The sequence below is a fragment of the Ochotona curzoniae genome, unplaced genomic scaffold, assembly GCF_017591425.1.
Source record: "Ochotona curzoniae isolate NIBS_2020 unplaced genomic scaffold, NIBS_Ocur_1.0 contig_3498, whole genome shotgun sequence".
Classification (NCBI taxonomy): Eukaryota; Metazoa; Chordata; class Mammalia; order Lagomorpha; family Ochotonidae; genus Ochotona; species Ochotona curzoniae.
Window position 1 is genome coordinate 45,076,409 of NW_024465885.1, and position 71,331 is coordinate 45,147,739.

At 48.5% G+C, this 71,331-nt stretch overlaps 1 protein-coding gene across 1 annotated transcript; it reads left to right on the forward strand.

Annotated features, from left to right (window-relative positions):
• The first annotated feature begins 5,650 nt into the window (after positions 1 to 5,650).
• Positions 5,651 to 43,120, forward strand: CLIC6 (chloride intracellular channel 6). Its single transcript, XM_040980437.1, has 6 exons — positions 5,651 to 6,763; positions 37,736 to 37,845; positions 38,380 to 38,505; positions 39,095 to 39,201; positions 39,694 to 39,875; positions 42,958 to 43,120. Exons 1-6 carry the CDS (start codon positions 5,651 to 5,653, stop codon positions 43,117 to 43,119), a joined length of 1,800 nt encoding a protein of 599 aa, XP_040836371.1. The 3' UTR covers position 43,120.
• Positions 43,121 to 71,331: the final 28,211 nt, after the last annotated feature.

Here is a 71,331-nt window from a genome sequence, read left to right on the forward strand (position 1 = left end):
TGAAGATCCCGCATATGGAAGGAGAATGCTATAGTGACTAAAGGTTACTTAAGGATCAAGGCTTTTGCCTCTGGTTGCCCACCCTGAAGCTGTCACTTCTGTTTAAACCCTTTGGTATTTAAACAGCTAATCTCCTGGTAACAATGTGTAAATCTCGGTGTGACTTCACAGCAACCTTCATAGCCCTGCTTGACAATTCCCTTTGTGTCCTTTTATTGGCACTGACTTGACCCTTGCTAAAGTACTCACCAAAGTCAGTGGGTAAGAACACCTATGAAGTATGCCTTGTGACATTAGCTTGATTCCAATGTATACAAACCAAGTAAGAAAAGCATCCTTAGCATCGATTCAGATGGATACACATGCACACGGGGGCACGTTGTGTGTGCACACTCACTCATTCATGATTTACTGAGCTATCAGTGTGTGTCTGGCCCTGTTCTACGCAGTGGCAAAGACATGTGCCTTCATGACACCAACCTGGAGGAGGAGGTGGCATGGGTCAGACAGATAGTAAGTAGAACTTATTATATGTCCCATGGAGAAAATTGCTAAGTGACAAACAAGGTCAAAGGTTGGCAATGAGTGGATGCTATGTTTAGAACACGGTGCTTGGGAGAAAATAGGCCAATCAGAGACCTCAGTGAGGCAAGGAAGCAAGTCAGTAGGATGCAATGGACATTTCAGGCATAGGATGCCCAGGGAGGGACAGGACCAGCACGGATGCTGATGTGTGAGGAGTCAGGGACGTGTGTAGCTGTTCCCCATCATTTGAAGGAGACCAATACCTCCAGTAGATTCCTGAACCTGCCGATGGTACCAAGCTCTACATAGATTTTATCTTCTGTGTATACACTTCTGTAACAAAGTCTACATTCATAATTTATAAATTAGGCACAATGAGAATTGCAACCATTATTGAGATCATAGAAGAATTACTGCTGGGACCGGCACAGTACCCTAGTGGCTAAAGTTCTTGCCTTGCACACCCGGGATCCCATATGGGTGCCGGTTCTAATCCCGGCAGCCCTGCTTCCCTATCCAGCTCCCTGCCTGTGGTTTGGGAAAGCAGTCAAAGACGGCCCAAAGCCTTGGGATCCTGCACCCACTTAGGAGACCCAGAAGAAGTTCAAGGCTCCTGGCTTCAGATTGGTGCATCTCCAGCTATTGTGGCCGTTTGGGGAGTGAATCAACAGATGGAAGATCTTCCTCTCTGCCTCTCCTTCTTTCTGTATATCTGACTTTCCAATAAAAACAAAATAAATCAGGCCCAGCACAATGGCATAGAGGTTAAGGTCCTCGCCTTGCACACCTGGGATCCCATATGGGTGCCAGTTCTTTTTTTTATTATTATTTTTTCATTGGAAAGGCGGATATACAGAGAGGAGAGACAGAGAGGAAGATCATCCGTCCAATGATTCACTCCCCAAGTGAGCGCAACGGGCCGATACTATGCCGATCCAAAGCCAGGAGCCTCTTCCGGGTCTCCCACGCGGGTGCAGGGTCCCAAAGCCTTGGGCTGTCCTCGACTGCTTTCCTGGGCCACAGGCAGGGAGCTGGAAGGGAAGCGGGGCTGCCGGGATTAGAACCGGCGCCCATATGGGATCCCGGGCGTGCAAGGCGAGGACCTTTAACCACTTGCGCCACCGCGCTGGGCCCGGGTGCCAGTTCTAATCCCAGCAGCCCCGCTTCCCATCCAGCTCCCTGCTTGTGGCCTGGGAAAGCAGTCGAGGACGGCCCAAAGCTTTGGGACCCTACACCCGTGTGGGAGACCTGGAAGAGGCTCTTGGCTTTGGATTGGCTCAGCTCTAGCCTTCACAGCTGCTTGGGGAGTGAATCATCGGACGGAAGATCTTCCTCTCTGTCTCTCCTCTCTGTATATCCACCTTTCCAATAAAAATAAAATAAATCTTAAATAAATAAATAAATCTTTAAAAACAAAAGAATGGTTACTGCTAACAGTAATTAACAGTCCAGATGCTGCTGGACCATCATAGGTGGCCTCACTCTTGCCTCTTGGGGCCGGTACTTAGTGAAAGCAGGGCTGTCTGAATACAAGTACTGTGATGGCCAGGGCAGTCAATGTGTAAGAGACAGCCCCGAGTGGACAGTGTGGATGTGCCAGACAAAGGGATGATTCACATTCTGGACAGGCTGGAGTGAGATGGCACAAGATTTGCTCGTGTGATTCTGAAAGGCGGGCATTGAAAGAGACTGCTTATCTTAGGAATTAGTCCTTGAATATCTTCAGCTGTAGTTGATTGTGATAGCTGAAACTGAGAGATTTAAAACCTCAGATTATGTGAACTATGGTAGTAGAAGACAGGACCAGAAAGACACTGCTTAATTTTTAGGACCCCGTCTATCTTAGAGAAGGACTTGGTGACATTTTCATGGTGTAAGACAGGAATTCTGAAAGAAGTCGAGCATAAAACTGGCATAGTCAGACTTGGGAGGCCAGTGGAGGCTCCATGGCTGTGGGGTGGAGTGGAGACTGCAGAGAGAAGCAGGAACCAGATTAAGAGGTGACAGCAATAATCCCTCAACAGGACGTCATAGTGGCTGGGATCAGCGTGGTGGCAAGGGACAAGAAGGGCATAGGTTGGCTTCTAGGGTGTTTGGGAAAGTGGAGATAATGGGGTTTACTGGCAGGTTGGACATGGTAAGGAGACTCAGGGTGGTAAGTACGCGTGTCTGGGCACACGGACTGGCAGTGGGTGTCTGTAGAAAGCTTAGTACTCCCCACAGTGACCTGGCTTCCGTGGTGATTAACATTCACTCTACTCACTCAGTGTAGAGAGGGTAGAGACCTCGTCAGTACTCTGTTGCCATAGATACAGTGCCCAGGACAATTTATCTCCAAAGGAAGAAAATGTTTAATATGAGTTATGGGGCTATGGAAAACATATTAAGAGCTGTGTTAGTATCCTCTTTCGTATTTTCAGCATTGGGTCTGCATTTACTTTTGAAAAAAGTTTATCACAAAAGCTAAATGAATTTTGCAAAATTAAATGATTCTAAATTTTTTAAATGCACAGGAAGATAAAGCACCTTTGGGTGATGTATGGGATCAGGTGACAGGACAGAACACACCTGGTTCCCATTGTTCTATGAGGACACTACCCAGGACCGCCCGTCAACCAGTCTTATCCAACACCAAGTCCGCAAGCCCTTCTTGGCTCAATGAAAAAGTTGATTCTAGAAGGGCTAGCCCTTCCACAAAGCCAAGGCATTTCTGCCCAATGTTCTTGAGTTAAAGTATATGGCATATTACTCCTCACATACTATATGTGCTCTTTATTTGGCTCCTTATGAGAGCAGAGCAATGGGGACTATGGGCTTGGTGCTGAGAACAAAGTGATGCCAGTAACTTATGTTTTCCCAAATGTGAATAAAGCCCCACAGCCTTACAGTGTTTAATGCTTCCTGGGTTTACAATCCTTTACATGCACTTGTGCTGGTCGCTGTGAGCTGCTTTGGAAGTTCACACAGAAGCAACAGCAGTCTGCCCCAAACTCAGCTGCTGGTGACTCAGTTGGAAGGAAGGGAAGGGCTCTAGAACTCTCCATGGTTTTCTCGGTGTCACTTCCCATCTGTGGTGCTGCTGAAGCCTTCCCACCTCTGATGGCACGGTGGTGTGACATGTTACCAAACACACAGAACAGGCATGCAGCCAACTTCCTGAGACCACACGTGATTTCGTGAGCCTCGCTTAAGCACTGGGAGCTTGGACTGTGGTGGCTGCTAGGGCTACGTGTGCTGGCTTCAGCCTTCCTTGAGAGTGAAGGTGGTACTGCCTGCCTGCCCCAGGCGATGTCACTGGACTTCCTCTCTGGGTGCCTGGAGCCACTGCTGAGCTGGCTGTTTGGACATGTCCCACTAGTTCACCTGTGCATTGTGTAGGTGTTGCTTTGAGGCAACGGCTCCTGAGTCTTCCTTCCCAGGTAGGGCACATCTGGGAGGCAGATGGGCCACTGTTGCCCTGTCGTCTTCCTTGGTTTCACGCTCCTATAGCAGAATGCCCAGACTGGGTGATTTATAGGCGGGAGAAGTCGATTTCTCCCTGGAGGCTAGAACGCACAGGACCAAGGTGCTGGATCTAACAGAAGCCTTCTTGCCACATCATAAGAATGTAGAGGATCCCATGGGAAGGCAGCATCATAGCACAGGATACATGCCCCATGGGAAGACAGCAGGTGCACCCACCTGGCTTCTCAAAAAGCCACCATTGGAGTCCCCAAGTACCCAAAAAATGTCTTCCTCCGAGTACCACCAACACACAATTTGGGTCTAGGTCTCCAACACGCGTGTTCAAATCATGGCACCTATCATCCCATCAGTGACAGGCAATGGGGGGTTCAAAGGAGACCCCCAGCAATGGTTCAACATGTGAGGTCAAGCCGAGACACCCTCTGCTCTGTCAACAGCAGCAGAAGCCTCTGTGCACACCTGTGGACACCGGAACAGTATGGAGCCAACAGGAGCCTGACACAAATCAATCCCAAATCGACTGTGTCTTGGTGGGTAACGAGTCCATCCTTACAGCTTCCAGAAAGCCTTCTCATCCTTTCCACCATCGCTTCATCTTCTGCAAGGGAAATGGCTCAGCTCTGCCATCCGGATTGATTGCTAATTCACTCAATTCCATAGCCTCCTTCTTTTTCACAGCTGGGACTTTCTTCTCAGCTGGGGAGCCCTCCAAGCCCTTAGCACCACAGCACTAGAGGCTCGGGGAGGATGCACAAGAGAAACACAGGGGCAGGCTTCAACCGCTTGGGAGCTGATCTTCACCACCACCCGCTCCAGGGCAGGACAGCTGCTACTTGGTCATGCCTGGAGAGGCAGGCCCATTTGGGCTCAACACAGGCTGTCTGCCTGCAGAGCCGCTCAACTGGTTCTTTTGGCGTCTGTGTTCAGGCTCTCTGAGGACGACATTGTCAGAAACTCCCCGAGGTGACTCTCCGAGTTCCTTTCCCCCCAGGATTCTGTCCTTGCTTGTGGAGGTCCAGATGCAACTGGGGCATCTACTGTTAGGTCCTGGGGAAGGCTGAAGCTTCGCCTCCGGGGTAAGCTGGGACGTGGGTGTTTGCACACTGGGTGTGTGTTTGGGGGGCGGCGGTGGTGGTTCTGGTGGTTTAAATGGTTCTGGAACTTGAAGGAAAGCCAAGATCTTTCCCTTAAAATCCCCAAGGGCACAAGCTGGGCAGTCATTGGCTACACTCCCGACGACTAAACATAGATAGGAGGAGGAAAGGCAAACCCCGCCTACATCGCCTCAGGATGGAATTGGCACCAGGGACTTCTCAAGCCCAGAGCGACACGGTCTGGAGCACTACGAAGGGTGAGGAGCCAAGCAAGCTTCTCGAGCCGTGCGCGCCACCTCTGCGGCTGGCGCGTCGAGACTGGCTCCAGCGATAAGCAGTGTGGGTGAACTAAGCGCGCAGAAAACTGAAGCTGGTGAAGGTGCGCGGCGTCCAGGGGTTCCGCGGACTTGGCCCCGCGCATACGGTGCATCTACTGGGCTAAACTTTAGCGTCCGAGGCCCGGAGCGGAACCACTGGACCTTGGCTCCGGGTCCTTCGCCAAGCTCCACCAGCCCCCTCGACAGCGTCTAGGAGGGGTCTCCGGTAAAGGGCAGGGATCCGCGACCATGGCCGAGGCCGCGGTGGCGGAGGGAGGCGCTCCGGGTCCTCAGGGGCAGCCCGAGGACTCAGCACTTACGGAAGAGAGACCGGGAGAAGTGGCGCCCGCCGGCCGGGAGGCAAACGAGGGCGAAGCGGAGACGCCGAGGGGCGAGGGGGCGGGTGCAGCCGCGACAGCCGCGGCGACGGAGGAAGAAGGCGGGGGGCCAGACGCAGTGGGCGCGCAAGAGCAGGTAGTGGGCACGGACGAGCAGGTGCCGGGAGCGGGCACGGAATCGGAGGTTGAGACGCCAGACACGAAGGGGGCGCAAGGCGAGGGGGAGGTCGAGGAGCGGGCGCAGGAGGGTACCGAGGGGCCCCAGCTAGGGGAGGAGGCGAACGACACCGAGCAGGTGGAGGAGGCGAGTCCGGGGAGCGCAGTGCAGAGCGAGGCTGCCGAGGGGGCTGAGCAGCAGGTGGTGGACCCTGCGACCCCAGAGGCGCAGGAGGAGGCCGAGCCGGAGGAGGAGGCCGAGCCGGAGCCGGAGGCGGGAGACAGCGTCCCCGGGGCGCCGGGGGACAGTGTAGACCCGGGAGACAGCATGGACGCAGAGGGGTCGGCGGCAGGCGCGCAAGGGCCCGAGGGTGAGCCACAGGACCTGGGGGGTTGCAGGCCCCAATCCCAGGCCGAGGCGACTGAAGTCGCAGGGGTGGAGAGTGAGGGCCACAGCCCAGGGGAATGTGTGGCGGGCGCAGAGGCGGAGGCGGTGGAGAAGGACGCGGTGGAGAAGGCAGAGGCGGGTCCCGGGCAGCCAGAGGGGGCAGAAGCTCGCGAGGATGGTGACCAGGACAGACCCGAGGGAGGGACGGAGCAGCAGGTGGAGGGACAGGAGCCGGGCCCGGAGGGGCAGAACGCCGACGCCGCCGTCGGGGACCAGGAAGGGACCCTGAACGGCAGCCCCGATGGAGAGGCGGCGCCGTCCACGCAGGTCGTGCAGCAGACGGAGTTGAGCAATCACTTGGCGGAGGGCGGCGGCGAGCGCGACGAGGGCCCAGCGCCAGTGAACGGCCGTGGGGAGGACGGCGAGGCCTTGGAGCAGGGGCACCCGGGCCAGGAGCACGACATCACCCTCTTCGTGAAGGTAAATCCCGCTTCGCAGCTTTGAGGACGCTGCCTCCTATCCTAAACCCGGACATTTCACAGCTTGGGTCGGGCGGTGGGCAGGAGGCTGGACAGAGTGTAGGGGGAGGCGCCGAGCAGCTCGCACTTGGTTATTTGGGGTCCGGACACTGGGGCTAACGTCCTGGACCGGTGGACCGAACGGGGGTAGACTATGAAAGGATTAATCTAGGAAATAGTTTCAGGAAGTGACCACCTGCTAGTGTTGAAAAGGCTAGACGTGGCAAAAGGGCCCAGGTGGGTTCTTTGTGGAAAATGTCCCTAGGATGGAAATCGCAAAGGCCCAGACCTGAGCAGCATTTTCAGCTCCCAAAGCATCCGCCGTCCTGGTGGAACAGAACAGGCACGCTAGGGGGAAGGCGGAAGCTGCTGTGTGCTTATTGAACGTACCAGAATCAATGCTGGAAGAATTCAAGGTGCTGGCGGCCCGAACATCACCCACTTGCAGCTCATCGGTTTGTTCTGTAGGAGACACGGTTGAGGAAGTTTGAATTTAAAGAAATAATATATATATATATATATATATATTTTGACAAGGCATCAGAAGCACAGGGAGAAAGTCCAGCAGTAGTGCATACCAAGAGCTTTGTCCAAAATGAAAGAAAAGAAAGCCCCTTCTTGAAGGCCTTTGGCCACAGCCGGGAAAGCTGCAGCTAATCAGGCTAAGAATGTGCATTGCCAGGGAACTGTAATCCTGCAGAAATACTTCCAGGCTTATACATGCCAGGTGTGGCCTAACCCTCCTGGGCGGGAATATAAGCTGAGTCTACGAAGTGAAGGGAAGTGCTCCCCAGGCGATTAACTTGGGAATTTTGAGAAGCAGGTGGGAGGCAAGGGACGTGGGGACAAAGGGAAGATGCCATTCCGGGCTTCTGAAAGACCCAGTGAGTGCGTAGCCCTCAACGGGCCAGAAGGGCTGGTACACCTGCCGCGGGTGGTCCCAGGTCTGCTGAGCAATTTCTACGGTTCTTATTTTACTTTTGACTTCCTAATTAGTCCCCTGCTTCCATTTTCTTCTGTTTTAGAGTTATTTTGTATAGGGTTCATTCCCCAAGTGGCCACAATGGCCAAGTCTGAGCCTCTCTGAAGCTAGGAGCTTCTTCCGGATCTCCCACGTGGGTGCAGGGTGTCAAGGCTTGGGCCGTCCTCCCCATCCTTGACTGCTTTTCCTGGTCACGAGCAGGAAGCTGGATGGGAAGTGGAGCAGCTGGGACATGAACCAGTGCCCCTATGGGAACCAGTGCCCATATGGGATCCCTAAGCCACCATGCCAGGCCCTCCTACTTCCATTTTTTTTTTTTAAAAAAAAAGATTTATTTATTTTTGTTGGAAAGACGGATATACAGAGAGGAGGAGAGACAGAGAGGAAGATCTTCTGTCCAATGTTTCACTCCCCAAGTGACCACAATAGCTGGAGCTGAGCCAATCCAAAGCCAGGAGCCAGGAGCATCTTCTGGGTACAGCATCTTCCCACACGGGTACAGGGTCCCAAGACTTTGGTCTGTCCTTGACTGCTTTCCCAAACCACAAGCAGGGAGCTGGATGGGAAGCAGGGCTGCCAGGATTAGAACAGGCACCCATATGGGATCCCAGGCATGCAAGGCGAGGACTTTAACCGCTAGGCTATCGCGCTGGGTCCTGCTTCAATTTTTAACCCACTCCAGTCTAGCTACTTCTTAATGACCAGGGAGCTGGGATAGAGGTCTGAGCATTTTTCTCCTTAGTGTAACGTTCTCCAGTTGTTCAATGCAGACTTTCAGATAAGCCCACACTCCAGATAAATCCAGGGTTCCTCAGGTCACAAGGCCCTGGGCAATGTTATCCAGCCACTTTTCTGCCATCTTCCCTTGGTATCGCTGCGAGCGCCCTCTCTTGGTGACTCAGGGGACCGCTACCTTAGCTGTATCCTGGGAGAACTACATTGTTTCTTGACTTGAACTTTTGGGCCAATGCAGTTTTACCGCCCCTCTCCCGCACTCCTATGCCTGCTCCCTGTTTGGCTTTCCGATACATTTCCAGATTCGTCACATACATTGCTTTTCCTCCAGAATGACCGCTATAACCCTGGACTAAGCGGAGGGTCCTTACGTTGACGCCACGCTCTCACACACAGGGATGGCTCTTGATGCTCTGCCTCTTCCTTCCTCTGTGGGGTTCCCAGCCCTGTCTCCAGTGCAGACCCCACGTGTGGGATGTGATGGGGGTTTGAGCGGGTGGCTGGCTTTCTGCCCGGGCCCTGTGGTTGGTATAGTGAGGGGGAATCTGGGATCAAATGCTCCCCTGCTGCTTTCCTGCTGTGTGACCTTGGGCAAGTTCCTTAACCTTGCTATGGCTTTGTTGTCTCATTCATAAATGGGGACACTAAGTATCTAGGATAGTACTTAGAGTAAGCATAGCAGAAACATGAACTCGGGTTGTCACAGTTGCTCAGCTCCCGCAACATTTCATTGCTTTCATCCCCATTTCATCTTTCTCCCTTCCTTCCTTTCTCCCTTTTTCTCTCTTTCTTTCTTTCTCTCTCTTCCTTTCTTTCTCTCTTTCTTTCTGTTTCTTTCTTTCTTTCTTTCTTTCTTTCTTTCTTTCTTTCTTTCTTTCTCTCTCTCTCTCTCTCTCTCTCTCTCTCTCTCTCTCTCTCTCTCTCTTTCTTTCGAAGGGCTAGTTCCTCAGGGTCCCTCCTAAACCTCTATTTGGATATCATGGGATGAGAAGTGACACCACGGGTGTTCCCAGATGGTGCTGGGGAGCAGTTAAAGGACAGGTCACAGACAACTGACGCACTGTGTTTCGTTCTGATAATCGCCACGATGCTCAGTGGTCTCCCAGCTCCGCAGTGAGGCTGGCTCCCGGGGAAGGGCACTTAGGATGTGCCTGGTAGGACTGCTACGGCCTCTGGATGTCCCTATGTTGCTGCTGGTTCCTTTGGAAGAGAACAGAAGCGCTCAGGGCAAAAAACAAGCGAAGCTCCTTTAGGCTGCACTCACTGGTGCACGTTGAGATGGGATTTTGGTTGCCAGAGTTAGCCTTGTCCAGGTTCCTTCTCTGGGCTCTGTTCATTTGGCTCCTGTATTCCGTAGTGAACATCTGGTCCTCCGGGCATGGTCGTCATGTCACAGCAAATATTTATGGGGCTTGCTAGGGCGTTGCTGGGGGACAGACATATTTGCAGAGTTGTTCTCAGTGGAGAGAACTATGATGGTTTCCCACGGACCCCCCTCCCCATAAAAACACATCTTTGATCGGTTGTCCCATCTTCCATCAGTGAATGTGCAGCTAATGTTTTTTCCCCTATTTTAAAAAATAAGCAGATTGCTTACAAGTGTGCCAGGAAGTCATGACATGTCCCCAGTAATCCGTAACAATGACTGCATCAAATCCACTTCCAGTTTTCACCACCTGATATGTGTCCCATCACAGTGAGGATTGTCTTGCTATTGGTCTGTCATTTTCTGTATTGGATAAGTGTGCCAGGGAGCCAAAAGCACAGGAACAGACCGCAGACCGTTGTCCCCAGCTGGTGTGTGCCAACACAGACTGTCGTCCCCAGCTGGTGTGCGCCAACACAGACTGTCGTCCCCAGCTGGTGTGCAGCACATCGGTCGCTGAGCACACCCATCTGTAGTTTCCCTTTCTTCTACAAGTGTTGGTTACTTATCATTGAATTTTAAGGCAAACCCTGCAATGTAATTTTTGAGAAAAGTTTTTGTTTTCTTTATTCCTAATAACACAACAACAGCAAAATATTCACACTGTATTGGGGGGAAATGAGGGCTTCAGCAGTTGTGGAAATTTGGTTGCCAAAGAGGGGGCTTGCAGCTTTGGGAGCCCTCATCCAGTGTGGATGCTTGTGGTGAGGGCCCACGGGTTGGCAGTCCGAGATGCAGTTCACTGCTAAATTTCACAGGACATGCAAGTAACCTCAGTGTGACCAGTGGCTCACGCGGGGCCACGATTTCAGTTTGCCATCCCAGTGTGGTTCCTTCAAGGGAAAAAACTGAGCAGAACATCTGCATCTAGGGCTTGCCCCCGGAGAAACTTGGGGGCAGGTGTGTGTGTGTGTGTGTGTGTGTGTGATTTTTAAATTACATCTGTGTTGTGCATTCTGAAGGAAAATGGGAAAATATGTATTTCGGTGTCTTTGTTTTTAAAGGTTTATTTGAAAGTCGCAGAAAGAGCAAGAGACAGAGAGGTTCTACCTGCTGCCTCACTCCTGGGATGACTATGAAGGCTGGTGCTGAGCCAGGCAAAGCTAGGAGCCGGGAGCTTCCTCCTCGTCTCCCACATGGGCTTCAGGGGTCCAGATGCTTGGGCCATCTTGTGATGCTTTTCTCAGGCCAGTAAGCAGGGGACTGGGTCAGAAACGGAGCAGCCAGGATTTGAACTTGTGCCCATAGGGATGCCTACACCACAGGCAGAAGCTTTACTCACTATACCATACCACTGGCTCTAAAGCTCACATTCAAAAAGATCTCTTTTCTGGATTGCCTTAAGAAACCAGCTCATAAGTTTCATATGTGAAATCAGTGTGGTGTTACTCAGGGTGAAAATAGATAGATAGGACGTGATGTTGAGCTAGTACCTGTGTGCACACATGCCCCGGGGAGTGCTCACCCTGAACCCCAGAGTGAGGCCACATGACACTCACCTCTGTCCTCACCACCTGTTCCTGAGAAGCAGAATTCACAGAAGCCTCATCCTGCAGTGTCCTCTTCCGGGGTCCTTGTACAACAGAGGCAGAGCCCCCTCCCTGCTCAGGACGTATTGGCAGCAGGGCCACTGATGCAGGAGGCTTTGAACGCCTGTGGCACAGTCCTGCTGTGTGTGCACACAGGCCACAGCTCCCGTCCCTGTCTCGGGGCTGGGAAGGCTGTGTGCTCTGGTCTCCTGGGAGCTACTATGGACTGTCAGTTTATCTGCCACGATGCCTTGTTGTCAGAGAGCCAGGACTATGCAAACAAGTCCTCAGACACCTCCCTGAGGTCGTGTGTGGGTGAATCAACTGCTGATCACACTGATGTACAGTCTTTCTTTCTGCAATAAGTGCTAATGACTAGCCATCCAGTTTTAGTGTAATCCTGTATTATATTTTGTGAGTTTTGGTTTTCCTTATTCCAAATAGCACAAGGCAGCTCCATGGAAACACAGCAAAATGCACTGAGTGGAGGGGGCGGGAGAGTGGAGGGGGCGGGGGAGTGGAGTGAGGACCTCACCACTTGGAGGGATTGGGGTTATTTCCTTGTTTCTCACAGGCAGCCTGTCTCTCCGAGGGCCACTCAGGTCTCCTGTGTCCCTGAGTACCTGAGGATCTACACGGCACTTTCAGAAATATGACCCTGGTTTTGTAAGTCTGGAAATTCATCATTTGAATGCAGAGAGCAGAGCAAATGTGGGATTGGAAGGAATGTTTGAAATCTGGAGCTCTGATCCGTGCTTTGAGAGGCGCATGGGTCCTTGTGCCCTGGGCTAATGCATTGAGTGTTTAAGGATCTGTCACTCCCTGGGTATTGGGCACTAGAGTTAGAGGAAACAGTGGCAGGTGTCTTAGTCCCTTTTCTGTTACTGAGGCCATGTGCTTCGTGAAGAATGGAACTCCACAGGCCTCATGGCTCTGGAGGCCGGGGCATCCACAGCATGGTGCTGGCGTCTGCTCGGCCTCTGCTGAGTGGCCCTGCTGCATCATGGTGTGGAGGAGGCATGCCATGGCAAGGCAGAGCAGGCTGATGTAGCTGGACTCATTCCTCCCCTTCTTATAAAGCCCTTCATGCTGCCCTGGGGCCCTCCTCATGACCCCATCTCGCCTTAATGACCTCCCAAAGGATCTACCGTAATGAAGTTCCCAACACAAGAGCTTTGGGGGCATATGTTCACATCATAGCCGCGCTAATGCTTTTTTGCCCATTTCCATCTCAGCACTTTATCCAGCTTTTTGAATCTGAGGCAATCCATGATGTCCATTGCATTTAATTCACATTTCTGTTATTATATGTGAAGTTGAATTTGCTTCCCGGTGTTTAAAAATGACTGATGACTACTTCTCTGAGAGTTGGTTGTGTAGATCTTTGTTTTTTCATATGAGCGCTTGGTCTTAGTTTTCTTGATTTTTGTGTTCAGAACTTTGGAATGTTTGTTTGGCACTCATGATTTCACGGAAGCGTGCTGACTCTTTGCCTTGGAGTAATTCATCCTCTTGATTTCATTCAGTGAACACTTACAGCCTTTGATTTCGTTCACTGAACTCTTAGGACCTTTGATTTCATTCTTTGGAACCTTTAAGTGTTTCATTTTATGCTGTATTCTAGAACTTCTAAAATCATTGAAGAATAAAGTGTTTCACGCCTTTCCTTTTCCCCTTTCCCTTTTAAAAATATTTGTGTATTTATCTTACAGAGAGAGATCTTTCCCCTGCTGGTTTAGTCTTAAATGGTTGTAACAGCTAGGGCTGGGCCAGACCACGTGAGTGGCTGGGGTACAAGCATTGGGCCATCTTCTGCTGCTTTCCCAGGTACATTAGTAAAGATCCTGTTTGGAATTGGCGCAGCTGGAACTCAAACTAGTGCTCATGCCCAGTGCCTCACCGGCTGCACCACAACACCCCACCCTCTCACCTTCCTTTTAATTAGCTGGCACATGGGATCAAACACATGTCCTTTGGGAACCAAAGTCTCAGCAATGGAGATAATGGAATCATTTTAGACCCGTATTGCTCCAGGTGAAAATGTAAGGTTGACCAATTTGATCTTGGTATGACATCTGCTGAAGTGAGTTCAATCCCCTAAAGACCGTCGTGACTGTGTCATCCATAATGCTGTCACACCGAGACTGTTCCCAAGGCTGTATCTTCTAAGCTGATGTTCTCGTTATGCCTCCTTCTGTTGACAGAATCAACCAAAATTTGATGGCAGATTCTCTTGCAGATAGTAAGGTTATGTGGTCCTCATAGCTTATGTTTCCTGAGTGGGAGAGATAACTCAACTACCCATGTGTCAATTACTTCGAAGCTTCCCAAGAGGTAGCCCCATTGAGAAGCACCGGCTGTTTTAATCTAGACCTGTGCCATCTGCAAGGCTCCAGTGTGGTCTCAGTCTGCGGGAGAAGCCATCTGGTTGGGGTCGGCGTTTGGTGCAGTGGTGACAGCACTGCCCGGGATGCTCGCCTCCTGTGTCAGATTGCCTGAATTTGCATTCTACCTCTTCTTTCAATTCCCTCTTCCTGCTCTTGTGCACCATGGGATGCAGCAGTGATGGCTTGAGTCATCGAGTCCTTGCCACCCATGTGGGAGACCCGGGTTGAAGTCCTGGTTCTTAGACATCTGGGGAGCGAATCAGTAGACAGGTGGTCCCTTACTCCCAAAACCCCTCACCCTCTACCCCTGCCTTTCAGATTAAAAAAACCATCAGATTAAAAATATTCCATGATTCCATATTTTCCTTCGGCTGTGGACTCTGCCCGCTGCTTCCTGTTTGTTTTTGCTTCTGTGTTGGTTGTTCGTATCAGAGTTATGTCTTTTGATAAGGAAGCAGTTGGCTGTCTCCCATTTTTCCAAAGTTCCCCCATGGTGCCGTGACCCCTGCGCATACATTTAAGGCAAACATCTATGGATTCCTTGCCAACTATCTGACATCATGCTTTGGGCTGGAGTGTTGAGGACAGACACACCCTGCTTGCTGGATCCTTCAACCTAGAGAGTGTTCCATGAAGAAGCAGCTCCAGTGAGGAGGAGGGCAGGGACTTCTGGGACCAATGGGAAGAGCAAGCGGGGCACTAGGCAGCGACTCCTGCCAAGGAGAAGTCTTTTTTTTTTTTTAATTGGAGAGATAGATTTACAAAAAGAAGGAGAGACAGAGAGAAAGATCTTTCATCTCCTGATTCACTCCCCAAATGGCTACAATGGCTGAAACTGGGCCAATCCAAAGCAGGAGCTGGGAGCTTCTTCTGGGTTTCCCATGTGGGTGCAGGGACCCAAGGCTTTGGGCTGTCTTCAACTGCTTTCCCAGGCCACAGGAAGGGAGCTGAATGGGAAGTGGAGCAGCCGGGATGCAAATTGGCCCTATATGGGATGTTGGTGCTGTAAGGTGGAAGATTAGCCTGGTGGGCCATCGCACAGGTCCCAGGGAGAGACTTAAACTCCAGACCCTGTGGGGCTGTGCCGCAGGCGCTCCCTTCTCTTAGCAGGACCAAGGGATTCATCCACCCATTTTGATGGGGAGCATGTGTAGGTGATTGCCTGCGGAGTGTGGCCACAGCTTCCGGGCAAGAGCGCTAAGTGATGGGGCTTTCACTGGGTAGTGTGCAGACTAAACCAGCAGTGTCTCAGCGGGTGGCTTCTCTCTACTGGTACTGCTACTGTGTGAGTGTGGTAACAGAACAGCTACTAAGGTGCCACAGCCCATTGCTTCTCCTCCATTTCTATGGGAGGCAACTGTACGAAGGAACACAGCTGGAGACCAACGTGGAGACTACAGTTCCCAGGGGCACCCTCCGCCCAGAGTTGTCCAGGAGCTCACTCGCCCCCAGCTCTTGTCCAGCCACAGTGGGATATGGAGACTTGGATATGAATGAATCCTGGAAGGAAGGTGTGATGGGTTTGGGGGTCCTGGGACCCCAGACTTTCTCTCTCAGTGAGGACAAGTGGCACTTTCTTGGTGCCAGTGGTACCAGGATCTTGGCGGTTAGAGAAAAATGCAGCGATGTAATTGCTCCACCAGCTCTGCTCTCTTTATTTTAGCCTCGTCCCTGTCATCGATGGGGCTGGGCGATGGCTTGGCTTACCCCACAGTGGCCTCTTGGTGTCTTTTATGTCTCTACACTGAGACAGCCCAGAGGTGCTGACTCATCAGATACAAAAGGACCATTGTTCACGAACAGCCTTTGTGACCAATGTCTGCTGACCCCTTGAGTCATACAGAGCAGCACAGGGCAAGATGGCCCCAGACACTGAGGTGTGGAAGAGAAGGTTCTGCAGGTGTGCTGCGCTTAGGTCCTGCCAAGGTTTTCTGGAAACAGGTCAAGTTGGAGAAGGACTGGATCTGTGAGTAAACGATGGGATCATTTTGGAGGAATCCCATCGTGCGGTGGATTAAAGATGGCAGCCAACTCTTTGACTCTTGTCTCACTGAGCAGCAGGGTCTGATTCTCTTCCCTCGGTATCTGGCCTGGGCTTGCTGACTGCTTGGGAGCCAGGTACCAAGTATCAGCGCTAGCAGTGATGCCATGTGAGTTGGGTCACAAAGGACCGCATAGCTTCCTCCCGGGTTGTCCTGAGGTTACTGTGACAGAGGGGCTGTCTTTCCCCTGGAGAACCCAGCCTTACAGCCATCTCTGAAAGACCCTGGACACCTGTGTGAAGATGTCTTGCCTCCCCTGACTGCTCCATCACCCTGCTAAACACCACAGGGTGACGGGTGTCAGTGCCAGACAGGACAGAAGGATGGCTTGGGCAAGTCTGACTCCAAAGTCTCATTCACAGCCTCATGGGATGTGACAGGCTCCAGGTGCTGGCCTGTGCAATCTGGGATGGTGTGTTCTGTGGGTACTGGTGCCTGGATCCTATGGCTGATGGCTGATCCGAGAGGGTGGGAAAACAGGGTAAGGTGGGTGGTGGAGAGTGGGTCCATGCCTTAACCCGAGGTGGGCTGGCAGCAGAGGTCAGGAGGCCTCCGGAGCCAGCACTTCCATTTGAGGCTGACATTTCCTCACTCTGAGTCTCCATGGGGACTGGGATAGCTCGACATTCGAGAACATAAACCACCAGTATACGAAAACGGGCTGCGTTATTAAGCAGGGTTTCCAGAACAAGCTGTTCCTTTGTTGTAATAACTCCTCGTGAGAATTTTACAAGGAAATAAGCTTTTCATCTCCATGTAAAAGCTTCCGTTGGTATTAGGCCATATTATTAAAAAAGGATTAAAAAGAGCCCTGGAGTTTTAAAGGCTCAATTTGTATATGGCAAGGACCATTTGTTTACTTGGCTATTCGTGTGCTGCATTCCACCTGCTGCGGCAGTGAACACTGAAGTTCCTGAACAGTTTGCTAGCGTTTAAAGCTAAAAGCTGTGCAGGTCAACCATTTCATCCATCTAATGGTAAATTAATTGCTATGGCAATTGCTGAGAATCAACATGATACATACTAGGGAATATGTGTGGAATTATAGGCTTTTTCAATATTTAAGAACTAAGATCTATTTCTTAGGATCCAAGGGTGGTGACACATGAAATCCTATGTTCCAAGCACAGGGGAACAGTGAGAGGCATGCTTCAAGGTGCAGTGTATTCTGCTGGGAAGCCCAGCAGGAACAACCTGCTGATACAGTTACAAGCGTGGTCCATGAAGAGTTTGACTCTCAAGGCCCCTGGGGATGCGTGGCTCCCAGCAGTGGTTGGATGAGCCACTTTGCAAACTGTGATGTATTTTTTTTTCCTATATTTTAAAATGGGCCCTGCTACCCTTGCATTTTCTCTTGGCAGACACCCGTGCGATGCACACATTCTGTTTCATGGACTAGCTGATAGATCAGGAACAAACAACACCTGGAAAAGGAGGCACACACAGGCTTCTGTTTCACTCCTAAATATGGAAGCCTTAGCGTTACCCCCGGGTGGGAGTTACCCCTGGTTGGGAGCCTTATTTCTGTTTCTGGGTTTTACTGGGTTTTGCTGCTCTTGCAGGTTGCTCTGTCGCCCACTAGAGGGCAGACAAGCGAAGACAAGGGGTTGGAGGATGAAGGGCCAACTGGGAGCCCTCATGCTCTTGGGCTGCAGGCAGGCCTGCTCAGGGCCCTTCCTCAGATGCTTTCATTCTGCGCCTAACGAAGAGGTGGGGGCCAGAGAAAGAGAGCTGAATGGAGGAGGAGGGGAAGACATACGCATTCCTGATTTGCTGGTATGAACTGTACAGGAAGGAGGAGGAGGAAGGTGACCCTGGGCTGAGCAAAGCTTGGGCTGCAGGTGCAGAAAGATGATCGGGCCTCGGTGGCTGCCCCATGACTGTGATGCAGGCAGGCAGTTTCCGTGGGCAGTTCAGGGGGAGACCCACAGATGGGAACTGTAGAGTCTGAGCCAGGGTCTCTCTGCTGGCTGCAGTGTCAATGTCTCCCCGAGAGAGAAGCCTGTCTGTATCCCAGCATCTCTGCTCGTGCCTGCGGCAGTGGTGAACCTGGACGAGAACTTAGTCTGGATTGCTACTCTCTGTTGAGTGGCCGTTGGTTTAGCTGCGGTTACCTCTGGGATCCTCGGAAGCGGCTTTCAGCTCCGTTACGATGCTCTGTGTTCTTCTGGAAGTGCCTCTGCCAACTTTGTGACTGATTGGCATTTCCATAAAAATCCTTCCGTCAGCTCCTAATGCTGTATTGTTGTGTCTTTGGGAAACCCAGGTGACTCGTATTGTCTTTCTCCAAAAAGCAGACTGCCCAGTGAGCGTGCCCTCCCCGGTGGAGGTGTGCGATGCTTCGGTACCTGAATTTGTCTTATAACCTGAAACCCGACTTTGATGCATACCCCACGCTGGTGAATCAGCTCTCAAGGGTTGTCACGTGTCTTGTAAGTCCTTGCTGCCCACACCAATGGCACCTACACACTGATGGAAGCAGTGACAGAACCCCTACAATTACTCAACTCACAGCGAGAGATTTAGGAGGTGAGAGTGGCTCTCTGGTCCACCCATACTGTCGACGGAAAGTGAAATCGCACATCGTCCTCAACAACACCACGAGCACCTAAAATCAGAGGGTAAAGCGTGTGAAATTGCGGAATCTGACTCCCGTCTGGGTGGAACCTCTCCTCCAGCCTGCTCCCCATCCGCTTGACCTTGAGCTGTCGTGTGTCTGTCCACGGAGCACCGGAGTGCTAACCACCATGTTTTGAAGCTCACTGATGGTTTATTGATTTGTGATTTCATCTGTGAATTCATTGAGAAATATTTAGGATTCCAAATTCTATCAAAGCTCTTTTTTTTTTTTTTTTTTTTTTACTTGTGCCCAGTTTTCAGATTTTGGAATGAGGCCTTGGGTTTCCTGGTCTGCGGCATCCAATGTTTGGTGCCTATTTTCTCTGGGAGAACTTTCCTTTATGGGCATTCGCTAATGAGGCAGTGCCAAACCAAGTCCAACCTAAGCTCCCCTCTTCTGTTTTTAAAGGTGTATTTATTTTTATTTGAAAGGTAGATTTTAGAGAGAAAGGGCAGAGAGACACACATACACACACGCATGCACGCGCACACACACACACACACACACACACACACACACATCTTCCATCCATTGCTTTACTCCCCAAAGACCTCAGTGGGCACAGCTGACTTGATCCCGGACCAGTAACTTCTTCGTGTCTTCCGTGTGGAGATACTTGGGCCATCCTGTGTTGCCTTCCCAGGTTAGAAGCAGGGAGCTGGATGGGAAGTGGAACAGTCAGGACAGGAACTGATGCCCAGAGGTGGTGCTGGTGCTTGTAATGGAGCATTAGCTTACTCTACCACCATGCCGACCCGAGGCCCCCTGCTCTTTCAGAGGTTCTCTGCCACCAGCATTCTGTAGATGGTGCAGCCAGTGTGGATTTGCACAAGGACAGAGTCCAGGGAGCAAGGGCAAGAGCGGCTGGGCAGAACAGAGGGTGGAGTGTGAGAAAAGCTGGAGACGCAGCAGGCTTTCCTGACCTTCCCAGGGCCCTGAACGCTCTTACCTGTTTAGCTGGGTGGTTGCCTTTATTTTAGCAGTAAGTTAACAAAAGGCACTAAAGCAAGTCATTTGCTTTCATTCCCATAGGTATTTTGTCTATTTATTTATTGTAATAATGTAAGGCATGCTCATAACGGTGCCTGGGAGTGGGAGTGAGGTGGGCAGCTCCCGTGAGGCACAGAGAGAAAGCAAAGGACTGCCTTCTTATTCTTCCTTGGCCAGTGGAACAGCCGTCCTGCATCCCATCCTCGGAGCCTGTGTGTGTGGGTCCTGTGTGAGAGCTGTGAGTCAGGGGCAGGGATGGGGTGGGGCTGAGAGGCGGGTGTGGGCTGCCCGCCTGCCCCTCTGATTCTCTGTGCCTCTGATGGCATGGCTGTGGTGCGCTTGGAGGCAGCTGTCAGCCCTCTACACAACCCAACACCAGCACCTGTGTTTGCAGGTTCCCGGGGCAGGTGGTGCTAGGAGACACCTGCTGATGAGCGAAGCCGTGGCTGTGGGTCGGGGGATGAATGCTATGGAAAACCAGAGCTCCTTCCGAGGAGCCCGCACTGCTCGTTGTACCACCCATTCTGTGTTTCCTCTTATGAACATCTTCTTCTAACTCTTGTCCCTGTGTGAAGGTCCTCTGGCAGACATGTCACTTGGTGTGTTTGGGGATTTGAAGTTCTTCCTTTTTCTGAGAACCATCTGGGGCAAGCTTGATCCCTGGATCGCCGAGAACAATGCCAGAGCAACGTCTCCAGCACAGGCTGACTTGCGGATGTGGCCCGTGTGCCTGGGGACAACCACGGTGTTTCTCTGGGCACAGCAGCTGCCGGAGGCTTCTATCTTGAATTCTTTCTTTGATTTGGCCCAGGCTCTCACAGGACTCCGTGCCTTTGTCGGCGCTGGCGTTTTCATGAAAGTTCGATGATTCCCGTGAGGCTGCACGCCTCGCTGTACATCATCGCATGCAGATGTGTTCTCTCCTTGGATGAATGGAGTTTTTACTTCCTTAATCCTGGAGAACACTGCTCTGTTATGACTCTGTTGCCGACAGACAGGGGAGTTGCAAACCCCTTCCTTGTTCTTAGGACACACCTCCTGGGGTTAATGGCGGGCGGCTAGGATTCCTTTTCTGACCCAGCTTTCACAGGTGCAGGATTAGCCTGCAGGCACTGGTGGCATTGTCCCAAGTCACAGCCAAGATTATCCATATGTCCTACATGTCTTTCCCTCTTTCATTACCTCCTTGTACCCTGTGTCACCATGTGTGATACCCTATATGGAAAATAATACATGGTCTCCTTGTAACCTTACTTTGCTTATCTTTCTTTTGCATCTCAAACTAAGGCAGTTCCAAAGCACTTGGACTTGGCCAGATTGGATCTCAGACCGGAAATGAGCCTTTGTGAGAGATCTCAGCCTCTCCTTGGGTGGTGTCGGCATCTGTGTGGGGCAGACAAGGTGGTTCAGCACCCTCAGCTTCGATTGCTCTGGCCACTGTGCAGATCACCACAGATTGGGGCCACTGGTTTCCCTGTTGTTTACTGTAACTGCTCCCCCACTTTGTGTGTGTGTTAAGATTTATCTATGTATTTGAAAGGCAAGTTTATAGGGAGAGAGGGAACAACACACACACACACACACACACACACACAGGAGAGAGAGAAAGAGAGATCTCTCATGATCTCCATCATGTCTTCCACCTGCTGGTTCATTCATTCCCTAATCAGTTGTGGCAGCCAGGGCTGGGCTGGGCTGACACCAGCTGGCTAGAGCTCCACCTGGGCCTCCCATGTGGGTGCAGGGTCCCAAGCGCGTGAGCCATCTCCCAGGCACATTAGCAGGGAGCTGGATGGGAAGTGGAGCAGCTGCGACTGGAATGCATACCCTTAAGAGAAACTGATGCTGTAAGCAGTGACTTAACCCACTGTGCCATAACCGCCGGCCCCTAGCTGCCCCTTTTGGAAGACGTGGTCCTTTAAATGCTTTGCTGCTCATCTGGATGGTGAGCAATGAAGGCAGTGGCTGTCAGGCCGGATCAGGTAAGAGAGAACAAGTCTGCCTTCTCTTTTCTCAGCAGGGAGCGTGGGGAGGGAGGCACAGGATTTGCCAAAGAAGAAAGCTCATGGTGCAGAAAAGGCTTCCTTCTCGTAAGGCCAGGGAGTTAGCCTTAACCCACCAGTTTGTGTTTCACCTTTTGGGGGAGCAGTTGATCCCCCTTTGGCCCTGGGCCCGGGCCCTTCCTTTGGAGGGGTTAAGCCAGGCCAGAGAATGCCTCATGGGTGTTATCAGTGGAAAGAGGGGGATGGTCAAACTTCCAGGCAATTCTGTCATGCCTGACGTCTCCTGAAAGTTCTCCTTTTACACTCCTAACATTGAACTACAGGGCGGTGCCTTGCGTCTCAGCTCACCGACAGAAAGCTCTTTCAAGTTTAGTGAGTTAATCACCCATGGCCCAGGAGTCCTCGAACTTGTTAGCTTCCAGACACAACAAGGACACACAGTGAAATCTAATTGTTGGACGTGGAGCGCTCGTCGCTGCCCATGCGGTTCTAGCCTTATTCTCTGGTTTTTGGATTATACTTCGAGATTCTGACTCCAATGTTCCTGCTTTTGAAGTTGAACACCAGCTTTGCCCCGTTTTGTCTGTAATATGATTTCACGCACTGCTGGTTCATTCTTTTGTCTCTTTGCACTCATGCAAAATGACAGGTTGGTGTGAGTCAAAAGGCTGGAGCTCCTGAGGTTTTTGCTTTGGTAAGGCAGACTTACCTTCAAATCGGCTGGGAGGAAGAAAACGAGCCCAGAAAAGTGAGCAGGTTGATGTGGCTCAGGTTCTTGAGACCTGAAGGTGTAGGACAAGTTTACTCAATTTGCATTTAAATAAAACATACAGTCCCAACTACCGGCCAGGAATGTGGCTCCATTGTGGGGTTTGTACTAACCTTTCTTCTTTGTAAGCAATTATGCTTGTGGTGGGAGTTGTTGCCTGGCTGTTCTCACTGCAAGACACCTGCCGAGAGAAACAATGTCTGCCTTCCTTCCTTCCTTCCTTCCTCGCTCTGTCTTTTCCTTCCTTCTTTCCTTTCTTTCACTTTTAACCAAGAAGCTGCAGATTTCTAAAGAACTTTGCAATAAGTCTACAACATTCTAAACAAGTGCAGAAAGCTGAATTTGAACCTTTTTAGATATCATTAAAATTTATTTAGAGTTGCTTTGCCCAACTTATGGGTGGTCCTTCTCTGCCCGTTGCAGACATGCTTTCCCAGCTCTCCCCCTCCACTCCACTCTTCAATGAAACTTGAAAGGGGCTGAAAACTTGCAACAGTTTCCAAAACCAGAACCTAGTTAGAGATGCAAATGGTCAGAATGAAAAGCGGTTAGGTCTGCAAGTGCAGCTCATGACCACCAGGGGGAACCGATGCCCTGTTGTTTTCCTATTTTGACGTTTTTCAGGTAAATTCCCATAACCACGAAGGCACCAAGATTAAGAGCCAAATGTTGCCAGTGGAGCCGGCTTCCTCCTGAGGTGGTGATCTGGAGCCACGTGTCTTGCCAGATTACTATTTCACTTAGGAGAATGTGGTCATGGCTTGATTGCTAGTGCTGGAAATTGCTAGAAACAGGTTATGCACAACCTGCTTCAAGATTGACCCTCTGCATGACTCGCTGGCAGTTGACTCGCTGACCTGTCTTGGGGAAGTTCTAGGACTCCCCTGTGGAGTGCTGGGGTTCCCACCTGCTGGTCTCCTATTGCTGCTGTCCCAAGGTACTGTAGATTCGGGTGGCTTCAAGCAACTCCAAGGTGTTGTCAGATCTGCAGGTGGAAAGTTTGACTTGTGCTTCCGTGGACTCCAACTAAGGCCACATTCTTTCCAGAAGCTCTAGACGAGGATCCACAGCCTTGCTCTTCCTACCTCCTGGGAGCCGCCTGCGTCCTTTGGTTCATGACCCCTTCATCTCCTGACCACTCCTTTCAACTCTGGTCTTTCCTGAGGAGGGTCTCCCTGGGCCTCATGGATTTAGATGGGTTCCACCTGATCCTCCGAGAGAGTCCCCACCTTCAAACTGGACAGCTGTGATGTCATCTGCTAGGTCCTTTATGCCATGCAAGGTATAACGTTTACAGGCGATCCGTGTTCTGCTGTTTGTACTAGCGCCTAGCTCAGAGCTGTCCCCTTGCAGTCTGTCGTTGTTGTCCCAGGCCAAGGCCAAGGAGAGCTGTGGTTAAGGGTGGACCGCTTCAAAGGTTGGCTGGTGGTTATTTTCCTGGCTGCTTCTGTGCCTGCCCTGCTGGCCCCAGGAAGTGGCCCATGTTAGTGCCTGGCCCTTTCTGGGTGTTTTCATTGAAGGTTATTCAGAGCCAGGGCAGACACTGGTTTTACCTGCCTTAAAACAATCCCAGACCCAAACTGTTCTGATCACGTGGGACTATTATGGTCTAGAGAAGAGCAGACCCAACAGCATCTTCCCCGGGAACCCCTGGCCCTGCCTGTGCTATTGGTACAAAAGTTGGGGCCGTGGGCCCAGGCTCAGCGCCTTGCAGGACTCCCCCCTTTCTGCTTTTTTTTTTTTCAGAAAGTACTTTTTTTGAAAAGTAACTTTATCATCATTATTATTTTAATTAATCTATTCATTTTACTATGCAGTTCCCCTCCCCCAACTGATTTGCCCAGTTTTATTACAATGATATAGCCCTTCAGAAACAGTCATAGGGTCTTGGTACAGTAGCCTAGTGGCTAAAGTCCTTGCCTTGCATGCCCAAGATCCCATATGGATGCTGGTTCATGTTCAGGCTGCTCCACTTCCCATACAGTTCCCTGCTTGTGGCCTGGGGAAGCAGTCAAGGATGGCACAAGGCCTTGGGACCATGCACTCTCATGGGAGACCCAGAGGAAGCTCCCGGCTTCTAGTTTCAAATCTGTTCAGCTTCAGCTTTGCAGCCATTTGGGGAGTGAACCATCAGATAGAAGAACTCTCTCTCTGTCTCTCCTTCACTCTGTAAATCTGACTTTGCAATAAAAATAATGAAATTTTAAAAAGGAGCAATCACGAATCCATTGTTCTGCTAAGTGTATCCTGACATTGTAGGTGTGGGGAATGGCTGAGTCCAGCATCGTATTGTCAAGGTATGTTTGAAAGTTTTGTTGGGAGTCCATCTTTGATTTAGAAGTAAAGATGTAATACTCTATCGTATCTTCACATGTCAATATGATAGACTGTTACACAGTTCCTCCGGATGGCTATGCACATGCGTATGTACTATTTTTGGTCTTGTATTTTGAGTGATGGTTACCTTATATCAGAGAGAACATTCGATGTTTGTCCTTTTTTCACTGAGCATAATGGTCTCTATTTAGGACCATAGTGCTGCAAGTGGTAGAATTTCATTCTTTTACTGGCCGAGTAGTACTCCATAGAGTGGATGTAGTGCAGTTGTTTCATCCATTCCTCTTTTTACTGGCATGTGGATTGTTTCCATGTCTTTGCTATTGTAGATTCTGCTGCTATAAATGTGGAATTACAGATCCTTATATCATATGCAGAGTTCTTTCCTTTGGTCATATTTCCAGAAGTGGGATAGCTGGGTCATATGGCAGACCAGTGTTCAGTCCTCTTGGAATTGATCTTCATTGAAAATGCAGATTTACAGAGGGAAAATGACACAAAGAGAAAGATTTTCCATCTGCTGGTTCACTCCCCAAGTGGCCACAATGGGTGGAGCTGAGCTGATCTGAAGCCAGGAGCCAGAGCTTCTTTCAGGTCTCCCACGTGAGTGCAGATTCCCAAAACTTTGGACCATCTTCTACTGCTTTCCCAGGTCACAAGCAGGGAGCTGTGTGGGAAGTGGAACAGTTGGGACAGCAACTGGTGCCCACATGGGGTACTGGCACTTGTAGGTGGAGGATCAGGTGACAGTGGTCATGCCAGCCCTGGGACTCCACAGTTTCCTCAAGGCAAAGCATGAGGGTGCAGGTGGTCTGTGTATGGGGCAGGAGGGCTGTTCTCATTGCACGTGGGGGATGGTGGAGTGGGGATGTACAGAGGGTGCAGGTGGTCTGTGCATGGGGCAGGAGGGCTGTTCTCATTGCACGTGGGGGATGGTGGAGTGGGGATGTACAGAGGGTGCAGGTAGGTGGTCTGTGCATGGAGGGCTGTTCTCATTGCACGTGGGGGATGGTGGAGTGGGGATGTACAGAGGGTGCAGGTGGTCTGTGCATGGGGCAGGAGGGCTGTTCTCATTGCACGTGGGGGATGGTGGAGTGGGGATGTACAGTTATCCTCGCATCATCTTGAGCTTTACGAGCATTTCCCAGAGAGAAGAGAACATGTGCCCGTGGCTGCAGCCGCTTGGCGTCCGTGTCGCTCACTGCGCCTCACTGCCCCTCGGCACACAGGGCCTGCATTTCCGGAAGCCTCGGCCCTGCTTCCGTTTCTGTCCCAACCACTGTTTGTCATTTGTGCTGTTCCCGAGTCCATGTCCTATTGGCACATGGAGTTGTGCAAGCCTCCTGCAGCCTGCCTGAGCAGAGCTGGAGTCCACACACTGACGAGGAGGCACCTGCCAGAGCCGACCCCGACAGTGCAGGGTGGGATGTAGAGACGGGCTCGAGCTGGCTGCCTGGGATGGAACTCTGCTGGGTGATGTCAGCTGAGTTGATCTAGTTCTCTGTGCATCCCTCCCCAAGCCTCTTCTTGTAAACAGAGTCGGCAGTGATAACCTAATGCAATAGCAGTGTTGTTGTTCGTTCATCAAGTTAGTAGGAGTGGACGCCTCCGAACAGGGTAAATGAGCCGGGTAGCCGCTCTCATTATCATTATCATCATTATTGCTCTTATTTCACAACCTAGCCGTTGCTGGTAATCACATTTGTAGCATCTGGGCCTGGACTAGCTATGATCTCCTGGAGGCCTCCGTGGAGTTATTTGGAGGAGTTGCATCTAATTACGCATCTTCCTTTTTGAAGGAGAAGTGGGGAAGGCACTGCCAGGCTCTTCTCCCAGGAGCTGAGCTGGATCCTCCCACATCCTCCCAACGGCTTGGGGCATGCCCACAGGCATTTCCTCTGCCACCCTGGCCAAGGGACATGTTTTTCTTTTTGGTGCAAGAAGTCATCAAGAGGATCAAAGGAAAATTGGAGTTTCTATGGAAGGCAATTGGGGGGCTTTCAAAACGGAGAGAGCTTGCTTTCTAGCCCGTGTGTCTGGAGTGGCCGTGGCACCGAGATGACCCCGTGAACTCATCACAGCCAACTTTGCTGCTGCTGTCTGAGTCGCACACCTTCCTGCAGGTGGCCTGACAGCTGGCTGGCATGCTGGCAGCTGTCCACGTGCCAGCCATCTCTGTGTTTGGACTTGACCTTGGGGAGTTGGCCAGACCAGTCTTAAATTCCTCCTGCTTCCCGCAACCTCCCAGTGAGCTGTCATTTGCTCCCCTGGGTGTTTGTCCCCAGGGCTTGAGGCATGGCCGGTGGCATCCCATCAGGTCATCTTGCTAGGCAAGGCCTGGGACCTGCTGTTAAATAGACTCAGCAGGATTTTAATAAAAGTGAGACAGGCGCTAAGCTGGTCACTGCCTCTGCTTGTCTGGGACTTGGGCTAGGGGTAAAGGAATTCTAGTTTTAAACCAGGACAGTCCTAGGGCTGGCACTGTGGCGTAGTAAGCTAAGCCTCTGTCTATCGTGCTGAAGTCCCATGTGGATGTCGGTTCAAGTTCTTACTCTACTTCCCATACAGCTCCCTGCAGATGGCCTGGGGAAGCAGAGGAGGCTGGCTCAGATCTTTGGGCCCTTACAGTCGCGTGGGAGACCAGGAGGAAGCTCCTGGCTCCTGGCTTCAGATGGACCCAGCTCCAGCTATAGTGGTCATTTCGGGAGTGAACCAGAAGATGGGAGAACGCTTTGTCTCTGTGATCCATCTTTCAAATAGAAATAAATGGATGTATTTATTTTTATTGCAAAGTCAGATGTACAAAGCAGGAGAGACAGAGAAAAAGATCTTCTATTCGTTGATTCACTCCCCAAGCGCCTGCAACGGCTGGAGTTGAGCCAATCTGAAACCAGGAACCCGGAGCCTCTTCCGGGTCTCCCACGCGGGTGCAGGGTCCCAAGGCTTTGGACTATCCTCGACTGCTTTCCCAGGCCACAAGCAGGGAGCTGGATGGGAAGTGGGGCTGCTGGGATTAGAACTGGTGCCCATATGGGATCCCAGCACATTCAAAGCAAGGACTTTAGCCACTAGGCTACTGTACTGGGCCCAGAAATAAATACATCTTAAAAAAACAAAAACAAAAACAAAATAACCAGGACAGTCCTGGCCGGTGGTTGTCATCTGGGCAGGAATAAGGAGTCCCTGACAGGCAGCTGAGGAGCTCTCTGGGGACAGAGAAGGTGGAAGGACCGTTGGACCCTCGCTGTTCTCCATGGAGAGACTGGGTGCAGACCCACTGGCTTGGGGAGCTCCAGGAGAGGAATCATCTTGGGGAACTGCAGGACTTTTGTGGAGGGCCTGCATGGGCCTGGCCCTCTGCTGCATGTGCCATCACGGGTGTAGGAAGAAAACTAAAATGGCGGGCACTGCAAGGAGACACTGGGTGCTTGTCCTGCGCAGAGACCACGGCTCTGTCCAAATGGAAGACCACCACAGGACGTGGTAAGGGGACATCTGGGTGCTACGCCACGCAGCCCTGTGAGCAGAATTCAGACAGGAGGAAAAGCAGGTGCTGACCAGAGAGTCAGAGAGAGGGGCAAGGATCCCTGTTTTCTATGTGACATCTAGGTTATTTCGCACCCAGCACTAGGCGGTAGGTATTATCAGAAGGTGAGGGAAGAGAAGCGTAGGCTGGTATCGGGGTAGCTCGCCCCTGGGCTCACTGCCTCAAACAATGTGATTCCAACCTGCAGCCTGTGATGATGTAAGGCCGTAAGCCAGGTGGCATCTTTTCTGGGTTTACCTTGTCCAGGTAAGGGGGACGTCAGAGGGGCTGGCAACCCCCAGGCCATGGGCCCCAGCAGTACCTGCTTTGAGAGTTTGAGTGTGAGCCAGGAGTGGTTTCAGAGGCAGAAGCGCTGTGCAGCGTGAGACCCTGATGTGCTGGGAGAGGGAAGATCTGCTTCCCATCTTTCCCACCCAGAGCAGCGGCAGGGAAATGGGGAGGGGGAGCAGCGACTGAATCCAGCTGGAAAGCACAAGAAGGAGCTAGGTTCAGCGAATCCTTTTTGTGCCTTTGGGCAGCTGACTTAGTTTCATTATCTGTGAAATGGGACTTGGGGAGGATTGCGTCTTAAAATGTCCATAAATGATTGACAGCCAGGTGGTTGAGGAGGGTGAGCCATTACTGCATTGTGAAATCAGCCTTGGAAGTCACTGTTCTACAAAGAAGAGGTGGCCAGTTGGTTTCAGCCTTGGTTTCCTGGTAAGAAACGCATCCATGTGTGCTCCACAATCCCTTCCGTGAGTTGCTTGGACTGTGGTTTTGGGTCTCTCCATTATCTGTTGGCCACTCTGTAATCCACTCAAGTCCCTTGCTTTTCTTGCTTGCCTTAGAATATCAGTTCTGGGTTGGCATGATGGCTCAACTGGTTAATCCTCCTCCTTGCAATGCTGGCATCCCATGTGGGTGTTGGTTCATTTCCCAGATGCCCCACTTCCTATATAACTCCTTGCTTATGGCCTGGAGAAGCAGTGGAGGACAGAGCCAATCCTTGGGTCCCTGCACCCACGTGGGAGACTTGGAAGAGGCTCAGATTTGACCATTACAGCCATTTGGGGAGTGAACCAATGGATGGAAGGCTTTTTCTTTCTGTCCTTCTGTCCTTTTCTCTGTGGAATAACCAGCCTTTTCCTGGTTATAAATACCAACATGGGCCTTGGCAGGAAACAGTAAGTAAACAAAACTTTGGGAAAAACTAAAAAAGAATGCTAGTTCTGAACTTCATGCCCTGGAATACAATGAAGATCTTTGTTTTGGGCAGTTTCTGCAGCAGCACGGATGGATGGGTGGTGTTTCTTGAAGAAGAAACACTTCCTTTGGAGTCCATCAACCCTGTCTGCAGTCCCCACGGGCACAACTAACTCTCTCTCTCTCTCTCCTTCCCTCCCTCCCTCCCTCTCTCGATATGGATATAGATATAGACATAGGTATAGATATGGGTATAGATATAGCCTAACTAACCTGGGCCCTTGACTCAGAGGTCTGTGTGTGCAGCTCCCAGACAGAAGTGCCAGGCCCAGGCCCAGTCTATTTGTCTCCTGGCAGAGGATCTGTTTGCTTTGCAATTAAGAAAGGGACTGCCATTCTTTACGTACACCTGGAGCCAGTTTGCAGTTATGTTATTCTTTGGCGGGGGGCGGGGGAATCAGTGGTTCTTTAAGGGCTATAGCGTTTGGCATGGAGATCACACTAATTGAGCCTTGTTAAAAAGTACCCAGGGTTCTGTAATTGTCTGTTCGGCTGGGCTCATGTTTGGGAGAGTAATGATGATGATGCTGATGATGATAATAGCAATAATAGCTACCTTTATTGGATGCCCAGCAGAGCTAAAGCTGCATCACTCCAAGAGCTTACGTGGAGTATTTTTATCCCTGTGGTTGCAAATAGAGACATTGAGGACCAGGGAGAAAATGGTTTGTCCACTGCCACACAATTGGTGAACAGTAAAGCCACAGGCCACCTGGCTCTCCCTGGCTCCCCTTGGCTTCCCCTGGCTGCCAACACCTTGTGCCTTTGATGTTTGGCCCTGGAGAGACCTGCTGGTGCTTACAGGCAAGAACTTCTGTCTATTCAACACAGGGAGAGGAGTGTTGGTTTTTTTTTTTAAAGATTTATTTATTTTTATTACAAAGTCAAAGTCAGATATACAGAGAAGAGGAGAGACAGAGAGGAAGATCTTCTGTCCGATGATTCACTCCCCAAGTGAGCACAATGGCCGGTGCTGTGCCGATCTGGAGCCAGGAGCCAGAAACTTCCTCCAGGTCTCCCACACAGGTACAGGATGCCAAACCATTGGGCCATCTTTGACTGCTTTCCAAGGCTACAAGCAGGGAGCTGGATGGGAAGTGGAGCTGCCAGGATTAGAACTGGCGCCCATATGGGATCCTGGTGCATTCAAGGTGAGGACTTTAGCTGCTAGGCCACGTCGCTGGGCCCAGGACTGTCGTTTTTAATTTGTTGTTGTTAACCGGATTGTTCTGAACAGAATCCCTCCAGATCAAGAAGTTGTGAAGAGGTTTAAATACTGCACGCTAAGTCACACCTCTGTAGACCAGTCATCTGGGAATAGAGGTGGCTTAGCATAGCTGCCAAGCTGTGGGTTTTGATCCAGTTGTCTCTCCCCCCTGCCATTAGTTGTGACTCACTCTTAAGGGGCAATATCCTGGGAGGGAGATTGTGCCAGCTGCTCCATGGGTAAGATTCACAAGTGCTGGCCCAGGAAAGGACTGGGCAGCACTTTCTGGTGTGGACCAGGTCCCAGGTGCAGGAGAACAATTGCATTTCTAGCTCTTGTGCATTTCTCTCCTGCCAGAAACTGCCAGGGCCTGTGAAACTTGCTTTGACTCATTCTCTTTGCTTGTGTTGTCAGACCCCTTCTGCCACCCTCCTCCCATCACTCCAGGTCAGTGGTGGGGAATTGGCCCATGGGACCTGTCTAAGGCCCGTGAGATCACTTGATCCGGTCCTGCCAAGACAATCACAGACAGGCCTTGAAATATGATCCATCACAAGCAGGCTAATTTTTAAGTTGATCACTTTGTATGGCCTGTGAATGAGGTTATAAATACCCAGATGGGCCTTGGCAGGAAAAAGATTTCCAACCCCTGCCTTAGATGAATGAAATGGACCCTTTGGCTCCAGGCAACACCCCCATACAGGACTTGCAATTTAAGTATCCCACTTGCTTCCACTTGGAAGCAAAACCAGTCTGTGTTGGAAGATCTTTTCCCAGGAAGGGGCAGGTCTCTCCAGTGGTAGGCCTTGCTGGTAACATGCAGTGGAGGGGGCGGGGCAGGCCGGAGCTTGGGGACAGCAAGACGGTGTTCTCTCATGCCCCATGTCAATGGCTGGGTTGAGCTTATAGCTGGAGTGTTCGACCTTGATGTTCAGAAAACTCTAGAGTCAGGTGCATTGTGCAATACAATTGCATGGGCTGATGGTGAGGATCCCCCGCCAGGGCAGAAGCAAGGGGCCTTAGAAGGGCTGCCTGTTTGACTGGAGGGCCGAGATCCGTGCACTTGGCCATGAAGTGTATGCTTGATTGCCGATTTTCAAGGCGTGTGAAGCGGCTGCACTCAGCAGTGGACACGGGAGGATTTGGGGGAGGTTCATAAGTGGGCTTAAAAGGAGGTGGTCACCTTCCATCTGCTTGAACTCTCTACCTGTTCTGCTCTTAGCCTCTCCTTGGGTCGGCTGCTACTGTAGGGATTGTCATCAGGCGGTGGGTGGTGGGGCTTCTGTGCAGTGATTACGTCAGAATGGTTTAGTGTGGTTTTCCTGGGAATGGGAGAACTATTCCCAGAGTGGCTTTGCTAGAAAATCCAGCTCTCCTTTGCCTTCTCTAGCCATGGCTGAGATAGCATGCTGCCCCCTGGTGTTGGACTTGCTTTCTCCGCCTGCCCTGGGACAGAATCCTTCCTTTCTGAATTAAGGAGTTTGTGGTATTTTGTCCATGGCAGCACCAAGAGGGTCCAGAAGCTTCCTCTGGGTCCAGTTTTCCTTCAGCCTCAGTTTCCCTGGAATGCCAGGTGCCGAGCAGCAGCCTCCATAGGTGTGCAGTGAAGCCCGAGGAGCCGGTGGCCCTGAATCCTTGCAGCAGTCCCCAGGTCTCCTCTGCAGAGAGCAGAACAGCTTCCCGCACCCAGGATGTGCATCCTACTTCCTGGATAGGAAGAACCTGCTGCCAGGAAGGGGTCATCTAGAACATCACTGGTGCTGCCTTCTCCTTGAGCTTCCCTCCACCATCTACACGTTGGGTAAAGAGGAAGGTGCTTACTGTGTAGACTCTGTTTACCATTTGGGCTAACATAGAATTTTCTAGAAAAAGGTAGAATCAAGGTGGTGGGCGTGTGGCCCTGGGGGAAGGAGAATGTGGGGTGCCAAGGAATTGCCAAGCATAGCTATGTGTGTGTCGGGGGGTGTCTTTGCTCGTCAGTTCTGCATAGGGCGATGTTGGGATCACCTGATATTTTGTAAGTAACCATGGGGGTGCTGGGGTCCCTTCAGTGCCAGGGTCCGATGTGTGTGCCCCTTAGTGGAGCTCCAGACCATGGGCGGGGCCATGTATTTGATCAGAGAATGCTTGCCAAAAGTTAGCACATCTTCCCTGCAAATTCCAGATGGAGGAGGAAGGGAGTAGCACTGGATCTGATTGAAAGACAAGATGTGGAGAAAGGAGCAATCGATTTTCCAGTACCATTGGATCTCTTACACTTTGTACCTTCAGGTCCCTGAGAGGGGAATGGGCACAGGCTGGGATGGCACAGAATCATGGCTTTCTGGAAGCTAGACTCGGTACTAGTTGCAAAAGGGGCTGTCTCGGGATGTATTGGAGACACTTGTGTTTTGAGGATTCCTGTCACTGTCACTGTCACTTGTGACAGACACAGAATTCTGGCTCCTCCAAGTGCCCAGGTAAGTCCTGGCTGGAAACAAAAGCCCATCTGATCTCTGCAATTGCTTCCTTGGATCTCATCAGCAATATCTGCATCCAAAAATGACCCCTGAGTGCCGACAATCCAGCTGAGGAATATTAGCCCAGGGCACCCATCAGCTGGAGGGAATTGGCAGCACTGGACACTAACATTCATTGGAGCAAGCATCTGAGTGTCTGACAGCAGCATGAGTTCTTTCTCCTAGCGTTGCGTTGGGTTTGCGAACATGGCTGGGATTATCCTCACCTGTTCTTGCTCAATAACGGACCACGGAGATGGCGTTTCACGGCCTTTACTTTTCCTGGCACATCCTAGCACTGAAGCTCGTTAAAGTCATAACGTCGGATAGCAAGGCGTCCTCGTCACTCTCACTGTGTTCCCAGAAACCCCTCATTTACAACAGACTGAGACAGAAAAAAAAATTCCAGAGTAATTTAAGATGAAGCAACCATGGATTTGTAAATCTTGTTTTATTGGCAGTCACAGCAGCTAATTCTCCCCAAATGCCTAACAGACTTTCTAATTCGACAGGCACCATACCAGGCTGGGACAGCTCAGTTGCAAGCCATGTGGCAGGGAAATGTACCGCTGTGGCTTTGTCACCAGCTTCTTGGCTGTGGGCACTGGGTCTGTAGCCCATGGACCCTCCTCTACCCTGAGGTGTTGTGTCTTGGTTGTAGATCCCAGGAGTTCTTTCAGAAGCTTGTGTGTGAAGTTAGATGTCAGAAGACAGCATTTGCTCCTTGTTGTGTGTTTTTTTTTTTTTTAAGTTATTGCTGTTGCTGTATTCCAATAGCTGCCAGGATTCAGGGAATATTGGGAACAGTGACTTGAGGTGGCCAGCATGAAGAGGAACACAGGAAGCAGGCTGAAAGAAGACCTGGAATCTTACTGTTTCCGTGTCACGGCTGCGAGGTGGGGCCGCTCCCAAACAGCCAGATTGTTGTCAAAGTTATCACTGACAAGACACCTGCCCTGGAGTGGGATCCAGTCGAGGTCAGCAAGAGATCTTTCTGCCTCCAGGGAAGCATTCTGATAGGATTGCCAAAGCCCGTGAGACAAGAGGAGACCGAAAGCAACTGTCCCACTTCATAGTTTAAGCTTTACTGAGCTTTATGGAAGATACCAGAAAAATTGCTGGTATAGAGTATGTAGAGGGAATCAGGATGGGCATGGTGGCTTTGTGTCCCTGCCCTTCCCTGTTCCTCTTTGTCACCTTTCTTGCCCTGACTGTGCCCAAACCTCTTAAGCAGCCAGAGCAGAGGGGTTGTGTCCCTGAGTGCCATGCTGGCCCTTGTCCCAGAGCAGATGGCAAGGAGCAGGGGGCTGGGGAGCAGTCTTCATCGTTGCCAGGTGCTACCCTGAGCAAGGAAAGGGTCCTAGCTGAGTGAAGGGCTCTGTTTTAGGGCCCATCCACAGAGGCTTGGTTGAGTTCCTGGCTTGTAACTGCTTGCTGCCCAACCTCGGACTCCTGACAGCTTCGTACCCCACTGGGCCAAGTTCCCAGGTTCTTCCCTCTACTGAGCAGAGACAAGTGAGTGTTTGAAGAAGGAGGGCTTAGAACGATGAAAGGGTGTGGAGCCCAAAGTCAGAAGACTTTATGGATTCTGTGATTTGGGTCTTTTGATACATTTTCTGTGTATGAAGGAACTTCAAAAAGTTCAGGAAAAAATAGAATGAATGATGAATTTATTTTGATGCAAAACTTTTGAAATCCAGGCACAGTTTTTTTTTTCTTTCATATTACACATTCTCATGAACATGAAGACCTCGTACAAAGTCTAGCCATTATCTTCACATCTGCTATTAGTCTGCAAGTCAGGTCTTCTTACAGGTGGATCACCCAAGTTCATTGAGTCTGTCCCATCCTCTCTTGATGGTCACCAAACTTGTCTGTTGCCCAAGGTTGTGTTTCTGATAATGAGGTCTTTGCAGGCACTGCATCACCTGGGCGGGCGGTATGTTCATCAGAAGTTCTGTGCTCTGAGATGCTTGAGAGAAGCTACTTATAAAGGAATATGATTCCTTGTGGCTTATGGTTTGGGAGTTTACAACCCAGCCCATTAGCATCTGATGGGGGTGACAGCATAATGAATGTGAAAGAAAGATACCCAAGAGACAGGAAACACCATTAGTCACTGTGGTCATGTGTCTTTCTTTAGATAACCATCATGATTCAATCACAGGGCTCTGCCAACTTGGTCCAATTTGCCAAAGTCCCAACCCTCAGCTATCACAGATTCCTTTTCATCCCTTATCCAGTAACTATGAGTGTAAGATTTTGGCGATCAAGATCCTAACATGTGGATTTTGGGGGATGCATGCAAGACCTATTGAATCAGACTATGTTTTTCCAAATTCCTGTTCTTGCTTGCTTTTCTTTTGTATTGAGGCTAAGCTCATATGCATTACAGTACCAGAATCTTTAGACATTGTTAGTTCAACTTACTGGATCAATTTTCCTGGCCAGGAAGCTCCCTCCTGTCCTTTCCAGACCCACTCATCTCCCACAGGTACTTACAGATCTGCTGTCCATCTTCAGAGTGAAGTTTTCTGCCACTGACTTTTATAGGACTCTGGGTTCTGGCCTCCTTCTCTTAATCTTGTGCCTAAGAGAGATATCCACATAGTTGCTTTTATAATAGCTCATACTCTTTTATTGTGATTCATGACCTGTCATACGTGGATACAACAACCCATCAGTTCATTCTGTATTGGATGGTCTCTGGTTGGTCTCCAGACTTTTGGTGGTACAGTAGAGCCACTAGAAATGTTTGCATGGATGCCTGTGAGTGCTCATTAGTTCTCATTTCTGTTGGGTGGGGAATTGCCAAGTCACAGGGTAAATCTTTGCTTCGCTGTGGGAAAGGACTAACCATTTTCCCAAGTCGCTGAACTAGTTTATCCTTTGACATGGATTGTTGAATGAAGACATGGATTGTTCTGTGTTCCTGTCCACACTTGGTGTTGTCCAGACTTTTAATTTCCAGGCATTTGGGTTGCTGCGCTGTGACATCTCATGATTTGGATTTGCGTTGCCTCAGTGGCTCATGATGCAAGAACTATTTTCTGAGCTTATTGGCTTATTGGCTTCTTTTGTGATGAAGTTGATCAAGTCTTTTCTACCATTTATCCTTGTCACTTATAGGAGTGTCTGTTAATGGCCTTTAATCCATGAGTTTGTTATTAAAAACCCATCTGGATGGCCCAAGTTGGTGACACTGATGTCAGACAGTCACCCCAGGGTACGTGTAAGTTGTTGAGTTTTCTTGAGCCATCATTACTCTGATTCCCACAGAAGCAGCTCACATTCTGCCCCATGTCCTTCTGCTTTGCTCTGTAACAGCAGTTTCCTCTCAAATTTCTTTCAAACAAATTTCAGCAACAATGAGCCACATGAAGAAAGGGGGCTGTAGCTTGTCAGTGAAGGCTGGCCGAGTGTGAGCTTAAAGTCTAGAGATGCCAGAAGCATGGCCTTGGGGCAGGATTGATGAATTTGGCAAGCTTGTCAAAGATGTACGGAGTAGGGAAGAGATGAGCAAAGGTAGAAGGCTTTAGAACTTTCTTTCTCAGCTTTCTCTTCATCATTCCATGTACTGCAACCCACTGCCCCCTCCGCCGCCCCCGCAAGGGTCTCCTTCATCTGCCCTACCTCTGCCTTTTCTCTCTGCCTGGAGCCCATGGCAAAGAGGACAGATATTCAATTGGTTTCTGTGTGTGTGAGAGATAAAGAGAGAGACAGAGACAGAAAGACACACACAGAGAGACAGAGAGAACGTGAGCTGCTTTGGGCACTGGGAAGGAATTGTCTCATTTCCTTCCAGCTTCCTGCCAGCTGTGTCAGGTCTACTAACTTGGTAAAGGGCTCCCCATCTCATCTCTCTAATACCTGCATGAATCAAAAAAGGGGAATTCCACATTTTGGAGTGTTCAGTTTTTAAAGAGTCTGAATTTGTCTGCTAGGTAAGCATAGCAGAGACTGGGAGAGATGGTGGAGATGGAGTGGATGGGGAGTGCATGTTACTTTTGCCTTTGGTAATGGAGTGGGTTCCTTTGTTGCCATTTTTTCTCTCAACTCAGAGACACCTTATGGCAGGAAGTGGTGAGTTGGTGGGGAAAGAGGAACAAAACCACTGTGCATGCCATGTATGTATGTGTGTACATACATGTGTGTGAGTGCCTGTATGTACATGTGTAAATGGGGGGAGTGTTTATGTGTCTGTGAATGCATGTGTAAATGTGAGTGTATGTGTGTGTGTAATGGTGTGAGTAAACATGTACAAGAGTGTGTGTGTGAGTGCAGGACTTTGTGTGTGTGTAGGAGTATGTGTGAGTGGAGTGTATACCTGTTGTTAGTGTGTGTGAGAGTTGTGCATGTGAATGTAAGTATGTGTGAGTGTGTGAGTGCACGTGTGTATACGTGTGTGTGAGTGTGTAAGTGTGTGTGTGTGTCTGCTCTCCTATCATAGCCTCCTGCAGTTTGACAGACATTGACTAAATGGTCTCAGAGGATACTCAGAGCTATCTAACCATTCACAAAAATGTATAATGATTGTTTGTAGGTGTGTGTTGTGTGAGCTCTGGCAGTTAAAATGATGAATCTGACTCAGCTAAAGATCTCTTTTTCTGCTCATAGGCTGGCTATGACGGTGAGAGTATTGGAAATTGCCCATTTTCTCAACGTCTCTTTATGATTCTCTGGCTAAAGGGTGTTATATTTAATGTGACAACAGTGGACCTGAAGAGGTAAGACAAGGTTTTTTTTCCCATTATTGAAATAAATATTAATTGCCCCCTCCATCCATACACGTACATGTAGGTACACACACACACACGAAGATCTGTGGACATCATGGGCACATATCCCGCCCCAGGCAGGGGCCTGGTGAGGGCCAAGCAGCGTAATTGGAGGAGGACTGCCTGGGATGTAATCAGAAGGAGGGGAGTAGTTGGAGCCTTAACAAACCTGCACTGCCAGCTTCTGGTTAGGGGTGCACTTGCCTGAAGCCTGTTTGAGCACCAGACCAGGCTGATAACACTGTGGCTAGTTAGCTTTCCCACCTCTGTGTCCAGGCACGGCACCACAGAGGAAGAATTTGGTCCATCATTTGTTAGTGCTTCCCTTCGATTTTCATTCCAGTAAGACCTCTCATAAACCCACATCTCCTTGGAGATTCTCAAGGGTTGTTGTTCCTATGCTGGGGAGGACATTGCTAAGCCTTGGGAATGAATGCAAATATGCAGGGCTACCTCCCAGTGGTGCTGTCGCTCATCTCCCAGGAAACCCGCAGATCTGCAGAACCTAGCTCCTGGCACCAACCCGCCCTTTATGACGTTTGATGGTGATGTCAAGACGGACGTGAACAAGATCGAGGAGTTTTTGGAGGAGAAACTGGCTCCACCGAGGTAGGCCTTGTGAACGAATGCTATTGGTTGTCATGGTTGTCCCCTTTACCAAAGGCTTCTGACACTCTTGGCTGAGTGTCTTTGGTTTTCTGCAGTTCTTGTGCTTCCTTTCTTGGTCTTGCCCATTGGGTGTCACAGGACATGCAGGGCCAGATGGGAAAGCTGGAATCAGGGTGGGCTGCACCCCTCTATGTACCTGCAGTTTGAACATCAGGGTGAGATGTGGTCATGCAGAAGGAGCTGGGATGATGCTGTGCAATCAGCTATTTCTGGAAGCAATGGGATGCTGATTAGGACAAAACGTCTTGGAACACGAGACTGGAAGAGAACCTTCTAGTCCCATGCTTTCATTTGGCCAGGGTGGTCAGGTAGACTTTGTGTCCCAGGATTGGTCATTGTTAGGACAAAAATTCTTGGCCCAGAGCCCTTTGCTCACTGTTGCTTCCCAAATTCTAAGTAGTAGAAAGAGTAGAAAAACATAAGGTAGCCTTAATTTTTCACAGTCCACTCCTCTCCTGGCCTCCTAATTGGATAGCCTAACTGAAAAATACCATTGCTCAGTGACATCTAAACTTTGAACTTTTTAAAGGTACCCTAAGCTGGGGCCCCAGCACCCTGAATCTAACTCAGCAGGAAACGATGTCTTTGCCAAGTTCTCAGCCTTTATCAAGAACACCAAGAAGGATGCCAACGAGAGTGAGTACTTCTCAAGTCCCCCTTTTCTGTTGCAGCATGCTCTTCCATGTGGCCTCTGGTATGGCCGCTTGTTGGAGGCGCGTCATCCTGACTCATGTCACAGAGGGTGCCTCCAAACTTGACTCTAAACCTGGGTTTCCAAAGAGAGAATACTGGAGGCTAATAACCGAGAAAATGGTATTTTTTAGGGAAAAACATTCATCACCCAGATGTTCCTAGTTGGACCATGGAAGTCTTGTTAAAATGATGCTCCTGCCAGTGCCTACCTCATCGTTGGCTTTCCATAAACATTGTTGTTGAGTCAGTAGATGAGTTCTAGAAGGAACGCTGTTGCATAGACAGTGCAGTAATTTTCCAGGGAGGAGTGAATCCTTTTTTTTAGCTATTCTTAGTCCACATCCTCCCGTGTGGGTTGACAGAGGCTAAGAAGGGAGAGAAAGAGACATTCACCTGCACAGTCCATCTTAGTGCCTTCTTGTCTGTGTGTTTTAGTTTATGAAAAGAACCTGCTAAAGGCCCTGAAGAAGCTGGATACGTACCTAAACAGCCCTCTGCCGGATGAAATAGATGCCGACAGCCCTGAGGACGTCGCTGTTTCTGGAAGGAAGTTCCTGGATGGAGATGAGCTCACACTGGCCGATTGCAACCTCTTACCCAAGCTGCACATCATTAAGGTTTGTCTTTTCTCCTCGTGCAAGCACTCAACTGGGGAATGAAACTGAGTTTTGGTTTGACTTGTGTATGGGCCAGACACCAAAGCATCTAAAAATTAGGGCTCTTGAATGAAACATTCTAGCTCATTTCTTTATAAGGCAGTTCTCTTGGGCTCTTGTTATTGCTGTAACAAAATACTAGAGGCTGGGAAGTATGTAAATCATAAAAGCCTGTTGAGCTCATGGTAGAGAATGAAAGTCCAGGATCAGGCCTCTGTTCTGCTTTGGTGACGGCCTCATGGTCAGGTGGCATAGCAGGTGGAGTCACCATGACAGGGTTGTATGCAAGACAGGAAGCCAGAGGGATTCTTGGGAATGTGAGAGAGCTCACATGATGAGAAAGGAAGACAGAAAGATTTGGGGCTAGATGTGATTCCAAGCCTATTCAACTTCTTTTAGAAAGTTTTATTTATTTTTATTTGAAAGGGAGAGAGAGAGAGAGAGAGAGAGAAATTTCATCTATTGGTTCACTCTACAATGGCCAGAGCAGAGCTGATCTGAAGCCAGGAACTAGGAACCTCCTCTGGGACTCTCATGTGGATGCAGGGACCCAAGAACTTGATTTATAAGCCACAAGGAGGGAGCTGGATCAAAAGTGGAACAGCCAGGACACAACCTTTATGGGATGCTGATACTCCAGGTGTAGTATTAACTTGCTAGACCGTTGTACTGGCCCCTCCTTCTCCTCCTCTTTTCCTGCAAGTGTTCTACATGGACAGCAGGGGTCCAGCATTTGGGCTGTCTTCTATTGCTTTCCTGGGTTCATTAGTAAGGATCTGGATCAGAAGTGGAACAGGTAGGACTTGAACCGGCACCCATATGGCATGCTGGCTGTGCAGATGGAGGCTTAACAGGATAAGCCACAGCACTCCCCCCCCCCCCACCAGTTTGTTCTTTCAGGAGCTAACTAATACCCCTTGAGAACCTTGCCCATCCCTTCTCCAGGTAGTACACTAAAAACTTCAGTAACTCACACCATGGCCCTTTTCTTAGATGTTCCACCACCTCCCAAACTTGCATGTGGACCAAGCATCCAGCACCTAAAGCTTCAGGGGCAGATTCAAGCCACAGCCAAGCCAAAGCAGCAAACAACTCCCAAGCTTTAAATTCATGGAGTGATGAGTTTGAATGGTCCCATTCTTCTGCCCTCACTGCTTCCCTTCACAGACTGATCTTTGATGTGAAGGCAGCTTGAGAAAATTCATAAATTCCCCCGGTATCTAATGCTTGAGTTTCGGTGATGATGTGTGGGAAATGTGACTTTCAAATGTGAGCTCAGTCAAATGCTGGTGATTGTAGGGACAAACACAGTCCTTTCTAAAAAGGACAGAAGAGTTTCCTATCATTCTTTATTTTTAAGACTAATTTTGTTTGAAAGGCATTAGGGGTACAGCCACATACCAGAAACAAAGAACTCTTTTATCAACTGGTTAACTGCCTAAATTGTCCTAATGGCCAGTACTGGGCCATGCCAAAGCCAGGAGCCAGGAGGTTCATTTGGGTCTCCCATGTGGTGCAGAGACCCAAGTACTTGGGTCATCCTCTGCTGCTTTCCCTGGCACATTAACACAACTCTGAATGGGAAGTGGAACAGCCAAGACTTGAAGGTATACCAGCTCTGCAGGCAATGGCTGTACCTGCTGCATCACAGCACTGGTCCCTGTAAGCACATGGGAGAGCTGAAAGGAGCTCCTGGATCCAGAAATCCAGGACTTCAGTGTGTCCAAGACCTGGTCATCATAGCTACTTGCAGAGTGAAGCAGTGGATGGTAGATTTCTCTCTGTATTTCCTTCCCTCTCTGTAACTCTGCCTTTCAAATAAACCTTACTAAAAAGATCTTATGTCATTAGAAACGGTGAGATTCAGAGTTGGTTACAACAGTCCATGGCCCCAATAAAAGGCCTACCATCAGACTCTGAAAAGTCATTTAGCACTCAAATTGTCAAATAGCTTCATGATCTTTCAGGCTGGAGTACATCTGAAAGGAAATGAGAAGCAATCTAAGGGAATCATTATGAAAGATGAGCTTCATTGTTAACCATAGTGACATCACAGTGGACGCCTCAACTCTAAGCTTGATCCTTACCCCAACCCTAATGTACTGCAGAGTATAGCTGCAGGTGCTTGGGTGTCCATAGCCAACTGGTCTGCCTCCATTCCAAAAGTAGTCTGACGGCTACAGAGAATGAGGGAAAGATGTGTGATGGATTTTTGGGTCTGATTTTAAATCTTTAGTTATATTTACTTAGTCGCCTTTCTTGTTTCAGTAAAATAAATTCTCCAGAGACTTAAATAAAAGTGCTTTGAGATGCAATAATAACATGATCACCACAATGAAAATCCAGGAACCGAGAAGCTTTGAGCTGTGATAAACAGAGGATTTATTTTAATCCAAGACTATCTTAAGACCAAACATCAGTGGGGTTTGCAGGGAGAGAACATAGCCAGAATATAGGAAGCCTGACAGGGTTACAACTCTGAAAGGGACAAGAGAGAGAAGAAATGGAAGCATGGGGAAATGTACACATTTTCTCAGTTGTTATCAGGACAGGAGCATGCGAAGTTGTTAAGTCAAGTACTAGAGACATCCTGTGATTTAAAGGTCTGTAAGAGAGAGTTGAAACACATTATAACCCTTCTAAGTGATCTGAAATGGAATCTCTGCCAGTGGCAGGGGGAGGGGAGCTTGGGAGCTGAGGTCCAGGAGGAGGAAGGGGTGGAGCAGCCATGGGAAAAGGAAATTACATGAGATATAGGAGGAGGATCCTGGTGGAGAACGGAGGAAATTCATGCCAAGGCGGGTCTCAGGTACCATTGTGGTAACTCATGGGCAGGGTATGGAGTCTAGTATCTTTATCATGTTTCCCATGCCCAGGATGTTCCTATGCAAAGTCAGCGTGCCACTGGGGATGGCCAAATGACTGTAAGATCCCAGACATTGACAGAGAGAGTATGGTGCATGACTCAAAAGGACAGATGATCTGATCTGATGAACCGTGTGGTAGGTTTTCCCTTTACTGATCATTTCCTCTTCACTTTCAGATTGTGACCAAGAAATACAGAGATTTCGAATTTCCTTCTGAAATGACTGGGCTCTGGAGATACTTGAACAATGCTTACGCCAGGGACGAGTTCATAAACACATGTCCAGCCGACCAGGAAATTGAACACGCGTATTCAGATGTTGCAAAAAGGATGAAGTGAAGTTGGGGCATTCTCTGTCTTACTTCTAAGTTGAGTGGGCTTGACACCAAAAAGAATGTATTCACTGATATCCACCCTGCCCCGCCAAACCATTTTTCTTTTTTTTTTTTTTGCAAATGACAACCCATGTTATGTTCCATTCAGTGCCGCATGATCATGGTCTGGTCATTTGTAAACACACATACCGGTATCTATTGTTTCACATACCAGTATCTGTTGTTAAACACACCGAGTGACTAGTTGATGTTGAGTTTTATCTGTGACATTCACTGACTTTACATTTAGGATCCATGTTTTCCGTTCTGTCAAAGCAAATTATGTTTGGGTTTGATGTCCTCCAATGTTGAAACAAAATGGGTCTGTCTTTGATAGTATTCATTGTCATCAATAGTCTTCTTTTCTAAATTTCAACTTTAACTTCTTTCAAAAGGAAATTCTGCTTTTTAGAATTTAAAGACACACCATGCCTATATTAAAATAGCACTGGTGTGTAAAGAAGTTAAAAAAACACAGTCATCCCACAATTTAATTCACTTGATAACTTATTGATGGTAAGCATCTTCCAAATCTTCCATGTCAGGCACACACAGGCAAACTCAACCACACGACCTGTGCTCTCCTTGACGTGCGGTATAGTGTGTACTTTAGGAAACTCCGGATTTTGCTTTGATCATCAACCCCAAGGAACTGAACAAGGAAGATCGGGTCCTGCAGAGGTGGGGGAATGCTGTCATCTGCATTCTGAGAGGCGGGTTCATGGGCACAGAGACCAGAAGGAGCCCAACACCGCACATGGCCCCCATGCTCACTGAGATAGCCTCTAGGACATGAGCACGCTGCTGCCTTCAGTTCCAGGCATGGAGGAGGATGCTTGTCTCTGTGTTTGGTCCCAGCATCTTTCGCAGCCCCATCTTGGGCCCCTCCCACCGCTCCCTTGCTGAAGACTTTGCTTATAGGAGGACTTTGGACATCAGTGTATCCTGAGATGCTCCCTGCCCTGCGTGGAGAGCACACCTCACATACCCTGTTGGGATGCCATGTTGTTTTGCAGGAGGGCTGGAACTACGGGGAGCCAAGCCCAGGGGTGTGGCTGCTCTGCCCTGGGTGGTGTCAGTTGGTGTTGGGCAGGGAAAATCCAGGGAGATTAACCTCATGGGCAGTTCTGGTAAACAGTACAGTTAGGGAGGAAGTGGAAAGGCTTGACTCACAAGAATTTCTGCTTTTTTTGTGTGTGGCTTATCCCCAACCTTGCCACCCTCATTCACAGCTTTGCCAGGGGCCTGTGGTACTGGTGTGTCCCCCTCCCCCAGCATGGGGGCCAACCCCAGGGCCTCCATCAGACCCTTGAGGACCCTCAGCCTGTGTTTGTTCTACATTCACACGTGTCTGGCAACAGCCTGTGGCATGGGCTGTGGCTGATGGTTGATGCTAAAATGTTTATTTTTCCAGCACACATCTGCAGGATACAGGTGAGTCACTTGAAGGACAGTGGGATTTAGTGGAAAATGGGCAGTAAAGGAACAAAGATCGGGAATAACTTTTTTCCTCGTTTCCTACCTGTTGGTTTTGCCCTAGCTGGCTGCTTTCATTGTCAGTCACATTTTTTTTTTTGAATCCTTGTCTAGCCTGAGCACAGCGTTTGCATCACTTCATGTCTGTTATTTTTTAAATCTAGCTTCATAATGTTACTTTATACTTGGTAAATAAGTTGGCTAGCAGAGGTTCCTAGTGCTAATAACTTTGTCTTCTTAGATGTTAAAATGATCTACCTAAACTCTATGTGCCTTGAAAATTAAACAGATTGCAAAACACTTAGGTGGAGCCAATGTCCTTTCTGTGTTTGTAGCTTTACTCCACGATCCCCACTTAATAAAATGATCACACCTCCCTTATGGTGACAGCATATTTGATCAAAAGATGGTCAGTATTTAAATTAGAAGACAGTCTACACTGTATTTGAATTATGAACCACAAAGACATTTCCAGGGAGCTTTAAGAGGCCTGAAAAGGAAGTGGTGCCCTGGGGATACAGGTGACTTGTCCTCAGTCATGTGACTGAAATAATAGCTGTGCAGGCCTGGTCACTTGGAGAGCCTCCTCATCTTTCCCAGTGTTGACCCCGTCTTTGGCCCCACCCACCCTAACCCTGCCTCAGCCTGGCCAGCTCCTAGCCCTGCCCCCAATCCACAACTTCAGCCCTGCCCCTTCATTCAGCTCCTGGCCCCAGTCCTAGCCACACCCTGCTCTGCTTCCAACCTCGCCCCACCTTCCCTTTAGTAGCCCCTAAAAACCTTCCTGTTTGTGGGAAAGTGGTGGTTTTTATAACTAAACTGTTCTTCCAGACATGTCATACGGAACACAAATGGGCAAATGGTGAGTGACTTTGGTGGCTGACTGTGTGAGAGTTTCTTTAATAGACAGCTTGACAATTAGAAAAATGAAAGATGACAAGCCACAAGGGGACACGAGAGGATGACCAACTTGTCTTTTCTGGGTTCTGCCCAGCCAGCCTGGGTGTGAGGATGGGGTTGGCTCAGGGAGGGGGTTTGGCAGCTTCCAGTCTGTGGGTTTATCTCTGGGAGTTGAATGCTCACCAAAGGTGTGAGATACACACATGCACACAGATACAGCACTGCCACAAGCAACACATTTACACACTTAAATGTGCACATATATGTATGTGTATATATATACAGATATATATATTCATAGCACTGCCACAAATTTTGACATAAACTTTCCAAAAAAAGAATTCTTCAAAAGATTTAAGTAACTCTTGTTTTCCATAAAGCTTGATGTAGCAGTTATAAAATCATGCGCAGACCCACGCATAACAGTGTCTTGAGCATTCGCATCTGCACACATTCGTGCCGTCTCATGCAAACACTCATACCAGCACTGCCTACACACATACACCAGTGCAGGTAGGGCTCAGGACTTTGTTTCTTCACCCTCACTCTTAGCAAAAATTCCACTCACCCTTTGGTCCCTGCTTTCAGTGGTTCATGATCTGGGTTTGAAAATGTTTCAGAGAAACAGCTTAACAAAACAAACACAAGGGATTACTTCAACCTAAGAAACTTTTGCTTCACAAAGGAAACACTGAACAGTGAAAAGGCAACTATAGGAAGAGTGGAAATGTTTGCACACCATGCACCAGTTAGAGGATTAATATCCATGATCTTCAAATGCTCAAGAAACTCAATAACAGAAAACAATTCAGTTAAGAAATCGACAGTGAGGCCGCTGCTTGGCACACTAGCATCCCTTCTGGGTCCTGTGCACACCCCCAGCTGCCTCATTTCAGATCCAGCTTTGTGCAGATGTGTCTGGGAAAGCCCAAGTCCTTGGACCCACAGGAGACCTGGAGGAAGCTCCTGGCTCTGACCTGACCCAGCTCTAGTTGTTACAGCCGTTTTGAGAGTAATCAGTGGATGGAAGAGCTCGTTCTCTAACTTTGTCCTTCAGAGGAATACATGGCAAAGGACATGAGCAGGCATTTTTCAAGAGATGAAACCCCAAATGGCCAACAGACACATAAAAATGTTCAAGATCACTAGCTATCAGGCAAATGCAAATAAAAAACACGCTGAGGTTTTCACCTCACCCAGGTTAGAATGGCTGTCATTTGAAATGTTTTAAAAATGTGGATAAAGATGTGGAGGAAAAGTTAGAATAAGGTATTGTTGAGAATGTAAACAGGCTGTAAGGAGAGAATCCTCGGAAATCTGAAAATGGATTTATCGTATGATGCAGCCATCTCATTTATAGGAATTCACTCAAAAGAAATGAAATCAGCATAAGAGAGAGTTATCTGTAATGCCATGTCCCAGAGGAGACAACACGTGAGAAAAAATAAGTTTTTAAATTACTATTTATTTTAAATTTATAGAATATGAGTAGATTTCACATTTTTCATGGTACACATTTAGAAGCATAGAGATCCTTCCCATGCCTAAGCTCTCCATCTTCCCAGCCCTGACTAGTGCAGCTGTCTGAGGAGTAAACCAACAGATGGAAGATTTCTCTAGCTCGCTCTCCTCTCTCTGTAACTTCACCTTTAAAATAAATGTGTCTTAAATAGCAAAACCAAGGAAACGCCAAGCCTTCTTTTATTTTACAGGTAGGAGAGATAAGCGATGCATCATATAAAATGGATAAAGAAGAGGACACTTACATTACAAAATGTAATGGTTGTTTCATTCTATTAAGATTTATATTATTTACTTGAGAGGCAGACTTACACACACACACACACACACACACACACACACACACACACGAGAATCCATCCACTGGTTCACTCCCCAGATGGCTACAGTGGTCATGGTGGGGCCAGGTTGAAGCCAGGAGCCAGGCTGATCCTGCTTGTCTTCCACTTAGGTGCAAGGGCTCCAGCACTTGGGCCATCCTCTGATGCTTTCCTAAGCATCAGCAGGGAGCTGGATCATAAGTAGAACTGCCAAGACTTGAACCAACATCCACTATAGGCTGCTAGCATTGTAGGCAGGAGCCTAACCTAGCATGCCTAGTGGTTTAGTTCTGACATGTTCTGCATGTCCTGTTTGAATTGCAGTTTAACTTAGAATATCATGGCCATGTCTGGCCTCTGATCACCAGAGGATGAACAACTTGCTTCACTTGAGCCTCCACAGCCACAGTGTCTTCAGGGAGCCCCTCCTGCTGCCATGGTTCTGTTGGACAACCTGGCAGGAGTGACACCTTCCATTGCAGCCATGGGTTTGGTGAAGTCACTATTTACACTGTGGAAAATTCTAGCTGAGTGTGATAATTCTTGCCTTGAAGTAGGACTTTTAGGGAGATACCACAGCTGCCTCCTTCTGTCCGTCAAACCCAATAGGACAACTGGAATTCTTGGTCCAGGAAAGATTGTGGCCAGAGGTGTGGAGGAACACAGGTACCAGGAGGAAGGTCTCTAAGACTCAGGGTTGGGTTGGACCACCATGGGCATCAGACCCACTGAGCTGTTCATTTTGTCTGTTTTAGGGTTAACCGTCTGCAATTGATCCCACCCCAATGTTCTGGTTCCTGGGACTCCTAATTGGTTCAATGTGTTTTAGTGAGACTCTTGATTGGTTCAACCTGTTCTAGCTGCCTTCCTAAGGACAAGCCACTTTCCCTGATGATGTCTCCGTCCCTTATCTCTCCCTCTGTACCCCCTACAGTGAGTGCCAAGGGCACTGCCCAGCCATGGCTGGCCTAGGAGTATCCCCAGCTAAGCTGATTTGCTGCGCTCTGTTTGCAGCAAAGCTGTCTTTCCTGGGTCAGCTCCTTGTGCTCTGGCCTTCTGTCTTAGGCCCTTTATCTTCCTGCAACAGAATCCTGTAGATGGGATGAGCCATAAAGCAGAGATTGGTTTTACCTCCTGTTTCTGGAGGTTGAGGTGTGCCCTGAGTGCTGGTATCTGCTCTGCTTCTGGTGAGGGTCTTGTGCTATTCCCGCTCAAGGTGGAAAGCAGGAGGGCACGTCGGTGCATGTGACCTAGTGGAAGGGGACCCAACTCCTAGAGTGCTCACCTGTTCCTGCAAAAAAGGTTTCAGTCTATTCCAGAGGGTTTTGTGCCCATGACCAGCAATAGAGGTTTCAGCACACAGACTCTTGGTGGCGAATAACCTGAAACTATTGCATCAAGTGATCTTCCTGTCTTTTGACTTCTCCCAGGGTACTATCTCCAACTCCTCAGAGATTCCTGGGTGCATACAGATGGCTTGAGGTATTTGTTTGCCTTCTCTCTCCGTTTGGGACATTAGGCATTAATAAGTTGGACACATTGCTGGTCCCTTCCCATGAAGAATTTTAGAGGACCTACAGATGTTTTCAACCACAAGCAGCAAAATCCTTGACAAGATATAGGGGCCTCAGCCTGCCACCACCCCATGCCTCTGCCATGAGTGTCAGTTACTCTCTCTGTCCCACTTGTCCCAGTGGGAACACAGGAGTGTGCTCTCCTACTCTCTGACAGAGCTGCCCTGCCCCTGGCTACAGGCAAGTGGTTTTTATGGTGTTTGCCCCTCTCGTGGAGTAACTGGAAAAGTGAGTTAAAATAATAAATTCTATAAATGAGTGGCTGCAACCGATACTTCCCAAGTTCATAGGTTGATGGCACTTCTGCTCACTCAGCATTCCTGGTTCCCGACATCTAGCATCCCATTCTCCTTCCTGCCCATGTGGGGTTGGGGTCAGCTGACCTGCTCGGTCAGGCTAGTGGGCTGTCTAGCCCTGGGGCAGATGTCTGTCAGGCCCATGGTGGGCAGACCGCTCTCCCAGGAAACTTTCTCATTCGTTTGAGAGACACTGTTTTCAGTTGTACAATATTTTCTTGAGGCCTTGAAATTTGGAAAAACAGAAATCTCTGTAAGTGGCTTCCCTAAAGTCAGAACCTAAAAATCCCCTCACAGGCAGTCTTTCCTTTTCACTACCAGGTGGCACTTGCACCCACCTGCTGAGCCAGGTGGGCCTTCCTCCAGCTCTGGCTATAAACTTGAGAGATGGATGCCAATTGTGTTGGCTCCTCTGGCTTGATGCAGTTTCGAGCCTTCTTCTAATCCCAGCCTGGATTCTTAGTGTGAGCCAGATGGCCCATGTATCAAAGGGTGACTTCAGGGTCAGCTGTGCTGGTCTCAACCCTATTTCCACGAACGCCACACCCAATCAGCCAGGTCATACTGGGAGGACGACTTTTCTGTCTTGTGGTTTTTCTGCCTTGACACAGAAGCGTCTTATCCCACCCAACTGTAACACAACTGCCGTTGATCTGCTTTTACCCATTTTGTCAGTACAAACAGGAAAGGAAGGAAGGGAATAGACAGGCTGAATCTTGCAGATCCAAGAATTTGAGAAGAACCTTGGGCTATTCCATGACTTTCTCTCCCCCAGGCCACTGAGCACGATGCTTCCAGGAGCCAAATGCACCAATGAACTTGGAGATGGGAGAGATTTTATGAAAGAGCCAAGTTTTGGATCCCAAGACTGCTGTTTCTTCTTCACATCAGTCATGGCTCAAGGGTCATAGCACCTGCTGGGGTCAACTTGTCCTGCAGGCCCCCTGACCCAGAAGAAGGTCTGAGGGTACTAGTACACAGTGAGTCAGTGAGAAGAGGCAGTCTCCCGCCTCTACCCCAGGCCTGAGTCCTTCTAACCTCTTCCTTGACACCTTGCCTAGCCCAAGGGGTGGAGGAGCTGCACACCACGAGGCCAGCAGGTGGAAGAATTAGGTTCCTGCTATCCCAAAGAACCCAGGAGCACCTCTGGATACGTGCAAGTCTGGGCTGAGGTCCCTACAACTGAACTGTCTATTGTTCTTGAATCAATTACAAAACAATTAGTACATCTATCCATTGGGTTCCATTACACACTATATTAAAAGCAGCTGGAGAGGGGTCAGCATTGTGATTCAGAGGGTTGAACTACTGTTTGGGACTCCAATATCCATATTGGATTGCCAGGTAGAGTCCTGGCTGCTGTACTTGCTATGCAATTTCCAGCTAATGCACCAGGGAAGGCAACAAAAGATGGCCTAAGTGCTTGGGCACCTCCCACCCATGTGGGAGACCCAGATGGAGTTTCTGGCTCTTGGTTTTGGTCTGGCCCATAAATGGCTGTTGCTGCCATTTAAGGAGTGAATGACAGGATGGAATACCTCTATCTCTCTTTTAAATGTGTGTGTGTGTTATGTGTGTCTCTCCCTCTCTACTATTCTGATTTTCAAATACATGAATAAATCTTCAAGAAGAGAAAAGAGCAGTTGTGCACCTGCGCAGTCTGGTCATCTGATTTTGTGGATAATCTGGTCACAATCCCTGGGTTGGTCACAATCCCTGAGCTGCTCTATGATCCAAGACTCAGCGATTGCACTGACCAAGAAGAAAAAGTGATGCAAGCGTTGTGACCTCCTTGAAACTGTGTAGTTACCTTGCATGCTTAGTCTTGAAAGAGGAGAGGAGATATACAGCAAAAGTTAGCACCCCAGCTCCGGTAGCCAACAGGCATTGGAGTGGGCTGGGGAAGGTGCTGTTTACCTTTTTGAAGTTGTGAATGGGAAAAATCAGAAGTTCCAGATCTGCCTTTGCATGCCGGGTGGGACCCTTGCTTTTCTTTTCTTTTCTTTCTTTCTTTCTTTTTGCGCATTTAACATGTATGTTGCAGTCCCATTCTCATTGGAACATATCTTCCAAAAAGTGTGGGTTGAACTAAAATAGTAGCAGAAAGAAAAGCTAATTGGGTAAGGTTCCTTGACCCTTAATGATGACATCCGTAGAGGCCTGTTCAGGTCACATGTTTCCCTTCTCTGGAAGTTTGGGTTATCCCACATTTGAAGCCAAGAGGAAAAAGAAAATGGGTTAGGCAGGTGTGTCTAAAACTCCAGGGTACCCCAACCATTGGAGTGTGCTTTGCTTCCATTAGACTCTTCCAGTGGTTAGTTTTGTTGTATTTTGCAGCCCACGGATGAATCACAGATCCCCAAAGAGAGTATTGTTCGAAAGAAAATCTCTGAGTCATTCGGTGGTGGTGGTGGTGCTGCCACAGGTGTTGGGCTGGCCCCTCTGCTGCGTACTTGACATACTTTGCCAGTTCAGGCAGGAGAGAAAAGAATTTGTTCTATTGAGGATGATACTGGAAGGCAGGAATATGATAAAGCAGCAAACGGAAGTGCTTCCTGCTTTAAAATATGAGTGGTCACAATCAGAAAATAGAACCAAGGCCAGAGAGATCCCTCCTCCAAGTACATGGATGATGTAAACTCATTGGGTGAGTGGGTGGAGCCTGCTCCCAGGTGGGATGTTCATGAAGTCAGTTAGGGCTCCCTGTGTCAATGGAAGTGGTAAGTGGTCATGTGCATTTGCGTGGCATTTCACGGTTTACAAAGCTACCCTGCGCCATTTTTCCCGAGGTCACTGGTGGGCTCAGAAACTGACAACAATGTTGTGACAGCTGTGAGGTGGCTATGTCTTTCGTGTGATCATAGCGGCATCTTTTTTGTTTCTCTCTCATGAATGCAGGGTGTGGGCCAACCCTGAGACTTTATTCTGCCAACCCGGGGTTGGAGGTGGGGCTTGCTCCAGTTCCGGAGAGCAGGACATGCCAGTGGATAAGAGAATTGGCATCATTTCAAAGGCTTGAAGATGGCAATAAATGGAGGGCAGGGCGATGCCTCAGGTCTTGCTGATGACTGTGGAGGAACTGGGCTCAGTGAACTCTCAGCCTTGATCAGGCATTGGATTTCTCTGGCTCAAGCCATGCCTGACATCAATACTTGAGTATGGGATCAGTTGTTAGTGTGTTTTGTGCTTGTTTTGAAAGGAAAAGCACATTTTTCATTCAGTTAATTGGCTTGAGAAACATGGACAAGGACAGAAAGCTCCCACGCATTGGTTCACTCACCACATGCAAACACTGGGGCCAAAACTGGGATCGGGGGTGCAGTTAAATTGCTCTATGTGGGTGGCAAGGATGTGACTGCAGGAACCATCGTCTGCTGCCTCCCAGCATGCACGTTAGCAGGAAACCAAATTTGGGAGTGGAACTGGGTCCTGAACTCAGAACTGTGGCATGGGACGTGGGCATCCCAGCTGCTGTCTCAGAGGCCTTTTGTGGTGTTAGTGCTTTTGAATTCTCGCATGTAAGTATCAAGTGTGGGTGAGGCTGTAGTCATCTCCAGCCCCAGTGCCCTCACCCAGAGGTCCCGGGTTATGTCCACATTGGTGGGGCTGGGGAAGGAGTGTGCAACTTACACAGCTGTGTCTCTGCTGCTGGTATAGTCGGTTAAGATTGGCGCTGGCATCTACAAGGAACCTAGTGCACTGGGAGATCCCTCACAATCCACAGCCACCCAGAGCCTCAGGACACATGATTTGGAAATGGGGTCTTTGCAGATATCTTAGTTTAAATTAAGACAAGGTCCTACTGGATTAAGGTGGACCCAAAATCCTATGATTGCTTCCCTTCTAAGAAGAGCAGAGATGTGGGTGTTGCAATGAGGGGGTTGATTCACCACTTGCAATACTGGCCTCCCATATCTGAATGCTGATTCAAACCCCTGCTACTCTGCTTTTGATTCAACTTCCTGTAAACGCACCTGGGAAGGGGCACAGTCAATGATAGTGGAAATATCAGGTCCCTATCACCTATGTGGGGAGACTTAAATGGAGTTTCTGGTTCCAGGCTTCAGCCTGCCCAGATCTGGCTGACACAGATACGTTGGAAGTAAATCAGCAGATGGAAGATATCTCTCTCATCTTTTCATAAAAGGAAAGATGAGGTAAAGACAGTCCTGTGAAGATAGCAGGAGATTGGAGTGTGCAGGCACAAGCCCAGGAGACAGTGGGGGCTGGGCTGGCTCTCTGCCACCACCAACTGGGAGAGACTACGAAAGGAACTTTTTTGAGCCTTCAGGGGCAGCATCATCTTAGTGATGACTTGATTTTTGAGACTTCCAGCCTCCGGGACAGCGAGAGATTGAACAAACGTCTGTTGTTTGAAGCCAACTGGTTGATGGTGTTTTATTACCACAGCCCCAGGACACTGAGACACCCAGTGCTGTCTGGGTCTCGGAACGGTTGAGTCACTCCACTATTACTCAGCAGGAAGAAACACTAGAGCAGATTGCACAGGTGAGGTGAGAGGAGGATTAGGCTCAGGGGAATATGTGTTGTGCACCCAGACAGAGCAAAAGAGGGCTGGGGAGGAAGGCAGGGACGGGGCCTGTACCGGCCATCTGACCAACGGCCAATATTTCATGCTGGGGGAAAGGTGACCAGATGAGAAAGAGCTGACAGACTTGAGGTTGGTCTTGGCTCTGACACTGCTGGCTGGGTGGCTGCAGGAATAACAGCAAAGCTCTCTGCACTTTGCTTTCCTCTTCTACCAAGGGCACAGCATAACTGGCTGTGTAGTTCGCACCTCTTAAAGTCATGCTGAGCCAGGGAGACAGGTTAACATTATTGATAATGCTTGGCTCTGGTCCCCTGGGTACTAAAACCGCATCACACCCCTTGCAGTTCCTGTTTCAAGGCCTGATTCTGAGTTTAGATATCTTTTGTCACTACTTCAGGAGGTCTTTCAGTGCGGCTAATTTGCTTTCTGATAGAGCCCCGAATCTCATACATCCATTCAGTCCGCAGCCAAGTTAGTTATCCCAGAGGGGGATCACCTGAAGATTTTCTATGTAGGCAAGCTGGATCACCACACTAGATCTAATATGCTCTTCCTGTCAATACATGTTGCACAGGATCCAGCAGGCCTTTGGTGACCCAAGGGCTCAGAGGATCCCTGCCCAGCACCCTCCACTAACCCCTATTTACCCTCGTCATTGTGTATTTTTTTAAGCATAAAACAAGCCCTGATACTGAACATCCACACGGAGAGGAGAAAATGGGTCCAGGAAACAGGAGCAAGAAGAACAATGGAGGAAATATAGACACTTCAAAACGCTCATGGACAGAACACGCTGTATGGATTTCAGATGCCTTTGACATCCAGACAAACTTACTTCTGAATTTCATTTTTCCATAAAGTGCCTCCATGTTAGTTTTTCTATACTTTTTGCTCCATCTTAGCAGCTTAGCATAACTTCTGCTTCTCACCTTCCATGTTCTGTGGGCTGGTGGTCCCGGGGGTTCCAGAGCCGGGGTCTTTGCTGAGGGTCATATGGGCTGAAATCAGGGTATAGGCCGTGGCTGTGGCTCCCAGACGAGGTCCAGGGTTCTCTTCCTAGGGCGCTGGTTACTGGAGGCATTTGATATCTTGCAATTGTAGGACCGCGGTCTATACCCTCAAGAGCTACTTTGTCACATTATCTTTCCACAACAGAATGATTGACTTCTGCAAGAGCCACAGGAGGATGTCTCTGCTACTGCTCTGTCTTCTTCTGTCTCTGAGCTCTGGACGTTTTAAAGGATTCGTCGGATTACACCGAGCCCACCTAGGAGGACTTACACTCATCCTACTCACAGACCACATCCTGGCTTGGTTGCACAGGGCTTAGGAACATTAGGGCTGTGCTGGATTTCAGCTGTAGATGACCCAGGAGATCCTCGATGGCCATTCCAGGGGAATTCCACCTCATCAACATGCCAGTCATGGCTTACGGTCAATAGAGGTGGCATTGCCAATCTTCTCAGTGGCCCCAAGTGACACCACAGCACATCTCCCTGGCAAGATTCTCCTGGGGACACTTTTACTCTCAGTGCTCAGGCAGCAGGGAAGAGACGGTGTTTCCGTGAAGTCCACTGACTTGTTTCCCAGTTCCTCTGACAAAGCCTGAGTTTGTTGACCTTCAAGTCCTGGCACGAAATGTACCTATTTACTCAGGCTTTTGCCAAAGGGTGCGGAGAGAGGGTGGAGCTCAAGAGGGATTCCTGGGCGGCTGGTCAATGCAGGGTATTGTTAGGATTGCCTCTGTGTGGTACAGGTGGCCAAGTGTACAAGGTACACAGATTTATCCTCTCTGGTCTTCCTAGTACGTACCCACAAAGCCAGCTGAGCAAATTCTGAATAATAATCATCAGAATGATAATGGAAATGTATAAGTCCAATGGTTTCTCCGACGGTGGTGGAAAATATTATCTTTAGAAAAAAACCAATAGTCTGAGAGACTTGACATGGAGTTTTGAAACAACGCAAAACACCAGTGTTTCCTCTATTCTCTCTAAGATTCAGCCTGTAGTTTTTGTCAGTCCTGCTGGACAGTTTGGTGTCTCTTTGAAGCTTCCATCATGGGTATTTGGCTGGGGGATCTCCTGGAATATCCATTCATAAACATGGTTTTTTTCACATGTCTTAAGTTGTGGATGATAGATTATGGAACATGGGTCTATGAATATGAAGCCATGGGAAACTGATGCCTCTGGCAAGATAGGGATGTGTAACTGCAGCCTTGTGTGGTCACAGGAGCCAAGGGGTGCATTGCTATGCAATGGGGGGTGGGGTCCCTGTAGCATGTGCCACACAGACAGAAACCTAGACTCTGGATCTCAGGGTTCTTAGTGGTGAGGGAGGACTGTGGCCTAGGTAATCCCCAACGTTCTGGTAGCGGTAAGACGCTCTGATGCCACACAGCACACAGCTCTTCTGAAGAGCTATGCCGTGAATCTGCAATTTTTGCTAAGAAGTCATTTTCAAGAAGTCATGGATATTGTTTATTGGGAAGAGCTGAGTGAGAATCAAGTTTGGATTGGTTTGCTTGTTTTCTCTAGAAGCTCATGTCCTGGTAAGAGATATTAATGTGCCACATGACTTTATATACATGTATATACATATACGTACATGCATATACATATACACACATACGTGTGTGTGTAATTAAGGAGTGTTTTCTCTTATTCTGGGAACCAAAGGACATGTTTTTAGTGTATAGAAAGATAAGTATCATCACGGTTTATTGATTTGATTCTCAGGAGCTGTCTCCTGTAGCAGTTTCCTTGGTGAAAAATGAATACACAGTTTGAACCTCAATGTTCCTTCTCTGATGAAATGATTCTTTATGTACTGCTAGGAATGTTCTTCAAGAGCTCTGCTCACGTGTCTGCAGAGAGGAGCACATTTCCACCCTATGCCAAGGGCCATGTGCTCTGTGAAGGCTGCAGGGATTTGACCTGGCTTGGTAAGACCCTTCACTTGGCACTGAAGTGGATGCAAACACAGAGATCTGACCTCTCATTTCAGAGATCTTGGGAAAGGGTGTCCCTGTTTGGCAGCCAGAGAACCGGTTTGATGACCCACCAGAGGGATGTTAGTGATACTGTTCTGTGAAAGAAGTTCTGTTGGAATTTTTGAGAAAACCCATTTCTATTTTGAGAGGAGACATTTATGAGATATAAAGACACTCACCGGTAAAATTGGAAATGGCACTAAAATTGCAAAGATCACCATTTTATCAAGACCAAAGCAGGGTCCTTTGATGTCTGCTATGGTGGAGTCCTTGTGTCTGTCACAGGGCTTGGGACTGGGTAGCATAGAAGTGATTGGTTACCCCAGGAAACCCTGCCCCTAACCCCTGGGTTTACAAGAAACCTTTTCAGTTTTCTGTCTTGAAGTCAGCCAGTCCTGGCTGGGCCCTATAGCCCATAAAGAAAGCTTGGAACCAGCACTCTTAACCTGGTTAATGGTCAATGCTTAGAGCCTCATCTTGTGAATCCATGAAATACCAGAAGGATGGTGGTTCCCAGCAACCCAGAACTTCTTATATGTGTGGGTTTATAAGATCAAAGAGACAGAAATTTAAGACCCACTGTTTCTAATGGGGAGGAAGTTGAAGTAGATGAGAATCAAGGAACAGGGAAGGAGTTAGAAAGGGTAGAATAATCAGGATGATGCAACAAATAGATTGCTAATCAAGAGATCTTGGTAGAGAACAGTATATCCTTTGTTGGGCAGAAAACAAAAATGCAAAACAGAAGCCAGTAGAGATTTCAGAAACAGTCTGGCTGAGATGAGGCTGATGCTGGAGTGGATGTCGGTCTTCATTGCCACTGTCTTGAGTTGAGCTGGTAGGCAATACAGAACATTCTGGATGAATTCAGACAATTGTTTTTTTTTATAAACTGTGGGTCTGGATTGTTTACTGTTTTCATTGAGCTTTCAAGAAAGGAATATTCATGGATAAAGCATTCCCCCTTATTCAATTGCTGTCAAACGGGCTCAATTTACATAGGTGAAGTCTTTATGTGTAGTCATTGAGGATACTGAGTTTAACAAACAGTTGTAGGCATTTATTTTAAAGATATTTAAGATTTTTGTGTATTTGAGAAGGAGAGATGGGGGAGAGATGGAGGAGGAAAAGAGGGAGGGAGGGAAAGAGGGAGAGAAAGAGAGACCAGACCAAAGTCTGAAGGCAGGAAATCAGCCCAGGGGGGCAGAGACCCAAATACTGAGCTACCACCTGCTACATTCCATGGTGTGCACTCTCAGGAAGCTGGGCTTGGGTGGGGGGAGAGGTGGGACGCATACTCAGACACCTTGGTATGGGATCCTAAGTAGTGTCCTAAGCACCAGGCCAGATACTTAGTCTTTAAATGCTTATTTTAATTAAAAGATGTATTTACTTTATTTGAAAGACAGAGCTATATAGAGAGAGGAGTCTCTCTCTTTTCATACACATAGAGACAGAAAGAGAATCTTCTCTCTGCTGGTTCACTCCCCAAATAGTCAGAACTGGGTCATTCTGAAGCTGGGAGCCAGGAGGTTCTTCTGGGTCTCCCACCTTGCTGTAGGGTCTCAAGGACATGGGCCATCCTCTGTGGGTCAGTGTCTAGCAGTAGAACCAACACCCATGTGGGATGTTAGCATCACAGGTGGGGGGTAGCCTGAAATGCTAGCATGCCGGCCCCCACTTAGACATTTCTTTAAGATCAATTTCACATTTAGCTTTTTCATTCCCATCTTTCTATCTTATCCCTTTTTTTCTTTAACTGGGGCTGAAGGCAATGGGGAGAAAAGCTAGTGGCCTATGGAAAGTTTATTAATTTTATTGAACCAGTTTGCTCATCTAAGTGAGACCACATTTTTAAAAATCCACCTCTTGGAATCGTTAAAAGAATGCCCAAAAAAGCACACACAAAAGTAATGAGCGAAGAACATTATTAACCTTTCTTCTTGGTTACTGGGCTGATTTACACCACAAACATTTACGTTAGAAGCAAATGACACCAAATGTAGAGATGTCAGCAGAAGAACTTGGACAATATCTTGTAAGGTAAAGAAATGAGTCTCAGGAGGCAGGGGACCTATTGTGTAGGAAGCTCATGAGGAGTCAAGTCCCTTGGCTGGTTGGCCTTGAACAAGTCTCTTTCTGTCCTCAAGGTCAACAAGAACTCTGTTCCGTTTTTGTAAGACCCAAGAGAAGATGAAAATAAAATTAGTCTGACCTCATCTAAAAACAGTGTAAGGATTGCTTCATGACTCTGAAGATATGTTTAGGGCAATGGGTGAGTTCTGTCCATTATTTTCAGGAAAATGCCATGTCCTTGGGGGGAGGTTCCTACCCTCACCCGGTCTAGTCATTGCTGATGGTGTAAGTGACCATAGGCCACATACATCTCTTCTTACTTTATTCCCTCTAGCCTGGAACACAGAAGAAAGGTGTTGTAAGGCATAAACTCTACTCCTGTTTTCTATATTTTGATTTGTCCTCCAATTTTATCATCTAGATTTTGAGCCACTATTGAAAAACAATTGCAGAGCTGGCACCGTGGCTCAGCGGGTTAGGCCACTGGCATCCCACATGAGCACTGGTTTAAGTTCTGGATGCTCTACTTCAGATCCAGCTCTCAGTTAATGTACCTGGGAAACCAGTAGAAAATAGTCCAAGTTCCTGGGATCTAACACCCATGTGGGATACCCAGTTGAATTCCAGGCTCTTGGATTTGGCCTGGTCCAATCATGGATGTTACAACCATTTGGTGAGTGCACTTGTGGATGGGAGATCTTCTGCGGGGTGTGTGTGTGTGTGTGTGTGTGTGTGTGTGTGTGTGTCTCCCCGTCTCTCTGTTTGTAACCCTGCCCTTCAAATAAATACATAAATCTTGAAAAATTCTCATGACTCTTTCAGTAGAGCAATCACTGCACATAAGCTATGATTCACACAAAAACACACGGGAAAACTAAGTGCCACACCACTGCTTACTGTGCTGATGGTTATCTGTTTAGCGACTTTCTATATTACTGTGAGAAACTTTTAAAAGCACCAAAAGAGAGATGGATAATGTCTAGGAGGCAATCTCAGAAAAACAAAGGACAATAACCCTGCTTTTAATATGCCCACTTACAGTTGGTACCTATGCCACATTCCTCTTCCAGGGATAGCTTCTACAAAAATGTGCTTTGCAGAAGGTGTGTGTTGGAGCTCCAATCCTGATGTCTATTGTTTGGCCTATGACTCTGCTTGATGATCAACGTCCCAAGAATGGTGAGGTTGGATCTCAGTTGTTGGTAGGGTGAGAGGGTAGACAGTAGCAGAAACCCTGGAAATTGCCCCAAAGAAAGAACGAGCCTTGTGGAAAATACATCTGTCAGGTTCATAATGCCGAAGTCTGAATTGCCACATTACCATCTTGTAGAGGCAGCTGTAGGCAGCATGGATTTTGGTTGAGATCACTATAGGTTGGCACCCCACGCTAGTGTTTGTCGTTTGAGGATATGAATCCAGTGTTAGCATTTCTCCCCACTTGAACATGGCAGACCCTGACACCTAGTCACACACTCAGTCACAAGTGGACATCCCCTTAGAGATGGAACACTCAATAGATAGCACTCAAGTGGGAGAGAATTTCCAGCCATCCCAGAAGCAGAGGAATGACCAGGGGCCATGAGGACTGGTCAGTTGCCTTTCTTGGGACCTTGGCCAACACTGGGTTCCACGGATGCTGCCACTTAAGCTTTATATGATGGCATCCTTGGGGGCTTGGAGCCCAGGAAAAGCAATGTAAGTCAGATCAAATCTTAATTTCATAGTAGAATTTGGTCTGGACTTCTTCAAGGCCAGATGAGTTTCCTGAGTTCTGTGCTCCATGGCCTGTTTCCCCCTCATTTTTCCTTGCTGTGTTCTGGGATCCAGCATCACTTGGGGCCGAACTTTGTGAACCAAAAATGTGATGATCCGTGCCTTTGCTTCCTAGGTTCCATGAAGATGACAGCATTGTAGATGACACAGCAAGGCTATTTTAGATCTTTGTAATCAGACAACTTCAGAGCTAAAAGTGAAATTAGCCATCAAGGAAGGTGTCAGCAGAAACCCAGAAAGTGTATCTGATTTGTCCCAGGTTGTTCCTCTGCCTCTGAGACAGAGCTGGACCTAGAATCCAAGCTTCATGCTGCGTGGGGGAAGATCAGAAACCCAAGGAAGGGGCCTCCAAGTGTAGCTCTGAGAAGGCAAGATCAGTATCAGCATCACTGAGGGATTTGTCAGAAATGCAAATGAAGGCCCCATACTCAACCTGCCAGGTCAACAACTCTGCAATCTGAAACTGAGATCATTTGCCAAATCAGACTTTTCAGAAAGGATCCTGTGCTTTATTATTATTATTATTTGTAAAAAGCTTAAATGCAGCATGATGATTTTTTTTATCATCCCTGAGTATGATTTTTTGTCATCCTTGAGTGTTCTGTTCACTCCTGAATGGATCCCTAGAGCCTGTCCCACATCAGGTACCACTGGGACCAGACGTACACCGCCACCTTCCATCTTTCCCTCAAACAGCGAGCTGTGGCCAACAGTCTACACTGAGATGCAAGACACATGCTGAATCTTTGAGTGACACAGATCCACGGGTGATGTGAGTTTGAGAATGCTTTGGACTGTAGAGGTGAGGCGGGGATGCCGAAGAGGAAGAGAACATTAGCAGTTGGGGGAATTCCAGACACAGTAGGGAGGCTGGGCAGGTGAAAGGGATGAGTATGTACAAAACAGATGTTCACAACTGTATTTCTCCCTTCCGCTGAGGACCCCAGCTGTGCTGGCTTCATAAATGCAAGTGAATGGGCAGTTGGTGTTTGATCGGTTGCTCAGTGATTAAATCTCAAAGCTTCTATCTGGTAAGAAGGGAAAGAAGTGTTTCCAGGCTTCAACACAGTACAAGCCTCAAGCCAACTGGCATGACCCAGGTGGTTGGGGACAGCTTGACATGCCACTGGAGCAACGTCCTTGGGCCAAACTGTTCTTCTGAAGGAAGCTCTTGGAGCTGATCCTGAACTTGGAAGAGTCCAGCCAGCAGCAGGTGGCAAGAGCAGGTTGAGTCATGGCTGCATACCTCACTGGTGACAGTCTTAGCTTCTGAGCATGAAATAGACTGTGGGGTTAGAGTGACATTTTCATTGTGCCAAAGGCGAAACCTCAGTGACCCATTCCACTATCTGGGTCATTCTACAAAGCTGGACAAGTGCACATCTGCGTGAAAATTAAATTGATATTCATAATAAGATGCTAGCAGGTCACCAGAGACCTTCTGGGCTACACCCAGTCCTGTATTAAGTATTAGGGTATTTTATTTTACACACTGATAGGCTTGTTTGTCAGATTTTATGAATCAGATACCTCCCTTTAACCATACAGAGCAATATTTGTCACAGCTATAATCACAAATATTTCTGAAAATGATGCTGGCTAGCTTTAGGCTTTGAATTCATTAGCTGTGTTCTCATGATGAAATAAGCAATGCTATTGTCTCTTTCTTACAGATGAGGAACAAGAGTTGCAGGTAGGACAAATGGTATCTCCAAAGCTGTTTTTGAACTCTGCATTATATACTCGCACACTGTGATTCTGGCACATGTACATTCATATCCTGGAAGAGGCAAGGATTTGAAGCTAGCAGGTGGCAATCAAGTTCTGACAGGCTAAACAACTTGGGCAAATCAGCTTTAAATGCCCAGAATACCGGTCATCTAATCAATAACCTACAAAGCGCCCCTTACATAATCCTAGGACATCAAGCTGCTGCCTGCAATGCTGGCATCCCGTTTGATTTTGGGCTGCTTCAGGTTCCTGTCCAGCTCTCTTTTATTACAGCCATGCAGTGGCCTGTTATTTGGGCTCTTGCTTTTTGTATGGGAGACCAGGATGGAGGTCCTGGCTCCTGACCCTGGCCTGGCTCAGTCCCAGCTGTTGCAGTTAGTTGGAGAATGAACCAGCGGTTGAAAGAGCTCTCTCTGTCATTCTTTCAAGTAAATAGGTAAATGATAACGACAGCAGACAGTTAGATGATAAAAATAAAAAAGAGAGAGAACTCCATGCTCACAGGATGGTTGTGAAGAATAAATGAAATAATGTGTTGGAAAGTTTTGTGCTACAAACTAGCCATCTCACCAATCGAATCAAAAGATTGTCACTGGTCCATACTGATATAGGCTCAGCTCCAATTCCTCCTTCTCTATTTCAGCTGGGCTGATCTGTGCTCCTCTGCGTGGTTAGTAGAGCTTCTCTGTCTGGCCAGGTGACCTGGTAACTGGTCAATGAACCACCAGTTTTAGTGGAGTGTTGTGGAGAGCTGGGCACGCTGACACAGACTTGGATCCACTCAGAGTCCTGACAGATGGAGCTGGCGTCCCTAAAAATAAAATAGTCTTGTGTCTTGTTTGTGTGTTTTGTTGCCTAGGCACTACTCCACTCTGAATGTCACATTTTCCTCTGTGCCCCCCAGCAATCCCTGCCACTGCTGGGTTAGGGCTCCAGTGGCACTTGGGGTCTCTCATCCCAGTTTTCCCCAACTTCTGGGATTTCAGCACCCTCCGGCCCTGGAACCCAATCGCTGGGGATCCCCATCCCACCCTCTCCCAGGCCCTTCACATACTGGCGTTCAGCCTATGACCTACTAGGTGACATAAGGTTTTCCTAGGAGAGCTCATGAATCAGATCAATGTCTGGAGCAGAAATAAATGCTTGCCCTCTAGCTTTCTAGAAGGAGCGTGTCCTTATGTGTCTCTAACATACAGCCATGTCTGCATTCAAAGCTCCGGTCTGGGTTTACTTTCAATACAGGATGGAAAAATCTTTAAACAACAATCCCTGAATGAGGAAGACATGCAAATTTAGAATTGGAGCTATTGTGACACAGGCTTTCTTCTTCTGTTGTGGTAGCATACATTTAACATAAAATTTCCTATTAGCAAGGCTTTGTTAATTTGCAATGTTGTGCACCATCATCATTATCTTGTTCTGGAATATTCCATCGCTGCAAAGGGAGACCTTGAACCTGTACATCATGGGAGCTCCTTTGTGTTTGTGTTTTCATCTTCCACCCCGGGCAATAACCAATTTTCTTTCTATCCCTACAGAGTTGCCTTTCTGGATAAGTTCATGTCAGACAAATAAGTTTGTTCATTTAAAATTTTCAATATACCTCCAAATATGAAAGTTGAAATGGTTGTCTTTCTTTCCATCCTAGCTCCCATCAGCTCAGCTCCCTCATTTCCCATTGATAACATCTTTGTTTGCACATCTGTATGGATTCTTTAAAAAAAAAAACTGTATCCCAGCACAAGCAAATACAACACACATTCTTAGATAATACCATATTCTGTTCCTTGTGTGTTTGTGTGTGTGTGTGTTTTTAGTTCCTTAACAAAATGTCCTGGAACTTCGTCCACTTGTGGACACAGCGAGCTTCCTCATTCCTTTTATAGCTGCATAATAGTTGGTTGTCTGGATGTACCAGGCTTTATTTAACTTATCCTTTCTTGATGGACATCTGGGCTTGTTGCCAACTGTTGGCCATGACCAGTGAGGCTGCCGTGAATCCTCGTGCATATGTATCCTCGTGCTAGTGCCCCTGCACAAGAAGGAAGATGGGGTCAGCAGGGAGTATGGATTTGACATTGTGTTAGCCATTGCTCCATTAATTTCTGGACAGTGGGCACCAACTTATGCCCTTACTCATGATGAGAGGTACAACCTCTGTCACAGCATGTCCTACTCAATGTCTCTCTCTATTGGTTTTTTTTTTTTTCAGTTTTGGTACAATTCAACTTGAATGTCTATCAATATGTTTAAAAGACAAGACTGAAAAAAGAACTATTGTGGTTTTGTTTCCTAAAATCAAAGCACTGTACTGGCAGCCCTGTGTCACCTGTTTGTCTTCCCCAGTGACAGCTACCACGTTGGCATTTGGCCTCAGGCTGGACACTTTTTCCTGGCCTCCATAGAAAGTGTGTGCTTCCCTGGGCATTCTGTGTTGCAAACAGCATTGATGTTTTTTGAATAAATTTCTACCCTTTTACACCTCTGCATGCTTCCCATGCTGTCTGTTAAAAGTATTGAGGTCCAACTCATCAATGCCCCTTGTTGTGGACTGTGCACATCACCTTCTGCACCCTGAATCCCAAGCAGGAGCTCCAGCAGTTTACTGAAGAACTTGATGGGAACCCTAACTAGAGAGATGAAGGCTTGAAGGGATTGCAAGGTTCTTTTCACAGCTGTTCCTCATTTCCTCAGAGTTGGGGTGTAGTGGTGGCTTGACACATAGAGATTCAATCCTTGGTGGCATTGCGACTGTGAATGGTAAGTGTCATGCATGTGTGCTCTTTGATTGTTCCTTCCAAAGCTTAGAGAGGTGTCTGGAAAAGTGCCGTCCAAGTTGCTTCAGTCTCTGAGAATGCTCTTTCTTGTTAGTTGGGCATCAATCAGCCCACTGAGAACTGGTGACTTCTGCCACGTGAGATCATAGCTTCCACGTGGATGTCCCCGTCTGCTTGCGTGGAGGAAACAGGACCCTGCTACTCCCTTCTGCATTTCCCAATAGTCTCTACATTTTATTGATTTATTTTAATTTTTATTTATTGTCATTTTATTGGGAAGACATGAGACAGACAAATATTTCCCATCAGCAGGTGCACTTCTCAAACACCTGCCACAGCCGGGGCTGGGCCAGGCTGAAGCCAGGAGTGTGGAACTCAGTCTGCATCTCCCATGTGGGTGGCAGGTTCCAAGTGCTTGGGCTAGCACCTGATACTCCCAGGGTGTGCATTAGCATTAGAAACTGAGCAACAAGGACTTGAAGCCAGACACTCTGGCATGGGTTGCTGGGGTCCCAACAACTTAACCAGAGCAACCCAACCAACCCAGGTCCCTACATTTAAAGTGCTATTTCTATGCCTCCCAAGCAGAAGCTAGCAAGAGCTGGGAGTGCATGCTGATCAGATGCAGCAGAAGTTCAAAATCTGGCTGTCATGCACAGACTGCTGAAGGGCAGTGCAATTCCGGAAATCCATCACATCAAATGCAGGGAAATGAGCTCACCCTTCAGGTGAGCTGTGGCCTATGGGAGGGGCCGTCCTCAGAGAGCCACCTTCTCTACATTGCAAGCCCCACAGACATGGGGTTCGTGTTCCTTCCCCAAGGGAACCACATCAGGGCAGCTATTCTGGCTACATTTCTTGCAATGCCTAGATGGTCCTCTGTTTAAGCCCACTGGCCCCTTAGTAACCATGGGTTGGCTCCAAGTCTCTAACATCTCCCCTAACAAGAACAACAACAAAACCTGTGAATGCTCAAGCCCCTGGATAAAATGAGGCATTCACATGGAACCTATTTACTTTAAATCATCTTTAGCTAGCTGATTATACTTCATAGAACGCACATGCCATGAGAATTGCTGTGCTTCCACAGTGTTCAGAAATAAGGACACGAAAAATCTGCACCTATTCATATACACAACTTTCCCGGCTCCCCTCAAACATTTTCAAGCTGCAGTTGATCTACTCTGAAGGTGCTGAAGTCACCAGGCCAAAGGACTACCTGGCCTGAATCAGGAATGGGCAATCAGTTGCACATGGATGACTGTGAGGTGTGGGTGTCAAGGCTTCCTGTACCTGTTGGAAATGAGTCACCCAGGTCATCTAACTCAGAGAACATTCCATCTACTACTTTTCCTCCTAATCTAAGATGCTGGCTGTGTCCTGCCCCCATCCCCAAGCTAATCCCACCCACTCTGCTCTTAACAAAAGGCCCTAGTGTACCAAGGGGAACGGATTCAATTCTTAGCCTCTTTTTTGCTGCTGTCACACAACACCAAGGTTGGAAACTTTATAAAGAAAAGAAGCGCTTAGGTCCCAACTTTGGAGGCTTAAAATTGAAGGCCAGGCAGTCTCATGGCAACCTATGTCATAGTAGATGAAGTACATGTAGGTGCATGTGGTATGGTAGGGAGCCTGGAGATTCTGGCGCTGGTCCTTTCTTTCATAATAATGCACTTGTGCAGTAACTCAGGGGAGCTCCACGAGAATTATGCTCACCTCTTTCTGGGGGCAAAATTCCTAGGGACATCCCTCCCCCCTACTCCACTCTACCTCTTGAAGAGTGTGCAACCTCACTAGGAATCAAGCTTCCCATTCGAGAAGCTCTGGGGGCAAACCACACCCAAACTAGAGCAAGTGTAATGAGCATCCATTCATCTTTGATGTTTATGTCCACTTACCCATTCATCTATCCATCCTTGGTTTTTCCATCCACCCATCCATCCATCGGTCCATCCTTCCATCCATTCATCCACCTCCCCCACCCCCCGCCCACAAACAAACCAGAGACAAGCCCTGAGAATACAGAAAAGAATAACATATGGTGCCTACTTGCCTAGGCTCTCTCAGGTCAGATTCCTAGAGTCTGTTTCTTTAAAGGAACCTATTCAACCATGAGTTTAAAATAGCCCAATTATGTCACCCACTACTAAGCCTCTTGCTGTGGAAGGCTCTCAGATTCCACCAGCAGCACTTTGGCTGAGAGCATGTTGAGCACAGAGAGAGGGCAGCAATAGCCAACTGTCCATTGCTTTCCAGAGCAGGGTACTCCTATGTTCAGAGCATGGTGCTCAGGCACTCCCACTTGCAGCAAGCTCTTAAGCTTTTCCTTCTCTCCCCTTCTTTCTCTCTTCAATCCCCCTGCTTATCGCTCTGGTAAATCCTCTTCCCCACTCTGCTTCCTTCAAGCACACAAGATTTGGGACCACCTCAAGATGACTACTTTTAGGGTCCTGCTCTTTCTGTTGCCCTCACATTAGAGACACTTTCTATATTTGAGAACCGTCTTATTTTCTGCTGTCACTGCTGTATGCAAAGGACTTGATGGGTGGTGTGGGGGCGAGGAAGTCAGGAATGGAGGAAAGATGGCAGGCTTTGAGTTATTACAGAGTTTGAGTGCCCAGGGGCCTAGAATGTGCATCTGAAGAAGGAATTCTTAAATAGACCAATGGCACTTATGCGAAGGTTAGTTAAGAGCCATCGCAAAGAATGAAGAATCAAGAAGAAGTCTTCCATCCACCTATCCATCCACCCACCCAACCATCCATCCATCCATCCTGCCCTCCTGGTGCTCCTTCACTAGGCTGGGGGAGACTGGGACTTCTTTGTCAAGAATTCCTCCCTGCAGCTCTTCTAGTTGAGTAAGCCACAATGTCTGTGGGACTGGGTGACATCTGGAGGCTCAGGTACAGAGTGACAGGTCACCGGGCTACCAGCCACAAAATGTCCCCTGTGTAATACAGATGAAAAAAATAGCTATGCTGCCCATGTTGGGACCCTGCAGATCACAGAATAAGATGGCAAATGTTTTTGCTAAGTTGCACTTGAGGTGCATTGCTGGTAGAAGAAGCGTTTTACCCAACTGAGTGTGTCTTCACATGACCACAAACACTACCACTCCACCCCATCACCTCCACAGTGAGCAGTGGAGGTGAGCATCACCTACCCTCCACAGTGAGCAGTGGAGGTGAGCATGCCCACGGTTCTAGTCATTGGAAGAAATGGGGCTGCATGTGTTAAGCTGCTCATCTTCAGCCTCAATATCTTCCATGTTCTCTCATGCCTGCAGCTCCCTAGACACCCCAACTGCAATGCACTCTGCCCCCGATGCTGTGAAGCAGGATGGCTGTGTCTGTGTTACAGGAGATGAGGAGCGGGCAAGGCTCCCAGGCTGGGATTCTGGCTGGAGGGACACACAGCAGGCTCCTGCCCCTGGGAGCATCACTCACTGCCCCCTGGCCATTTGGGAAGGGCACGATCGTCCAGGACCGGATGGGAGGATTGTCAACCCCAAGCACCCTAACCTGCTATACCATCTCAAGGAAATGCTGTCCTGGTTCTAGGGGCATATCCTGCAGGTGGCATGGACCTGCTGATAATATCTGCCACATACTCTGAGAGTGACTCAAGATTTCTTCTGGAGCTACAAGGCAAAGGAACTAGTACAAGAAATTGCCCATCCTGCACCTCTGTGCTCTCTTCCCCCCTACTCCAGCACTCTGATGCTGCATCTATTAGTGCATTTGCTACAAATCTGCACCAAGCAAGGCCTGCCAGGAGCCCCTTTTGGGCACTCGGAATACCTGTGTGTACCCTCAGACTTGGGGAGACTGGCCTAACCTGGAGGTGGTGGGGAGTCCTGCACAGCAGCAGGCAGAGGAACCCTGCGTCCCACTCATCCAGAGCCCAGAGACGGGCACACTGGACCAGCTGGCTCTCCTCCCCACAACCTGCTTTTCACATCAGTCCTCCTCTTACACCTTCTGCAAAGGTGGTGGCTTTGGTAAGAGCTCAGTTATGATGCTAGGCTGAGAGATCTTGGCAGGCTATGTAGCTTCAGAAATCTCAGTTTCTTTCATTTTTTCTAGCATTTATTTATTTGAATGAGGGGGTATGGAAGAGGGAGAGAGAGAGAGAGAAAATCTTCTATTCGTTGACTGATTTCCCAATAACCGTGATGGTTGGGCCAGGCTGAAGCCAGGAGGCTGGCCCTGCATCTGGGTCTCCCAGCAATGTGCTCTGGGCTGGGAGCTGGAACCACATGGCCCCGACTTGCCCTGACGCATCACAGATCCAGTCACAGGCCTTTAGGCTTGCACTTGTGGGGGCTGCATGACTGTGAGCCATGGAGCAGCACCTGAGTGGTCAGCCAGCCTTAGGCATGGATCTTTCTGGCTGGCTTCTCCCAGGCTCAGTTCTGGGCTGTGCTTGTTCAGCAGAGCTTAGTGCCAATAACAGGTGCCCCTTCCAACATTCTCTTCCCTGGGAGCCAAATATGGCTTTCCTCCAGGCCTTACCTCCTGTCCAGAAAATGCAAAGTCAGCTGGGGGCTGCAGCCCAGACTGGAGATCTCCCCAGAGGCATCGTTTAAAGGCTGCTTTCAATGGTGTTCCCTCCCTCTCCTGTACAGCATCTGAGGCCCCAGTGGTCAGATGGACATTTTGCTTTCCTTTGTAAAAATATATACTTTTAAAATTTCAGTTATAGAGAGAGAAGGAGAAAGAGAGAGAGAGAGAGAGAGAGAGAGAGAGAAAGAATCTTCCATCCTGCACTAGCTGGGGCAGAGCCAGGCCGAAGCCAGGAGCTATTGATGAGTCTCCGAGAGCGGGTGCAGAGGCCCAAGGACCTGAGCTTTTCTTCACTGTTTTCCCAGGTGCAACAGCAAGGAGCTGGATCAAAAGCAGAGCAGCCGGAACTCGAACCAGTGCTCGTTTGGGATGCCAGTATTGTAGGTGGTGGCTTAATCTGCTATTTTCCACCTTTTTTGCTATGCAGTCCTTGCAAAATCCCGGTTAGAGAAGTTTTCTTACACTTCTCATCTTACAGATGCAGTCAAACAAAAACAAAAAGGAGAAAAAAGACACCAAACAGCTTATCCAAGGTAACACAGTGGATGGATTCCGGAAGTGGGGCTGTTTTTGCAATCCAGACTGAAACCCATGTGGACAAGTAACTTAGGACTGAAGACTGTTGGATTGTGGACAGATGATTGGTGGATAAAGAGATAAATAAATAGGTAGGTCAAAGAGAGGTGATGGTTGAGTTTAAAAAAAAAGATAAGGAAATCATGTGGATAGATTGATAGTTGGTAGGTAAAAGAGAATGGATAGGTACGTAGATGATAGATTAGATACAAATGATAGATGAGCTTCGATGACATATAAGCAAGAGGATGATATATAGATAGATCATAGGTAGAAGTGTAGATTAACAGATATATATGTATATAAATTATAGCATATGAACACAGGCAATAGATTGACACACCGTATAGACAGGTGTGAGACACAAGTTGGATGATAGAGCAAACGTGGGTATAAATTCCGCAGAGGCTAGATGAATGACGGCTGACTGACAGATCACCTTGACTGGCAGATGGTACAAGCTAATGATAGATGGTAGATGATAGTTGGAGGGGTACACTCTACCCAGAAGAGGCTGACAATGGCAGACAGGCATTATATACTACCTCGTATGCATTTTTCTAATGAAGAGTTCAAACATCCACCCAATGGAGGAGCCTGGCCTTGAGGTGGTCATCCCCTAGAGGAGACGCAGATGCAGATGACGCACAGCTGGGAGCTCCTGGTCCCCTCCACACGTCCTGTACTGTGTGTTGAGTAGCGTGTGTCTGCTGTGTTGGGAATGGGTGTGGGCAGTGCACGCAAGGTGTGGTGACAAGTGTAGTCCTCAGTGCTTTGAGGAGATGAATATTGATGATGTGGTCACATCCCGAGGGGCAAACGTTGACCATAGCCAGACACCGTTAGTATCTGACTGGAATGTGGGAAGCTGGAGTCGCCTATGGGGTTAGACCCCTACTCACCCCACCTTGGTCTCTGCAGTTGGAGAGAATGCCCCGAGGGGATGAAGGGCTGCATCAGGGGAGTCCCTGGGAGCTGCCTTTCAACCTCCTCCAGATGGGCATTCTTCCTTTCCCAGTGTTACATCTCGGTGTGTTCAATGGAA

Excerpts from the sequence above, each read along its gene's own strand:
- CLIC6 (XM_040980437.1), top strand. The coding sequence starts at position 5,651 with ATGGCCGAGGCCGCGGTGGCGGAGGGAGGCGCTCCGGGTCCTCAGGGG. Across the intron at positions 6,764-37,735 it reads ACATCACCCTCTTCGTGAAG|GCTGGCTATGACGGTGAGAG; the intron begins GTAAATCCCGCT and ends TTCTGCTCATAG. Across the intron at positions 39,876-42,957 it reads CCAAGCTGCACATCATTAAG|ATTGTGACCAAGAAATACAG; the intron begins GTTTGTCTTTTC and ends CTTCACTTTCAG.